The sequence below is a fragment of the Hemiscyllium ocellatum genome, chromosome 28 (genome assembly GCF_020745735.1).
Source record: "Hemiscyllium ocellatum isolate sHemOce1 chromosome 28, sHemOce1.pat.X.cur, whole genome shotgun sequence".
NCBI classification, from domain to species: domain Eukaryota; kingdom Metazoa; phylum Chordata; class Chondrichthyes; order Orectolobiformes; family Hemiscylliidae; genus Hemiscyllium; species Hemiscyllium ocellatum.
In genome coordinates this window covers 3526672-3598760 of record NC_083428.1, presented here as the reverse complement: position 1 = coordinate 3598760, position 72089 = coordinate 3526672, and the positions used below count along the sequence as shown (strand labels likewise).

Genomic DNA, 72089 nt, shown 5'->3' with positions numbered 1-72089 from the left:
TAATATATTGCATCAGTGTATGACAAAATGATCTTTTGCTATGAAGTCTGTGTCCTACGATCCTGTTCTACAAGCGACCTGACAATGGAGCAGCAGTCCGAAAGCTTGTACTTCTAAGTCGACCTGTTGGACAGTAACCCGGTATTGTGTGATTTTAAGTGATACAGTGACCTGTCCCCACCAGTACCATACCCCAGTGTTATACAGCGACAGACCTGTCCCCATCAGTATCGTACCCCAATGTTATACAGCGACAGACCTGTCCCCACCGGCACTGTACCCCAGTGTTATACAGTGACAGACCTGTCCCCAGCAGTACTGTACCCCAGTGTTATACAGTGACAGACCTGTCCCCACCAGTACTGTACCCCAGTGTTATACAGGGACAGACCTGTCCCCACCAGTACTGTACCCCAGTGTTATACAGTGACAGACCTGTCCCCACCAGTACTGTACCCGTGTTATACAGCAACAGACCTGTCCCCACCGGTACTGTACCCCAGTGTTATACAGCGACAGACCTGTCCCCATCAGTACCGTACCCCAATGTTATACAGCGACAGACCTGTCCCCACCAGTACCGTACCCCAATGTTATACAGTGACAGACCTGTCACCACCGGTACTGTACCCCAGTGTTATACAGTGACAGACCTGTTCCCACCAGTACTGTACCCCAGTGTTATACAGTGACAGACCTGTCCCCACCAGTACTGTACCCCAGTGTTATACAGTGATAGACGGTACCCCAGTGTCATACAGGGACAGACCTGTCCCCAGCAGTACTGTACCCCAGTGTTATAGTGACAGACCTGCCCTCAGCAGTACTGTACCCCAGTGTCATACAGGGACAGACCTGTCCCCAGCAGTACTGTACCCCAGTGTTATAGTGACAGACCTGCCCTCAGCAGTACTGTACCCCAGTGTTATACAGGGACAGACCTGTCCCCAGCAGTACTGTACCCCAGTGTTATACAGGGACAGACCTGTCCCCAGCAGTACTGTACCCCAGTGTTATACAGTGACAGACCTGTCCCCACCAGTACTGTACCCCAGTGTTATACAGGGACAGACCTGTCCCCACCAGTACTGTACCCCAGTGTTATACAGTGACAGACCTGTCCCCACCAGTACTGTACCCGTGTTATACAGCAACAGACCTGTCCCCACCGGTACTGTACCCCAGTGTTATACAGCGACAGACCTGTCCCCATCAGTACCGTACCCCAATGTTATACAGCGACAGACCTGTCCCCACCAGTACCGTACCCCAATGTTATACAGTGACAGACCTGTCACCACCGGTACTGTACCCCAGTGTTATACAGTGACAGACCTGTTCCCACCAGTACTGTACCCCAGTGTTATACAGTGACAGACCTGTCCCCACCAGTACTGTACCCCAGTGTTATACAGTGATAGACGGTACCCCAGTGTCATACAGGGACAGACCTGTCCCCAGCAGTACTGTACCCCAGTGTTATAGTGACAGACCTGCCCTCAGCAGTACTGTACCCCAGTGTCATACAGGGACAGACCTGTCCCCAGCAGTACTGTACCCCAGTGTTATAGTGACAGACCTGCCCTCAGCAGTACTGTACCCCAGTGTTATACAGGGACAGACCTGTCCCCAGCAGTACTGTACCCCAGTGTTATACAGGGACAGACCTGTCCCCAGCAGTACTGTACCCCAGTGTTATACAGGGACAGACCTGCCCCCACCAGTACTGTACCCCAGTGTTACATTGGAGGGAAATCTAGTTAACCTCTCGGCTTCAGTGACCCTTCATCCGAACAGAGAGAGTATCACTGGCTCCGGATTGTAACTCCGATTGCTCTCCACAGATGCTGCCAGACCTACTGAGATTTTCTGTTTTGGTTTCTGATTTCCAGCAGTTCTTTCAGTTTTTATCTTGAAGAGGAGTGCCCGTCCCTGCGCGGATATTTCGCTCTCGTCAGTATCTTCAGTAGCGACCGCACTTCAGGGCAACGCCACTGGGAGGCGCTGAACTGGTGGAAGGCGCTACCTAAATGCATTACCTGTTCGAGCCCATTCCCGCACACGGTCGGGCTCCCGCCAGATCTCTCGGGTTTGTTGTATCAAGTCCCCAGTCGCCATCAGAGCCCCGCAGCTAACAGTGTTAGTGACGAACAGATATTTGCCAGTGAAGAGAGATTTCCAAACAGCGAGCAGGCGGACAGAGAAAGCTGTGTTTGGAGGAGCAGGCATTCTCTACTGGGAGGGCAGGGTTAACCCACTGACTGAACTAACTCCAATCTTTAAATGATGCTCTGCAAAAGAAATCTACTCCGCTCTTAATTCTCAAAGTCAGCTTGAAATTTCCAGCCTGTAGGATGTTAAGTGTGAAAAACTCCTGAAAGAGCCTAATCTCCAGGTTACTATCTAACCTTGAAGTTTCTCACAACTGCCATGGGCCACTCTCACTCCCCCTATATAAAACAACCTATCTCCGTGCAGTATCAGCACACTGTGCACAAAATGCTTCTTTTTTCCCTGCAAGTGTTTTTTTCTTCTTCATGGAGAGTTTGCACCTACACATTCAAGTTCTGCGCTTGCACTCATCAAACTCAAAGACTGCGTAGTTCTCAGAGATTCCTCGGGCTCTCTGTCCAGTCTCCGGCCACTGACCAGCTCTGAGGGTCAAACTGAACTCTGCCTGAGCAGGAGATGAACTCCGAACTTTAAGCTGAGACGATAATTCCAGTTTTTGGACTTCGCTGCCTCCCCCCTTAATCCTTGGTCCCCTCAGTTAACTGGTCTTTCTTAGTCCATTCCCTCTCCCCACACTGTCGATACCTAATGTTTCCACAGTTCTGAGGGGACCCCAGCTCAACGCCGCCCTCAACTCCCTGTTCCTTGGGAATTTTATTCCTTTTTCTTTACCCTGCAGTCTGTATCCCTGTTTCAATCCTGTCTCCCTATTACTCCAGCTCCTTTCCTCTCTTTCGCTTCCTGTCAGACTATCTGTACATCTGCAATTATACCTCTATCCCTCTCTGCTCACCATCCGTTAATGATTTGATCCCACTCTGTTTGTCTATGTGTATCCTTATCTAAACTCTCTGTCTCTGTCTCTCTCTCTGTCTCTGGTCCTGTCCCTCTCCTCTTCCTCCCCCAGATTACATATATTTCTATTCTATTCTCTTTCACTCATTTTAATTTTCTCTTTCTCTTTCCCTTCCTGTCACTGAATCTCAACCACGTTCCTCAGCATCCGGAAGGAAATTGTATCGGTTTTTTCAACCAATCAGATCCGGGTATGGGTCTGATTGATACAACAATTAACCAATGAAAGCTGAGTGATTCTGCAACATACCGGCACTATTGACCAATCACATCGTTCTAGCGTCCAATCACATCGTCCAATCACATGTCCTGTTTTACATAGATTAATATTCAATTAGAATAGGAGGGGCTACCCTGTAACAATCTGTTTTAAAGTCACAGGCACCTCCTGGAATAAGTTATTGAAAAGTTATATTTTACTGATTGATTACTGACTACTTTTTGTTCGAGAAGAATGTAATCAATCCCCAGGATCAGTCATGATCTGATTCGAGGGGCCGAACAGGGTTTTTGCCCAAAATGTCGATTTTCCTGCTCCTCGGATGCTGCCTGACCTGCTGTGCTTTTCCAGCACCACTATAATCTAGACTCTGATTTCCAGCATCTGCAGTCCTCACTTATGCCTTGAGGGGCCGAACAGCCTACTCCCATTCCTGTTTCTTATGGCTTTATGGGATACTGTAGCAGAGGGGATTTAGAAGAGATAGCTGGAAAACACAACCATGGAACTGTGTGAAAGGAAGCCATTCAGTTCATTGTACCTGTACTGGCTCATTAAAGAGCATCATTATCTCGTGCCAATCACCTGCCTTTCCCCCGAACCCTTGCATCTTATGCCCTCCAATAACCATCCAATGCCCTCATGAACACCTCCCTTGAACCTGCCTCTGCCACATTTCCAGGCAATGCCTTCCACATTTCGTTCTGATGAAGAGTCACTGGGCTAAAAAAGTTTAGCTCTGCTTTCTTCCTACAGATGCTGCCGGAAGTGCAGAGTTTCCTCAGACATTCCTGTTTCATAGCTCAAATAGAACCATCAGCGTAACACTTGTAGGAAAGGAAAGATTAGCCTTCATTGTTCCAGGTACTTGAATGAATGCAGTGAATATTGCCTCTCTGTGCCACCTGAGGTTCAATGGTACCTAGGTACAGATACTTAATGTCTTGTCACAGAGTTGAAATTGTAAAAAGAAAGGCTTGCATGGGAATACAGAGTATTAAAGAGTTTCTGTAAAGTACTCACCTTATAACCCTTCAGAACATGAGGCTAAGCTGCCTCCATCCGGACTCACTCTCATCCTGCTCCCCACTCCGGGACTCAGCTGGGGTGCTGCCTGAACTGCTGTGCTCTTCCAGCACCACTAATCCAGAATCTGGTTTCCAGCATCTGCAGTCATTGTTTTTATCTGGGGAGAAAAACTGCTGCAAAGAGGGGAAGCAAAAACGAAAAGGAATTGGCAAGCAGAGGATCTCCGACTGGAGCATCTTAATGTGCCGCCATCTTGAACAGTTAGAATCTGCCTTGAATCTGCCATATCTACCTGGTCTGGCCTACATGGAAACCTGCGGGTCACTGTTGAAAAATAAGGGACCGCCCATTTAAGGTGAGGAACTCTTATAAAGGATAGTGGTACCCTGGCACCCCAGTGCCAGGGTGCAGGACATGTTCCACCGGCTTGAAAGGATATTGGAGCGGGAGGGGGAGGATCCAGTTGTTGTGGTCCATGTTGGTACTAACAACATAGGCAAAGCTAGGGTGGAGGAGTGTTTGGGGATTACGAAGCACTAGGAAGGAAATTGAAGTACAGATCCTCAAGGGTCATAATCTCCCGATTACTGCCCGAGCCACGTGCCAATTGGCATAGGGATAAGAAAATTAGGCAAGTAAACACGTGGCTAAGGGATTGGTGTGAGAAAGAGGGATTCCACTTCATGGGATATTGGCATCAGTTTTGGAACAGGGGGGATCTGGACCGTTGGGACGGACTCCACCTGAACCGATCAGGTACCAATGTTCTAGCGAAGAGGATAAATAGGGTGGTCAGTAGGACTTTAAACTTCTGAGTTGGGGGGAAGGGAAAGTGAAAGCGTCAGGGAGTATGGAGTTAAATGGAAACATAAGCAACAGGATAGCATATGTGCAGGCGGATCTAAACTCGAGGCAGACTGGGAATGCAGCAAAAAGGAAGGATAACTTAGGACATTTTATGACTTCCAATATCTCTAATGATAAAGTTAGCATTAAGGCACTTTACCTGAATGCTCGTAGCATTCATAACAAAGCAGATGAACTAATGGCACAGATCATAGTGAATGATTATGATGTGGTAGGCATCACAGAGACGTGGATACAGGGGGGTCAGGACTGGCAGTTAAATATCCAAGGATTTTCAACTTATCGAAAAGACAGGGAGGTGGGCAGAGGGGGTGGGGTTGCCTTGTTAGTTAAGAACAAAATTAAATCTATGGCACTGAATGACATAGTGTCGGATGATGTGGAGTCTGTGTGGGTGGAATTGAGGAACCACAAAGGCAAAAAAACCATAATTGGAGTTATGTACAGACCTCCTAACAGTGGTCAGGACCAGGGACGCAACATGTACCGGGAAATAGAGAAGGCATGTCAGAAAGGCAAGGTCACGGTGATCATGGGAGACCTCAATATGCAGGTGGACTGGGTAAATAATGTTGCCAGTGGATCCAAAGAAAGGGAATTCATGGAATGCTTACAGGATGGCTTTTGGAACAGCTTGTCATGGAGCCCACAAGGGAGCAGGCTATTCTGGACCTAGTGCTTTGTAATGAACCAGACTTTATAAAAGATCTTTAAGTAAGGGAACCCTTAGGAAGCAGCGATCATAATATGGTAGAGTTCAGTCTGCAGTTTGAAGGAGAGAAGGCAAAATCAGATGTAATGGTGTTACAGTTAAATAAAGGCAATTATGAAGGCATGAGAGAGGAACTGACAAAAATAGATTGGAAGCAGAGCCTAGCGGGGAAGACAGTAGAGCAAAAATGGCAGGAGTTTGTGGGTATAATTGAGGACACTGTACAGAGGTTCATCCCCAAGAAAAGAAAGATTATCCAGGGAGGGATTAGACAGCCATGGCTTACAAAGGAAGTCAGGAAATGTATTAAAGAAAAAGAGAGATCCTTTAAAGTGGCCAAGACCAGTGGGAAATCAGAAGATTGGGAAGGCTACAAAAACAGAGGATAACAAAGAGAGAAATAAGGAAGGAGAGCATCAAATATGAAGGTAGGCTAGCCAGTAATATTAGAGTAAAAAATGAGGTCTGCAGATGCTGGAGATCACAACTGAAAATGTGTTGCTGGTCAAAGCACAGCAGGCCAAGCAGCATCTCAGGAATAGAGAATTCGACGTTTCGAGCATAAGCCCTTTATCAGGAAGCCATTCCTGATGAAAGGCTTATGCTCGAAACGTCAAATTCTCTATTCCTGAGATGCTGCCTGGCCTGCTGTGCTTTGACCAGCAACACATAGCCAGTAATATTAGAAATGATAGTAAAAGTTTCTTTCAACACATAAGAGCTGCAAATGTGTTGCTGGTCAAAGCACAGCAGGTTAGGCAGCATCTCAGGAATAGAGAATTCGACGTTTCGAGCATAAGCCATGCTCGAAACGTCGAATTCTCTATTCCTGAGATGCTGCCTAACCTGCTGTGCTTTGACCAGCAACACATTTGCAGCTGTGATCTCCAGCATCTGCAGACCTCATTTTTTACTTCAACACATAAGAAACAAACGACAGGCAAAAGTAGACATTGGGCCATTTTAAACTGATGCTGGAAGCCTATTGATGGGAGATAAGGAAATAGCAGAAGAACTTAACAAGTACTTTGCGTCAGTCTTCACAGTGGAAGACATGAGTAATATCCCAACAATTAAAGGGAGTCAGGGGGCTGAGTTGAGTATGGTTGCCATTACAAAAGAGAAAGTGCTAGAAAAGCTAAAAGGTCTTAAAATTGATAAATCTCCTGGCCCCGATGGGATACACCCTAGAGTTCTGAGAGAGGTGGCTGAGGAAATAGCGGAGGCATTGGTTGAGATCTTTCAAAAGTCGCTGGAGTCAGGGAAAGTCCCGGATGATTAGAAGATTGCTGTTGTAACCCCATTGTTCAAGAAAGGATCAAGACAAAAGAAGGAAAATTATAGGCCAATTAGCCTTACCTCGGTAGTTGGTAAAATTCTAGAATCCATCATTAAGGATGAGGTTTCTAAATTCTTGGAAGAGCAGAGTCTGATTAGAACAAGTCAACATGGATTTAGTAAGGGGAGGTCGTGTCTGACAAACCTGTTGGAATTCTTTGAAGAGGTGACAAGCAGGTTAGACCAGGGAAACCCAGTGGATGTGGTCTATCTAGACTTCCAAAAGACCTTTGATAAGGTGCCACGCGGGAGGCTGCAGAGCAAGGTGAGGGCCCATGGTGTTCGAGGTGAGCTACTGGTATGGATTGAGGATTGGCTGCCTGACAGAAGGCAGAGAGTTGGGATAAAAGGTTCTTTATCGGAATGGCAGCCGGTGACAAGCGGTATCCCGCAGGGTTCAGTGTTGGGGCCGCAGCTGTTCACATGATATATTAATGATTTGGATGAAGGGACTGTGGGCATTCTAGCAAAGTTTGTTGATGATACAAAGTTAGGTGGACAGGTAGGTAGTACTGAGGAAGTGGGGAGGCTGCAGAAGGATCTAGACAGTTTGGGAGAGTGGTCCAGGAAATGGCTGATGGAATTCAACGTGAGCAAATGTGAGGTCTTGCATTTTGGAAAAAAGAATAAAAGTATAGACTACTTTCTAAACGGTGAGAAAATTCGTAAAGCCAAAGTACAAAGGGATCTGGGAGTGCTAGTCGAGGATTCTCTAAAGGTAAACATGCAGATTGAGTCCATGATTAAGAAAGCGAATGCAATGTTGTCATTTATCTCAAGAGAGTTGGAATATAAAAGCACCGTTATGCTACTGAGACTTTGTAAAGCTCTGGTTAGGCCCCATTTGGAGGACTGTGTCCAGTTTTGGTCCCCACACCTCAGGAACGACATACTGGTACTGGAACGTGTCCAGCGGAGCTTCACACGGATGATCCCTGGAATGGTTGGTCTAACATACGAGGAACAGCTGAGGATCCTGAGATTGTATTCATTGGAGTTTAGAAGATTAAGGGGAGACTTAATAGAAACTTACAAAATAATACATGGCTTGGAAAGGGTGGACGCTAGGAAATTGTTTTCGTTAGGTGAGGAGACTAGGACCCGTGGACACAGCCTTAGAATTAGAGGGGGTCAATTCAGAACAGAAATGCGGAGACATTTCTTCAGCCAGAGAGTGGTGGGCCTGTGGAATTCATTGCCGCAGAGTGCAGTGGAGGCTGTGACGCTAAATGTCTTCAAGGCAGAGATTGATAGATTTTTGATGTCACGAGGAATTAAGGGCTATGGGGAGAATGGGGGTAAGTGGAGTTGAAATGCCCATCAGCCATGATTGAATGGCAGAGTGGACTCGATGGGCCGAATGGCCTTACTTCCACTCCTATGGTCTTAAAATCATTTACATCCCTAACCAGGTGCTCCGACTTTTTTCCATAGTCCAAAGATGTTTAGGTTAGGTGAGTTGGCCATGGGAACTACAGGGTTACAGGGATGGGCTGGGCATATCTTTGGTGTGGACTCAATGGGCCGAATGGCCTTCTTCCACACTGTAAGCATTCTGTGATCCTGTGGTTCAATGAACCGAGGAAACTAAAAAAGAGGGGAGCTGACCGACCCTTCCTCACCAGATTGGATCGAATGCAGTAGCCTGACGGATTAATAGTTGCACTTTGCTTTCCTTCCATTTAACTCCAAGGGATTCCAATGTAATTGCTGCCACCATGTGGCTGCTTATTGGTAGAGCAGCAGGATCCCATAAAAGACAATTGGGGAGAGGTCCGTTAATCAGTGATGGTAAGTGAGCAGGAAATGTTAGCCCTGCACAGGATGGACTTGACTCTGTGACTCTAAGTTGGACCATGGGATAGGTTACACCCACCTGAAAGAGCAGGAAGGAGCTGGTGTTTAGCACCCCTCCACAGATGGGACAGTGTAGCACTACCTCAGTGTTGCACTCAGTGGGTCTGCCTACATTTTCTGCTTAAGTCTCTGGAGTGGCTCTTGAACCTGCTTTCTTCAAACTAAGAGTGAAATGCTCCCCACCGACCACAGCTATCCGCTCAGACAAACAGACATCGGACATTCGGCCTCTCGACATTAATCTGCCACTTATTAAGGACATGACTGATCTTCCACATTCCCATCCACAGCCAATAACCTCATTCCTTTCCTATCCAGAATCTATCTACCTGCTTCAGAAACACTGAATGACCCGAGCTCCACTGTGTTCTGAGACAGAGAGTTCCAAAGTCATACAACCCATCTGAGAGAAAAAACAACTTCCTCATCTCTGTCCGAAAAGGGTGACCTGAATTTTTAAATAGATCTGGACAGACTCACATGAGGAAAAGTCATTTCCACATCCACCTTGAAGGCCATTCAGGATCTTACACACTCCAGTCAAGTCTAAGTCTAACCCTAACCCTTATTCTCATAAACTCAGTGGAAACAAGCCTGGTCAGTCCAATCTTGCCTCGTAAGACAACTGATTCATTCCAGGTATCAATTAAGTGAATCTCCTCTGAACCACCAACAATGCATTTACATATCGCCTTATTGCAGGAGGCCAGAACTGCACACAGTATTTGAGATGTGTGTCACCAATATCGTGTATAACTGAAGCCTAACCTCCTCTATTGTACGTTTAATTCCTTTCATAAGAGCATTCTTTTTGAGTACTTGCTGTGCCTACATTCTACATCCTTGTCACCCCTGCACTAGAACACCCAGAGCCCTCTGCCTCTTGAAATTCTCTCTTTAAGTAATACTCTTTAAAAAGTTCTTCCTGCCAAAGTAAACAACTTTGCAGTTTCCCACTACCTGGCATTTTTTTAGCCCATTCCCACAACCTACCTATATTTGTCTGCAGCGTTCTTATGCCTTCTTCCCCACATACTTTCCTACTTATCTTGGTGTTGTCTATGCTTTTAGCCTCCATGCCTTCACTCCCCACATCTGTCATTGATATAAATCGTAAGAAGTAGCTACCCCAACAATTTCATTTGTCACATCCTGCCAATGAGAAACAGACCTCTGAATTCCGACAGCTAGCCAACTTTCAATCGATGTTAATACGTTACCCTTTACACCATGAGCTTAAACTTTGCACAGTTAGATTATATGTGGGACCTTGTCAAGTGCCTTCTGGTAATGCAACTCCAGTACATCGAAAGGTTACCCTTTATCCACAACACATGTTACACCATCAAAGAAGTCCCACAGCCTCTAATAAATGCACTCATTTCATTCACACATCTCATTCCTGATGAAGGGCTTTTGCCCAAAACATCGATTTTCCTGCTCCTCGGATGCTGCCTGACCTGCTGTGTTTTTCCAGCACCACTCTAATCTTGACTCTAATCTCCAGCATCTGCAGTACCCACTTTTGCCTAGTCTAATAAATGCATGGTGGCTCAATGCTATCTCAAAGCACCATGGATCCGTGTTCAATTCCAGTCTCCGGTGATTGTCTGTGTGGAGTTTGCACATTCTCCCTGTGTCTGTGTGGGGGTGCTCTGGTTTCCTCCCACAGTCCCGAGATGTATAGGTTAGATGGTTTGGTCATGCTAAATCATAGTGAGTGAGTGTGCATGGGATGATACTCTTTGGAAGGTCAGTGCACACCCAATGGGCCAAATGGTCTCTCCCTGCAGTGTAGGGATTCTAAATTCTAATTCCCTTCAACAAGACCATGCTTACTCTTCCCAAATACTGTGTGTTTTTCCAAGTGCTCAGCTATAACCTCTTTAATGATTAATTCTAACACCATCCCCATGACAGGTGTCAGGCTAATGAGCCTGTTCTTTCTTTTCATCTGCCTGCCTCCCTTCTTGAATCGATAGTTTATTTGTTTTTTCCAAGTCTGATGGAGCATTGCCAAAACCTTGTGAATTTTGAAAAGATTAGCATCACCTGTACAATCTATTTAGTGACATATTTTAGGGAGGAGTAAATCGGGATGCAGGGGCTTAGCGTCAGTCCACAGCTCAATTGGTTAGGGCAGCACCTTTTCCTTGGTGATTGTAATGTCACAACATTCCTGTCTTCCTGCCAGCTCCTGGTTCACGGCTTTAATTGGAATATTACAGGCTCTGCATTTACTTTCCTCTTTCACTTTATTTTCCCTCTCATGGACATCTCTTCATCTGATCACTGTAACATCTCCATCCCAATCGTGTGTGTGTGTGTGTGTGGTGTGTGCATTTGTCTGTGTCTGTGTGTGTCTTTGCGTGCGTGCATGTGTGTATTTGTATGTGTGCGTGTGTATTTGTCTGTGTGTGTATTTGTGTGTGTCTGTGTGTGTGTATTTGTCTGTGTCTGTTTGTGTTGTGTGTGTGTATTTGTGTCTGTATGTGTGCGTGTGTATTTGTCTGTGTGCATGTGTATTTGTCTGTGTCTGTGTGTATTTGTCTGTGTGTGTGTCTGTGTGTGTATTTGTCTGTGTCTGTGTTGTGTGTGTGTATTTGTGTCTGTGTGTGTGCGCGTATGGTGTGTGTGCGTGTGTATTTGTCTGTGTCTGTATGTATTTGTCTGTGTGTGTATTTGTGTGTGTCTGTGTGTATGTTTTTGTGTCTGTGTGTGTTGTGTGTGTGTATTTGTGTCTGTGTGCGCGTATGGTGTGTGCGCGTGTGTATTTGTCTGTGTCTGTGTGTGTGTATTTGTGTGTGTCTGTGTGTGTATTTGTCTGTGTCTATGTGTGTTGTGTGTGTGTATTTGTGTCTGTGTGTGCGCACGTGTGGTGCATGTGGGTGTGGTGTGTGTGTGCGCATATGGTGTGTGTGTGCACGTGTGTGTGTGTATGTGTGTGTATTTGTCTGTATGTGTGTATTTGTTTGTGTGTGTGTGTTCGTGTGGTGTGTGTGTGTGTGGTTTGTGTGTGTATTTGTCTGTGTCTGTGTGTGTGTCCTGTCCCGTCAGGATCCTAGTCCTCTCCTCCACTGCCTCAGTCTGTAGCCTCGATCTGCCCCGTATCTCCATTGTCCTGCCCGGACATTGCAATGAAGAAGGGTGACACACAAAATGATGACTTCTCCACTTCCTGATGCTGCCTGGCTTGCTGTGTTCCTCCAGTCTCCTGCCTGTCTCTCTTGGATCCCAGCATCTGCAGTTTCCTTGTCTTGGACAATGCAATGGTCAGTTTTGATTCTCTTCTGTCTGGTCGACACAAACAACTTTTCACTAACGACCAAGCCTCCAGAGGGCAGGGTAACACAACAACGTCAGAACATGCTTGACATATCGTCAGATACACAAAAATTATCAAAATCAAACAATTTTATCTGTTCTCCAGCTGAAAACACCTCATGATTGCGAGCTAGAATCACAAGCAAGTGAGAGAGAAGGGAAGAGAGAGAGCAAGAAGGACATGGGGAAAGAGAATCATAATAACAGAGAGTCCGAAGGAAAGAAAGACAGAAAGAGAAGGTTAGAAGTAGAGAGAGAACAGGGCAAGAGGGAGAGAAACACAGAGACAGTGACAGAGACACAGAAAGTCAGAAGAAAGGAGACAGGCAGGGTAAAAGAGTGGGCAGTCGTTTGAGGGAAATAGAGAAAGACTAACACAGAAACACTCCTCATGTAACTCCCTGATATACCCAGCACCTCTCACTGTAGCACCCTGATATACCCAGCACCCCTCACTGTACCTCTCTGATATACCCAGCACCTCTCATTGTAGCACCCTGATATACCCAGCACCCCTCACTGTACCTCTCTGATATACCCAGCACCTCTCATTGTAGCACCCTGATATACCCAGCACCCCTCACAGTAACACACTGATATCCCCACACCACTCACTGTAACACCTTAATATACCCCTTACCCCTCACTGTAACCCTCTGATATACCACACACACCTCACTGTAACACCTTGATATACCCCACACCCCTCACTGTAACCCTCTGATATAACCCTCACCCCTCACAGTAACACCCTGATATACCCCGCACCCCTCACTGTAACACATTGATATAACCCTCACCCCTCACTGTAACACTCTGATATACTCCACACCCCTCACTGTAACCCTCTGATATACCCCGCACCTCTCACTGTAACACCTTGATACACCCCTCACCCCTCAGTGTAACACTCTGATATATCCCACACCCTTCCCTGTGATGCTCTGATATAACCCACACCCCTCACTGTAACACACTGACCTACCCCACCCGCCTCACTGTAACATACTAATAAATCCCACACCACACACTGTACCACTCTGATATACCCCACACCTCTCACTGTAACACTTTGGTATACCCCGCACCCCTCACTGTAACACCCGGATATACCACTCACCCCTCACTGTAACACCTTGATATACCCCTCACCCCTCACTGTAACACTCTGATATACCCCACACCCTTCCTTGTGATGCTCTGATATACCCCACACCCTTCATTGTAACATACTGATATACCCCACACCCCCCACTGTAACACTCTGATATACCCCACACGTCTCACTGTAACACCCCGATATAACCCACACCCCTCACTGTTACACTCTGAAATACCCCACACCTTTCACTGTAACACTCTGATATACCCCACACCCCTCACTGTAACACTAATATAACCCATACCCCTCACTATAACACTCAGAAATGTCACACACCCTTCACTGTAACACTCTGATATACCCCACACCCCTCACTGTAACCCTGATATATCCCACATCCCTCCAACACCCTGATATACCCAGCACCCCTCACTATAACACTGATATACCCCACACCCCTCACTGTAACACCCTGATATACACCGTAACCCTCACTGCAATACATTGATATACCCCGCACCCATCACTGTAACACTCTGTTATACACTGCACCCAAGATTGTAACACCCCAATATACTCTGCACCCCTAACTGTAACATGCTGGTGTACCCCGCACCCCTTACTGTAACAGTGTGATACACCCCACACCCATCACTGTAACATCCTGATATACCCCTTACCCCACACTGTAATACCCTGATATAGCCCACCACTCACTGTAACACTATGATCTACCTCTCACCCCTCATTGTAACACCTTGATATACCCCTCACTGCTCACTGTAACACTCTGGTATAACCCACACCCCTCACTGTAACACTCTGGTATACCCCGCACCCCTCACTGTAACACACTGATATACCTCACACCCTTCCCTGTGATGCTCTGATATATTCCGCACCCCTCATTGTAACACATTGATATACCCCACACCCCTCATTGTAACACTCTGATATACCCCATACCCCTCAGTGTAATCCTCTGATATACCCCGCACCCCTCACTGTAACACATTGATATAACCCTCACTCCTCACTGTAACACTCTGATATACCCCATACCCCTCAGTGTAATCCTCTGATATACCCTGCTCCCCTCACTGTAACACTCTGATGTACCCCACACCCCTCAGTGTAACCCTCTGATATACCCCGCACCCCTCACTGTAACACATTGATATAACCCTCACCCCTCACTGTAACACTCTGATATACTCCACACCCCTCACTGTAACCCTCTGATATACCCCGCACCTCTCACTGTAACACCTTGATATACCCCTCACCCCTCAGTGTAACACTCTGATATATCCCACACCCTTCCCTGTGATGCTCTGATATAACCCACACCCCTCACTGTAACACCCTAATATAGCCCACACCCCTCATTGTAACACACTGACCTACCCCACCCGCCTCACTGTAACATACTAATAAATCCCACACCACACACTGTACCACTCTGATATACCCCACACCCCTCACTGTAACACATTGATATACCCCTCACCCCTCAATGTAACACTCTGATATATCCCACACCCTTCCCTGTGATGCTCTGATATACCCCACACCCCTTATTGTAACACACTGATATACCCCACACCTCTCACTGTAACACAGTGATATATCCCACACCTCTCACTGTAACACACTGATATACCCCACACCCCTCACTGTAACACTCTGATATACCCCACACCCCTCACCGTAACACTCTAAAATACCCCACACCTCTCACTGTAACACACTGATATACCCCACACCACTCACTGTAGCACACTGATGTATCCCACACCCCTTACTGTAACACTCTGTAATACCCCACACCCATCACTGTAACACTAATATAACCCACACCCCTCACTATAACACTCTAAAATGCCTCACACCCTTCACCATAACACTGATATACCCCACACCCCTCACTGTAACAACTTAATATAATCTGCACCCCCCACTGTTACACCCTGATATACCCTAGGCCCCTCTCTGTTTAGATTAGATTACTTACAGTGTGGAAACAGGCCCTTCGGCCCAACAAGTCCACACCGACCCGCTGAAGCGCAACCCACCCATACCCCTAAATATACCCCTTACCTAACACTATGGGTTATTTAGCATGGCCAATTCACCTGACCCGCACATCTTTGGACTGTGGGAGGAAACCGGAGCACCCGGAGGAAACCCACGCAGACACGGGGAGAACGTGCAAACTCCACACAGTCAGTCGCCTGAGGCGGGAATTGAACCCAGGTCCCTGGCGCTGTGAGGCAGCAGTGCTAACCACTGTGCCACCGTGCCGCCCTAGTGCCACCGTGCCGCCCTATGTGCCACCGTGCCGCCCTGTTATGCTGATATACTCCACACCCCTCTCTGTAGTACCCTGATATAAGTCACACCTCGCTGTTACACTCTGAAATACCCCACACCTCTCACTGTAACACTGATGTACCCCACACCCCTCACTGTAACACTGATATAACTCACACCCCTCACTTTAACACTCTGAAATGCCACACACCCTTCACTGTAACACTCTGATATCCCCCACACCCCTCACTGTAACCCTGATGTATCCCACATCCCTCCAACACCCTGATATACCCAGCACCTCTCACTATAACACTGATATACCCCACACCCCTCACTGTAACACCCTGATATACACTGTACCCCTCACTGCAACACACTGATATACCCCGCACCCATCAATGTAGCACTCTGTTATACACTGCACCCAAGATTGTAACACCCCAATACACCCTGCACCCCTAATTGTAACACGCTGGTATATGCCACACTCCTCATTGTAACACACTGATATACCCCACACCCCTCATTGTAACATACTGATATACCCACACCTCTCACTGTAACACCCTGATATACCCAGCACCCCTCTCTATAACACTGATATACCCCACACCCCTCATTGTAACACTGTGATACACCCCGCACCCCTCTCTGTAATACCCTGATATAAGCCACACCTCACTGCAACACCCTGATATACCCCACACTCCTCACTGTAACACCCTGATGTACCCCACATTGCTCACTGTAACCGCCTGATATATACCAACCCCTCACTGTAACACCATGATGTACTCTGTACCCTAACTGTAAACTCTACCCAATCGGTGGCCTCCTCTCCTCATTTCTGATTATCTGCTATTCCCAGTCAGTCTTGTCAGATCCTTCACAATCTATCTCCATTTCCCTCAGTGTCAAGGGACAGGAGGCACACCCAGAGTTAATCTAAACAGTCGTCACAAACAGTAGATGTTTTTTTTCCCCTGCGCAGCGGTGAGTTGGAGATTTGTTGAGAATCCTGCCTGAATGAACACAAGGAACACTGCAGGAAGGAGCTTGAGAAGCTGATAAGACAAAGTGTTTATGGATTATTCCGGATGATGCATTTGCATGCTCTCTTGGGATAGGGTCACATCTGACAAATTACGTCTGTGCAAAAGTGTGTTTCTCTTGATTAGTTTGTCCCACCCTTCCTGTACTCCAATGCTCTTGTGAGTTTCATCGAGAAACTGGGCAGTGTGAGGAGTCTAGACATGGACCACAACAGCTACCCAATGAAGAAACTGGGCTATGACAGCAAGGACTACCAGAGAGCGAAATCCAACAGCTGTGATTATTATGTTAAATACTTTCTCCTTTGCACCAGCATCATCCAGTTACTGATCATCCTGGGGCTTGTCCTCTTCATGGTCTATGGGAACAATCAAAGAAGCCAACAGAGTCGCCTGGAGACCAGTCGCAACCAATCGGTCAAGTTCATCGGTGATATTAATGAACTACACACCAACCTGAGCAGCCAGAGTAAAGAATTGAAGACGTGCCAGTCTACTGTGTCCAATCTAACAATCCATCTGATAAGGGTCACCAATTCTCTGAGGGTCTGCATCAAAAAGGCAAGTCTTTCTCTTTCATAATTTTTAATGTGTAATGCTGCCCCTCCCTCCCCTGCTCTCCGCCAGCTTTCCATGCCTTGGGGTTTCAGCATTGGTCTATGAGTAAGTCACACTCTCAACCCTGGCCTCAGAAGGTTGTGGGATCTGAACTCATTCCAAAGACCCACTGACACTCCCCGTCCCCTCCTGATGGAGTGCTGCACGTTGTGGTGTTGTCTTACCAATGGAACCAACATGCTAGATCCCGTCACATTATATCAAAGGGAAACTGGGGGGATTTCTCCCCAGAGTCCCGACCCTTATCTCAAACAGGTTATCTATCTGTGTAACATGTTGTAGTGTATGGGAGCTTGTTGTGCACAAATGAGCTGCCACATTTCCTTATTTGCAGCATTGGCCAATGTTGGACAGAAGTGGAGCAGACTCTTTGTTCCAGTTGATGGGTTCTGGTCAATACACTCAGCATTGCCTTATCCCCCATCAAATACCAAGAGACTCCAGCAGTCAATAAATCAAACAGAGGATCCAGGAGAAACTTCTTAACCTGGAGAGTAGTGGGAAGGTGCACTCACCATCCCAGGGAGGGGGTATGGTGAACAGCATCGATGTATTGAAGGGAAGATGAGAAATGCAGGTGAGAGAAAGGAATAGAGGTGATGCTGATAGAGTGATGTATAAGGAAAGTTGCCAGCATTGATTAGTTAGGTAGAATAGTCTATTTCTAATATGTAAATTCCATTGGTAAATTTATCACAATACCTTACTGTTATTTTATTCTCATGTGTTTATCTACTTTTCACTTAAATGTTTCAATAGCATTCATTCCAGCCACCTCCTGTGGGAGAAAGTTTCACATTCTCAGTATTCTGTGAGTAAAATCACTTCCCACCTGTTCTTCATGAGCTTACTGATGACCATTTTATCCTCTCAAAGGCTTTCATCAGGCTTCCCTTTGCTGGGGAAATGACCCTGACACTTTAGATCTTTCCCAGAGCCTCAGTCCTGGTGTTATGCACCTTCACCATGTCCCATGCAATTTGGGAATTAAAACTGTTCATAGTACTCAAATATTGTCGAACCAAGAGACTATAGAGGTTCAGCATATCCTCTTGACCTTGGTGGTTTTCCATTCTCTCACTCCATAGGAATTAATGCTGTCGCTGTGTTGTTTTATTGTCCCATTGACTTTTGTTGGTCTTTTTAGTGATCTGTGCTTCCTGACCTCAAGGCCCTCTCTTTCCTTGACAATATTTAAAGTTGTATTTTCAAAGGAGAATGTGCGTCTTTGTTCTGCTGACAGAATGAAACCCCTCATGCTCACCTATGCTGCAATTTGTTATTTAGCTGCTGTTCAGAATGTTTATTAACATCTTCAGGTATCTCATTCCATTCCTCCTCATTAGTAATGATTTTATGACATCATCAAATTTTGGAATTGTGTGTCCGAAATTGTTTGAGTGGTCAACAAGGATAATTAAGATGAGTGTCTTAGCACCAATTTCTATGGGGCATTTCTCTTCACATAATTTACATATCTGAGTAATTAACTTTAGCATTAACTCTGAATTTTCTTCTCTTAGTTTTCCCTTAGCTCCACAGGGGCTAACATTATAAGACCATAAAATGTAGGAGCAGAATTAGGCCAATTATACCCTTGAGGTCAGCTCTGCCATTTGATCATGGCTGATGTATTTCTCTCCTGCCTTTTCTGTGTAACCTTTGTAACCTTATTAATCAAGAACCCATCTATCTCCATCTTAAATACAGCCCACCACAGCCCTCGGTGGTAATGAGTTCCACAGCTTCACTACTCTCTGGCTGGAAGAAATTCCTCCTCATCTCAGTTCTAAAGTTCTCTACAGCCTTCACTCTGAGGCTGTGCCCATGGGTCCTCATCTTTCCAACGAGGGGAACCATCTTCTCCACCTCAACTCTATCCAGGTCCCTCAGTATTCTCTAAGTTTCAATACAATTCCCGCCCCCCTCCCCGCCACGATCTCCTCAACCCCGCCACCCACCCATCCTTCTAAACTCCACCGAATACAGACCCAGAGTCTTTAACCTCTCCTCAGATTATTCTGTAGACTCTATGCTTCCGAGAAAACATAGATTGTTTTTTGTAAAGTGTTTTGTTGCATTTGAGAACCATGAAAGTCACTAAGTAGATATTAAATCATTTAACAGTTATAGTGTGAAATGCAACAGCAACATGAACAGCTTCTATTTAAGCTGCACCTTTAGCAGAGCAAGACATCACAAATTGTTTGATTATTCCATGAAACGATATTTGACACCAAACTGCATTAGAGTTAATAGGGCAGATGATCAAAAGATTTGCCAAAGCAGCACAGTGGCTCAGTGGTTTAGCACTACTGCCTCACAGCACCAGGGTCAAAGGTTTGATTCCAGCCTTGAGCAACTGTCTGTGTTGAGTTTGCACATTCTCCCCGTGTCTGCGTGGGTTTCCTCCCACAGTCCAAAGATGTGCAGGTCAGGTGAATTGGCTGTGCTAAATTGTCCCATAGTGTTAGGTATATTAGTCAGAGAGATATGGGTTACTCTTCAGAGGGTCAGTGTGGACTTGTTGGGCCGAAGGGCCTGTTTGCACACTGTAGGGAATCTAATCTAATCAAGGAGTGTCCAAAGGATGAGAATGTGGATAGTTTGAGAAAAGGGATTTCGAGGTGTGGGGCCCGTGCAGCTTCCTGGGGAAATTCGATAAACAATGCTGAGGTATGATGTTGCTCTGACTCGATTCTCCTTCTCATCCAAATTGCCAATAGTTATAGCCTGATCCTGATGGAAGTATATGTGAGTCATTGGATTGAGTTCAGCGCCTTATGAAATATGCATCTCCCCTTCCAGTAATGAGTTAAAAAATTCTCATTTTATCCAGGTCTAACAACTATGATATTTACACCATTCTGAGATCTCTCACGCCTCCAATTCCATCCTTTCTCATTTCCCCAATTTTAATTGACCCATTATCAGTGGATGTACTATCAGCTGCCTGAGCCCAGACTTCCCTAAACCTCTCTTTGTCTCTTTCACACACCTTCTCTCTCTGTCTCTGACTCGCTCCACTCTCCCGCCCTCAAGCTGCTCCTTAAAGTCTACTTTTTTTGACCAGGTTTTTGGTCACCATTACATGGTGACCTCTCACACTTTGTCTAATAACACACCTGTGGAGGCCCTTGGGATCTTTTGCCACAGCAAAGGCGCTAAGTGAATGCAAGCTGTTGTTGCACTCGGTGATCCCAGGATCTCCCTCCCTCTCCTCCTCAGCCTCTCATTTCCTTCTGAATCCAAGGTCACACCAAGTCCAACTTTGGCATCTTCCAACCACAGCCTCCATAACTGAGCAAGAGTCACTCAGCCCGAAACATCAACTCAGATTTCTCTCTACAGATGCTGCCAGACCTGATGAGCTTTTCCAGCAATTTCTATTTTTGCTCCTGATTTACAGCATACACAGTTGTTTTGGTTTTTATTTAGGAACAATGCACAGTGTTGAGCGACAATAACTCTGGTCTCTTTGCACCAACAGAACACCACCAAACCACAGCCGCGAGGACCACCCCCCTACGGTAAGTCTGCACAAGAATGTCTGGTTCAGTCCATCCGTCTGGGAGCTAGGCTGCTCAGGGGAAATATCAGGAAGCATTATTTCATACAAAGATGCATCTGGAACTAAACCTCCCGCTACCCCAACTGAGAAGCTGCTGATCCCTTGGGTATGGAGGGACTGTCTCACAAGGAGAGTCGGGCTTGTACTCATTGAAGTTTAGAGAAAGAGTGACAACCTTATTGAAACCATATACAACACTAGAGGACTAGACAGGGGTCTTGTGGAGAGGTTGTTGCCTTTCTAATGGAGTCTAGAACCAGAGGACGTAATCTCAGAATAAGGGGCCATTCATTTAAGACTGAGATGAGGAGGAATGTCTTCTTTGAGGGCAGTGAATGTGTGAAATTCTTTTCCACGGAGGGTCTTGAGGCCAGGTCATTAAGTATACTCAAGGCTGAGACAAATCGATTTATAATCGGTAAGGCAATCAAAGAACATAAAGAAAAGACAGGAAAGTGGAGGATAATCAGATCAGTCATGATCTCATTGAATGGTGGAATGGATTCAATGAGCCAAATGGCCCCTTATTTTCATTCTTGCTTCTTATGGACTGAGGACATTTAGAATTTCAAAGCTGAAATTGATAGATTTTTATTGGATTAGGGGTTTACAGGTTACAGACCAAGGCTGGTACAAAGGACCAAAGTCAACCAAGGTCTAATTGAGTGGTGGAACAGTCTCAAGAGGCTAAACTGACACATTCTGATCCTTTACTAGTTGAGGGCATAGTTCTGTTACACACTTCATGTAACAGCCTTAAATTGATGCACAAAAGATGAAAAGGCGATGTGGGGAAAACATTTTTCCTGCAGTAAGTGGTTAGGGTCTGGAAGGTTTCGCCTGACAGTCTGGTGGAGATAGGTTCAGTTGAACTGTTCAAAAGGGAATCAGAGGGCTGTCAAAGATTCAAAGAGCTGTACAGCACGGAAACAGACCCTTCGGTCCAACTTATCCGTGCTGACCAGATATCCTAAATTAATCTAGTCCCATTTGTCAGCATTTGTCCCGTTCCCCTCCCAACTCTTCCTATTCATATACTCACCTAGGTCCCTTTTAAATCTTTCCTGTCTCACCTTAAACCTATGCCCTCTAGTTTTGGACTCCCCTATCTAGGGGGAAAGACTTTGTCTAGTCGCCCTATCCATGCCCCTTCCTGATTTTATAAACATCTATAAGGTCACCCCTCAGCCTCTGACAGTCTAGGGAAAACAGCCCCAGCCTCTTCAGCCCCTCCCTATGGCTCAAACCCTCTAAACAGGCAACATGGAAAGGGAATAATGTGCAGGCTCATGGGGAGAAGATGGGAGAATGCCATTGAGTGAGATGTTGATCAGGAGACTAGGCACAGACATGATGGACCAAATGGCCTCCGTTTGTACTGTAACAATTTTGTGATTGTGTGATTCTTTTGTCCTCACCATCCACATGTGGCAAATTCAATCCCATTCTCACTTTGCATTGCAATTAACAACACAGCCAACCCAACTGTACATAATGTGCATTGATGTAGGACATGGTATCGCCCAGGCAATATGTATTGAAGCAGTTACATTTGAGATAGTTTTGAACCAAGTAGAAAATGTTAACTATCTTCATATCTTTTATAACCGCAGACAACAACCCGCAAACAGCGTTTGAAAAGTTTAGGTTCTGCACAATGCTGCAACAAAACTATTCGACTGCCCAAATGCAGATTGTGACGTTGAAAGCTGACAATGAGCTCCAACAGGCCAAACACATCTTGGAAGTCACAAAACTGAACAGTCAGAAGGCAGAACTGCTCAGGCAGCTGGCAAATCAGAGAGGGAACTGCACATCCATGAGCAAGGACTTTAAGAAGATGATGGATGAAACCAGTGCAGTTTATGAAGCAGGATTCAGGGAGGTTGTGGCGAAGGTAGGAGGGCGCTATGACCCGAACCTGAGCAGACACCTGGAACAAATGAGAGCAAACTGCACAGCGCTGACTTCCAACTTTCGGACACAGCTCCAGCAGAGGATCGATGGTTTTGTTGCAACCTTCAAACACATCTGGCAGAGTAACAATGAACAATCCTCAAGGATAAGCAATCTGGAAAAGGTGAATGAAGAATGTCAGCGAGAAGCAGCAGTCCAGCTCCAACAGTTCAAGAGAAAAGAGTCTCAGTTGCAGACCGAGAAGGAGAGTTATCTTGAAGAGAAGGTGCAGCTCCTGCAGGAACGGAATCTGCTGAGATCTCAGCTGGCAGCCAAAAACCACCAATCCAATTTCTTCCTCAACCCGGGATCCAGCAACACCAGATCCACTTCCTGCCAAAGTGAATATGTGAGTTTGCAAGGCCATGGGGGGGGGGAGGTGGGAGACATTGATCAAACTGATGGCTTGGCTCATTCATTTCAGGGTGGGTGAGAAACCCAATCAGATTACAGGAGCCTCCAGGGTCATAAACCAGAACCAAGGGCTTCAACCAATTGGCAAAGAGACCCAGGGAACATGAGAAGAGATTGGTTCAAGCAGCAGGTTGTTAAAGTCTGGAAGGCGGTAAAGTTGTGAAATCAAGTTCCATGAGCCGGGACTTACGGATGTAATTGCATTCAGCTCCTGTCTTCCTGATTTATAACCTGAAACAGACCTTTCGGTCCAACCAGTCCACACTGACCATGTTCCCAAACTAAACTAGCTCCACCTGCCTGGACTTGACCCATAACCCTCCAAACCTTTCCGAACCATGAATTTATCCGGGAATGGAGGGTTTGAGTTCAACAAATAGATTGGAAAGGCTGGGGCTTTTTTTCACTGCAGTGTAGGAAGTTGAGGGGTGACCTTGTAGAGGTTTATAAATTCTTGAAGGGCATGGACAAGGTGAATGACAAGGGTCTTTTCACTAGAGTGGGGGAGTTCGAAACTAGGGGACATTTTTTTTAAGGTGAGAGGAAAAAAGATGTTGAAAGGGCATGAGGAGCAGCATTTTTTACACAGAGTAGTTCACAGGGAGTGGACTACCAGAGAAAGTGGTGGAAACATGTACAATTATAACATGATTTAATTGTGATAAACTCTGGTTGAGCTTTTGATTTTGTTCAGTTACACCATGCCACCAGGTGTCTAACCTGCTAAAGGTGTGATTATAAAGTATAGGGGAAAGGACTGCACAGCTCTTTCTACGAATTACCTCATGCTGTCACAGGGCCGGGGGAGTGGGGGAGGGGTTTGGTAGTGGGGGTGGTGGTGACGGGAACTGTAGCAAATCTTTTAAAATCCTGTCTTTCATGGGTAGGATAAATAGACAAAGTCTTTTCCCTGGGGTGGGGGAGTCCAGAACCAGAGGGCATAGATTTAAGGTGAGAGCGGAAAGATATAAAAGAGACCTAAAGGGCAACTTTTTCACAAGGGTTTCCTTGCTGTACATCTCTATGACTCTATGTGTGCGGCTGGGTTGCTGGCAAAGCCATTGCTTGTGGGCCATTCTTTACTAGATAAAAGGGTGACATTTTCCACACAGAGCGGGGTGAGAGCCTGGAACATGCTGCCAGAGGAGTTGGTGAAAGCAAACATAATAGCAACATTGAAGAAACACTTGGGCGAATACAGGAATAGGAAGGGAATAGAGGGATACGGATCCTGTAAGTGAAGACAGTTTTAATATGGAAGGGCAAAATGCATCAGCACAGGCTTGGAAGGCCGAAGGGCCTGTTCCTGTGTTGTAAAGTTCTTTGTTCTTTGACACAGAGACTTTAGGCTTTACTGCTGATGGGTTAGGAATGGTTCAGCCTGGAATCTGACCCCTAACTGTGCAATACCCCTCCAAGATGAAATGCTCTTCTGACCCATAGACTCAGAGAATGATGGATTTAGCAGTGAAGACCCAACAGTCGAATCGTCAGTTGATGATCACTATCAAGATTCAGTTTCATAGAAACAGACACTGGAGCAGAGTGTGAAAAATGGGAAACACTCTGATAAAGACAAAAAAAGAACTTCCATTTACAGAACAACTTTCCCAATTGCAGCATATCACAAAGTGTTTTAAAGACAGTAACACACTTTTTGAACAAAATAATAATAGTGCCCACACAACCTGGAAGTGTTAAATGAGGACAGTGTAGAGGGAGCTTTATTCTCTATCTAACCCCATGCTGTCCCTGTCCTGCGAGGGTTTGATGGGGACAGTGTAGAGGGAGCTTTACACTGTATCTAACCCTGTGCTATCCTTGTCCTGGGAGGGTTTGATGGGGACAGTGGAAAAGGAGCTTTACTCTGTATCTAACCCTGTTCTGTCCCTGGGAAGGTTTGACGGGGACAGTGTAGGGGGAGATTTAGTAAAATTACAACACCATATACAGTAATTTGTAACATTGAGGAACCTGGGGACACTTCATTATTGGTGTCCAAAATCTGTGTGACAGAGGCAGGATAAAGGGACCAGCTTTAAGGAGAGAGAGGTAGAGACAAAGGAGTCATTTTGGGAATGAATTCCAGGCTTTGGGCTCAGAGAGGGATCAATAGGAATCACGGGATGCACAAGGAATCAGAAATGGTGGAGGGCAGAAATCTCACACACTGGATGAGTTCACAGAGATAGAGTGGGTTGTAAGGGCTGGAGGAGGTGACAGAGATAGAGAGGGGTGTAGGGACTGGAGGAAGTGACAGAGATAGAGAGGGGTGTAGGGGCTGGAGGGGGTGACAGAGATAGGCAGGGGGTAGTGATTGTAACATGATCAGCCCGGTTGACCTCCATCAGCCCCTACAGCTCTCTGTATCTGCCATGAAAATAATCAAAGACTATCGACCAATCACATTTTAAGGAAGAGAGTTCTAAAGACTCTGACAAGTAAAAATAATCTGATCTCTGTTTGAAGAAGGCGAACCCCTCATTTTGAAACAGTGAGCCCTCGTTCTGGATCCTCCCTGAGAAGGAAACGTCCTCTTCACATCCTTCAGGATCTGACACATTTCAATCAAGTCACTTCTCCATCTTGTAACCTCCCAGGATACGTCCCAGCCTGACCACCCCCTCCCCCAACCCCAGCCTGACCACCCCCTCCCCCAACCACAGCCTGACCAACCCCTCCCCCAACCCCAGCCTGACCAACCCCTCCCCAAACCACAGCCGGCACAACCCCTCCCCAAGCCACAGCCTGACCAACCCATCCCCAAAATACAGCCTGACCAACCCCTCCCCCAACCACAGCCTGACCAACCACCTCCCCCAACCCCAGCCTGACCAACCCCTCCCCAAACCACAGCCTGACCAACCCCTCCCCAAACCACAGCCTGACCAACCCCTCCCCAAAATACAGCCTGACCAACCCCCTCCCCAGACCACAGCCTGACCAACCCCTCCCCAAACCACAGCCTGACCAACCCCTCCCCAAAATACAGCCTGACCAACCCCCTCCCCAGACCACAGCCTGACCAACCCCCTCCCCAGACCACAGCCTGACCAACCCCTCCCCAAACCATAGCCTGCCCAACCCCTCCCCAAACCACAGCCTGACCACCCCCTCCCCAAACCACAGCCTGACCAACCCCCTCCCCAAACCACAGCCTGACCAACCCCTCCCCAAACCACAGCCTGCCCAACCCCTCCCCAAACCACAGCCGGCACAACCCCTCCCCAAAACACAGCCAGCACAACCCCTCCCCAAAACATAGCCGGCACAACCCCTCCCCAAACCACAGCCGGCACAACCCCTCCCCAAACCACAGCCTGCACAACCCCTTCCCCAAACCACAGCCTGCCCACCCCTTCCCCAAACCACAGCCTGCACAACCCCTCCCCAAAACACAGCCTGACCAACCCCTCCCCAAACCACAGCCTGACCAACCCCTCCCCAAAACACAGCCTGCACAACCCCTCCCCAAACCACAGCCTGACCAACCCCTCCCCAAACCACAGCCTGACCAACCCCTCCCCAAAACACAGCCTGCACAACCCCTCCCCAAACCACAGCCTGACCAACCCCTCCCCAAACCACAGCCTGCACAACCCCTCCCCAAATCACAGCCTGACCAACCCCTCCCCAAACCACAGCCTGCACAACCTCTCCCCAAACCACAGCCTGACCAACCCCTCCCCAAACCACAGCCGGCACAACCCCTCCCCAAGCCACAGCCTGCACAACCCCTCCCCAAACCACAGCCTGACCAACCCCTCCCCAAACCACAGCCTACCCAACCCCTCCCCAAACCACAGCCTGCACAACCCCTCCCCAAACCACAGGCGGCACAACCCCTCCCCAAACCACAGCCTGCCCAACCCCTTCCCAAACCACAGCCTGACCAACCCCTCCCCAAACCATAGCCTGCCCAACCCCTCCCCAAACCACAGCCTGACCACCCCCTCCCCAAACCACAGCCTGACCAACCCCCTCCCCAAACCACAGCCTGACCAACCCCTCCCCAAACCACAGCCTGCCCAACCCCTCCCCAAACCACAGCCGGCACAACCCCTCCCCAAAACACAGCCAGCACAACCCCTCCCCAAAACATAGCCGGCACAACCCCTCCCCAAACCACAGCCGGCACAACCCCTCCCCAAACCACAGCCTGACCAACCCCTCCCCAAACCACAGCCTGCACAACCCCTTCCCCAAACCACAGCCTGCCCACCCCTTCCCCAAACCACAGCCTGCACAACCCCTCCCCAAAACACAGCCTGACCAACCTCTCCCCAAACCACAGCCTGACCAACCCCTCCCCAAAACACAGCCTGCACAACCCCTCCCCAAACCACAGCCTGACCAACCCCTCCCCAAACCACAGCCGGCACAACCCCTCCCCAAATCACAGCCTGACCAACCCCTCCCCAAACCACAGCCTGCACAACCCCTCCCCAAACCACAGTCAGCACAACCTCTCCCCAAACCACAGCCTGACCAACCCCTCCCCAAACCACAGCCGGCACAACCCCTCCCCAAGCCACAGCCTGCACAACCCCTCCCCAAACCACAGCCTGACCAACCCCTCCCCAAACCACAGCCTACCCAACCCCTCCCCAAACCACAGCCTGCACAACCCCTCCCCAAACCACAGGCGGCACAACCCCTCCCCAAACCACAGCCTGCCCAACCCCTTCCCAAACCACAGCCTGCCCAACCCCTTCCCAAACCACAGCCGGCACAACCCCTCCCCAAACCACAGCCTGCCCAACCCCTTCCCAAACCACAGCCTGCCCAACCCCTTCCCAAACCACAGCCGGCACAACCCCTCCCCAAAACACAGTCTGCACAACCCCTCCCCCCAAAACACAACCTGCCCAACCTCTCCCCAAACCACAGCCTGCCCAACCCTTCCCCAAAACACAGCGTGCCCAACCCTTCCCCAAACCACAGCATGCCCAACCCCCTCCCAAAACCACAGCCTGCACAACCCCTCCCCAAAACACAGCCTGCCCAACCCCTCCCCAAAACACAACCTGCCCAACCCTTCCCCAAACCACAGCCTACCCAACCCTTCCCCAAACCACAGCATGCCCAACCCCCTCCCAAAAACACAGCCTGCACAACCCCCTCCCCAAACCACAGCCTGCACAACCCCTCCCCCCAAACCACAGCCTGCACAACCCTTCCCCAAAACACAACCTACCCAACCCCTCTCCAAACCACAGCCTGCCCAACCCCTCCCCAAAACACAGCCTGCAGAACCCCTCCCCAAACAACAGCCTACCCAACCCCTCTCCAAACCACAGCCTGCCCAACCCCTCCCCAAAACACAGCCTGCACAACCCCTCCCCAAACCACAGCCTACCCAACCCCTCCCCAAACCACAGCCTGCCCAACCCTTACCCAAACCACAGCCTGCCCAAAATCCCCCCAAAACACAGCCTACCCAAACCTTCCCCAAACTACAGCCTACCCAACCGCTCCCCAAAACCACAGCCTACCCAACCCCTCCCCAAAACACAGCCTACCCAACCCTTCCCCAAACCACAGCCTACCCAACCCTTCCCCAAACCACAGCCTGACCAATCCTTCCCCAAACCACAGCCTGCTCAATCCTCCCCCCCAAAACACAACCTGGCCAACCTTTCTCCAAGGGACAGCTTGCCTATTCCAAACATTACTCTGGTAAACCAGGATGTTTGGCAACAACACTTCAACAAGACCTTACATGGAGTTTTGCATATACCTTTGGTCTCCTTATTTGAGGATAGATGTTCTGAGTGGGAAGAGAGTGCAACAAAGGACTCCTTTGGGATGGCAGGGATGGCAGAGATGGCAGCACTGCCACATAAAGAGAGGCTCTTCAGTTCCGAATATACTCCCCAGAGTTTCGAAGAATGGGGTGGGGGTGGACTTATACATTTAATGGTAAGGTCCTGGGGAGTGTTGCTGAACAAAGGACCTTGGAGTGCAGGTTCATAGCTCCTTGAAAGTGGAGTCGCAGGTAGATAGGATAGTGAAGAAGGTGTTTGGTATGCTTTCCTTTATTGGTCACAGTATTGGGTACAGGAGTTGGGAGGTTATGTTGCAGCTTTACAGGACATTGGTTAGGCACTGTTGGAATATTGCGTGCAATTCTGGTCTCCTTCCTATCGGAAAGATGTTGTGAAACGTGAAAGGGATCAGAAAATATTTACAAGGATGTTGCCAGGGTTGGAGGGTTTGAGCTATAGGGAAAGGCTGTATAGGCTGGAACTGCTTTCCCTGGAGCGTCAGAGGCTGAGGGTTGACCTTATAGAGTTTAAAAAATTATGCGGGACATGAATAGGATAAATAGACAAAGTCTCTTCCCTGGGGTGGGGGAGTCCAGAACTAGAGGGCATAGGTTTAGGGTGAGAGGGGAAAGATATAAAAGAGATCTAAGGGGCAACCTTTTCATGCAGAGGGTGGTACGTGTATGGAATGAGCTGCCAGAGGATGTGGTGGAGGCTGGTACAATTGCAACATTTAAAAGGCATTTAGATGGGTATATGAATAGGAAGGATTTGGAGGGATATGGGCCGGGTGCTGGCAGGTGGGACTAAATTAGGTTATAATATCTGGTCGGCACGGACGGGTTGGACTGAAGGGTCTGTTTCCGTGCTGTACATCTCTATGACTCTATGACTCTATGAAACCATATAGCATGGAGATGACGAGAAATGAGTGGGGAGCCTGTGGAATTCTCTGCCACAGAAAGCATTGGATGCAAAAACATTGGATGTTTACAACAAGGAGATACAGATAGTTCACTGATGCTCTGCTTCCTGTTGGCCAGCTAATCTGCTCCCTTCCCCCTCACCCACACCATCTGCTTCTATTTTCTACAATAACTTTTGCAGTCAGCCAACCTTCTATCGATTTATCCAGAGATTAGCGAGTGTGCCCCTCGTTTTGGATTGTGTCACAAGTGGAAGTTTCCTCCCCTCGTTGTGTCACTGTCTAACACATCAAAGCAGTTTTAACCATGACGATTAAAGAGGCTTCAGCTGGAGTGTAATTGCTTTGAGTAAACCAGGATCCTGGAGCATGGCGTGTGGCAGCTCCTTTTGTATAGAGAGGAAAAACCTGCAGGAAGATGCAAATCCCAATCACTTTGTGAGACACAACTTCCTTTCCAGAATGTCTTTTTGGCTCACAGTTTGATTACCTTGACTCCAACCAGAAGCTCCTCAATTGTTTCCTTCATAACATTTCCTTACAAATATTTCTTAATATGGTTTACAGGAGAAAAATAGTCCTTTATTTCAGTCTCCTTTGCTGCCTTGGGACATCCAAAAGCATTAAAAGACCCAACAACGCTTTTTTTTTAATGTCATTCATTGTTGTAATCTGGAACATTCCATCCCATTCCATGGGTGAATGCATGAGAAATATGCTAGCCGCACATCCCATGAAAGAACACAACTAGTTGTATCCAGCACGATCCCACATATCAACCAGATAATCTGCTTTTCATGATATTGGGTGAAGGATAGCTATTAGCCCATAAGACAGGGATAAATCCGCTGCTGTTGCCCACTGCCTTACACCAGCCTGACAGGGCAGGTGGGGTCTCAGATTAACGTCTTGTACAAAAGACTGTACCTGAGGGTGTGGCACTGTCTCAGTCCTGGGCACAGGGAGTGTCAGCTTACATTTTATGCTCGGGTCACAGGGATTTGAGTCAAGAGTGTGGTGCTAGAAACGCACAGCGGGTCAGACAGCATCTGAGGAGCAGGAGATTCTATGTTTTGGGCATAAGCTCTTCGTCGGTGAAGGGCTTTTGCCCAAAACATCGATTCTCCTGCTCCTCAGATGCTGCCTAACCTGCTGTGCGTTTCCAGACCACTCTCTTGACTCTGATCTCCAGCATCTGCAGCCCTCACTTTCTCCTCAGAGGGATTTAAACACAGACAACTGAGTTGCAGCTAATGCTGTGCTTCATCTAGAAGAGTTTGCATCAATATAGCACCTATAAGATGAGGCATTATAAAATAAGACATAACTTTGAGCCACCTGAGGAAATATCAAGGCAGGCGATTAAAAAGCTGAGTTTTTAAAGAGTGTCTTAATGGTGGGGAAAGAACTGGAAAGGGAGAGAATTCCTGTGTTTCATACTGAACCTATGACCCCTGAATTAACTCTGGGTGTCTGGTTAACAGCATCCTGTCATGGTATTATATATGCCACCATTTCCCCAGACAAGCTCTGTCTATATCTGGTGGCCATTCAGAAACTTCCATCCTTCCCCTTGGCCATGTCTGTCGAATTGACCTGAGACCTTCTCCCAGTTTTGAAGCTCAATATTTCCAGTTCTGTTCGGAGCAGAGAGAAAGACTCTGGTCCATTTCAGCATTTATGCTGTATGGAAGCCTTCCCCTACCCACCTTCAGCTCATTCTCTCAGCTTCTTATCCTCTCCCCTTATGTTTTTAATCCAGCTGCCCCTTAAATGTATTAACACTATTTGTTCTATTATAAAATCCCCACAGTGCAGATAAAGGCCATTCAGTTAATTGCATCAGGCTGGCCCTCTGAAGAATATTCTACCCTGACCACACCCCCATTTCACCTTGGTTAAGCTACCCAACATTCCCACCCAGTTATAATCTCTTCCAACCTCTTCTGTCAGGCAGAAGGTATATAAGCTTAACCACACGTACCAATAGATTCAGGAACAGCTTCTCCTCCTCTGTCGTTACATTTCCAAATGAACCTCTCAAATTTTAAATTTAATGTTGACCTCGCTCTCTGTGCACCTTCTCTGCAGCTGTAATATTGTATTCCTCAGTCTGTTCTATTACCCTAATGCACCTTATCTGGTATGATCTCCCTGTAGTGCTGTTCAATGTAACAAGGTACATGTGACAATAATAAATTAAGCCTTTGGGATGAAACCAGAGCACCCCACACACAGAGAGGTCATGCAAACTTGACACAGACGGTTACCCATGTCTAAGGTTGAACCCAGGTTCCTGTAGCTGTGAGGCAGCAGTGCAAACCACTACATCACCCTGCATCCTACTAACATTTGCAGGAGTTTAACAACTTCCAAAGTTCCCTCTAAGCTGTGTAGTCTCACAACCAGTCTGACATTCCGATGATTGGTGTGTTGATGACATCGATTCCTAGTTTCAGAGATAACTGCTGGTTCAGGACATCAAAGGTCCATACAGTGTGTGAAAGCAAATTATCAGGAGCACAGACCACACCTTTTACGAGGTCAGGCAGCATCTGGAATGATGAAGGGCTTTTGCCAGAAACATTGATTCTCCTGCTCCTCAGGTGATTTTCCAGCACCACACTCTCGACTCTAATCTCCAGCATTCTCAGTCCTCACTTTCGACACACCCTTTAGGAGTCCATTCCACATTCTCACCACTCCCTGGCTGAAAAGGTTATTACTGAAATTGTTTTTAGAAAATTTGCTGGAGAAATTCAGCAGGCCTCGCAGTATTTGTGGAGAGAGGTCAATGTTAACATTTCAAGTCAGTTCTGGGGAAGACCTGAAACGTGAGCTCTGCTTTCTCTCCTCAGGTGCTGCCAGACCTTTGAGTTTCTCCTGCATTTTGTTTCAGATTTCCAACATCTGCAGTTTCTTTGTTTTCTGATTATGCCGATGACACATTGGAAAAAGGTTGTATTCTATGTTGTCAGAGCTCATTTCAGTTCCCAATTCCCAATTAGAGTCAGAGTCATAGAGCTGTACAGCATGGAAACAGAATCTTCGGTCCGGCTTGTCCATTTGCCAGCATTTGGCCCAGAAATTAAAGAGGATATTACAGAGTCAGAGAATCACTTATGGCACAGGAGGACATTCAGCCCGTCAGTTTTTTTATTTTTCTCGCAGAGCAATCCAGCCAGCCCACCTCCTTGTTCAGTTCGGCAATTGTTTCCTTCCAATATCAATCTCATTTTTCCTTTTTGATTATGTTATTGTGAGACTGAGTATGAATGGAAAGGATGCTGGGAATTGGAAATGTACATTGCGAAGGGTGGGTGTTTGCTACAGTAATTGGGAAAGTGGGAACTTAGAGACAATTTTCACATAATATACATTCAATTCCTTTTTCTGATATTGTTATATTCAATGAGCAGGTCTCTGAGACTTTCCAGTAGCACCTCATTTGACAGCAGTCTCTGTTTTTAATTCAAAAATATACTTTATTCATAAATAATTAAAAAGTAAGTACAAGTATAAAACAGCTCTGTACAGACTTTGCAGAAAGTACAGTGGAATTTTGACATTTCTCAGAGTTTCAATCCAGTTGAACAAAAAAGGCATTTTCAAAATGTGAAGGGAAACTATTAACATTCCCATTCAGGCTGAGAGGGGATCTCAAAATATAATTCATTATAGCTTGGTGGAAAAGCATGCTGTCTTGTCCCTAACACTGGATTAAAAATGTGGTGCTGGAAAAGTGCAGCAGGTCAGGCAGCATCCAAGGAGCAGGAGAATCGACGTTTTGGGCATGAGCCCTTCTTCAGGAATGAGGAGAGTGTGCCAAGCAGGCTAAGATAAAAGGTAGGGAGGAGGGCCTTTTATCTTAGCCTGCTTGGCACACTCTCCCCATTCCTGAAGAAGGGCTCATGCCCAAAACGTCGATTCTCCTGCTCCTTGGATGCTGCCTGACCTGCTGCGCTTTTCCAGCAACACATTTTCAGCTCTGATCTCCAGTATCTGCAGTCCTCATTTTCTCCTAACACTGGATTCCCAGGTTCAATCCTTGCAGAGTTTGTAAAAACCAACTTGCTTTCTGCCCCAACAGGAGAGCGCCATCAGAGAATTCTGGCTGCTGCAGAAAGAAAAAATTGCTTTGGAAGGTAAGTGCGTGAACAATGAATATTCACTCGTTCTATAAATTCTCACATGTTTAAGTACATGTGGTTTGCAGCCTTATATTTACATGTTTGCTCATGAACCCACTGGTCCTTTCCTTGATGAATTAAACTTTTGGACTCTCCTCGCCTCGGGCATGTGTTCTGCTTACCTACTCTACCAAAAATATAAAAAAGTTTGAATGTCAGATTCCTCCTTCATCTTCCCTTCTCTAAAACAAAGGCAATGTCTCCAGTCTCTTGACACTATTGACCTCACACATCCTGGTATAATGCTGGTAAACTGTGCACTCTCTCGTAAGACCAGTTACTTTGCTGAAATCCAGAGTTTGACACAGGGAGCCATACCCAGTTTAAAAGCTGGGGCTGAAATGTTGTAAATTCCACTCAGCCAACCCCCTAGAATTTACACAATCAAATAAAACTAGATTGGAAATTGAGAACACTCCGGCCTCACAAAGTGTTACCAGGAACTGTCCTCTTGCACAGGGTCAGCACACAGCACTCCCTCAGTACCGCACTGACATGACAGCCTTGGGTTTTGTGCTCACGGTATGGTCAAAATTGAGGACTTTTTAAGTGAAAATAACATTCAACCTGGACAAGAGAAACCCAGGGGACTACAGACTGGTGAGCCTGCCATTGATGGTGGGCAAGTTGTTGGAGAGAATCCTGAGAGACAGAATATACATGTATTTGGAAAGGCAAGGACTGATTAGATTAAATTCCCTACAGTGTGGAAACAGGCCCTTCGGCCCAACTGGTCCACACCGACCCTTTGAAGAGTAACCCAACCAGACCCACTTCCCTCTGATGAATGCACCTAACACAATGGACAATTTAGCATGGCCAATTCACCTGACCTGCACAGGTTTGGACCATGGGAGGAAACCAGAGCACCCAGAGGAAACCCACACAGACACAGGGAGAATGTGCAATCTACATACAGCCAGTAGCCCAAGGCTGGAATTGAACCTGGGACCCTGGTGCTGTGAGGCAGCAGTGCTAACCACTGAGCCACTGTGAATGTAGGGATAGTCAACATGGCTTTGTGCATGGGAAATCATGTCTCATTAATTTGATTGAGTTTTTTGAAGAAGTAACAAAGAAGATTGATGAGGGTAGAGCGGTGGACGTGATCTATATGGATTTCAGTAAGGCATTTGACAAAGTTCCTCATGGGAGACTGGTTAGCAAGGTTAGATCACATGGAAGACAGGGAGAACTAGCCATTTAGAAACAGAACTGGCTCAAAGGTAGAAGACAGACGGTGGTGGTGGAGGGTTGTTTTTTCAGACTGGAGGTCTGTGACCAGTGGAGTGCCACAAGGATCAGTGCTGGGTTCACTACTTTTCTTCATTTGTATAAATGATTTGGATGTGAGCATAAGAGGTACAGTTAGTAAGTTTGCAGATGACACCAAAATTGGAGGAAAAGTGGACAGTGAAGAAAGTTACCTCAGAGAACCACAGGATCTTGATCAGATGGGCCAATGGGCTGAGAAATGGCAGATGGAGTTTAATTTAGATAAATGTGAATTGCTGCATTTTGGAAAAGCAAATCAGAGCGGGACCTATACACTGAGTGGTGAGGTCCGAGGTAGTGATGCTGAACGAAGAGACCTTGGAGTGCAGGTTCATAGCTCCTTGAAAGTAGAGTTGCAGGTAGATAGGATAGTGAAGATGGCGTTTGCTATACTTTTCTTTACCAGCCAGAGCATTGAAGAAAGTTACCTCAGAGAACCACAGGATCTTGATCAGATGGGCCAATGGGCTGAGAAGTGGCAGATGGAGTTTAATTTGGATAAAGAGAGTAGGGAGGTCATGTTGCAGCTCTATAGGACATTGACAGTCATCCATGCTGTGTATCTCTCTGACTCTATGACTCTAAATGTGAAATGATAAATTTGAGGACATCAAACAAGATAAAAGGGCGTACAATTGATGGGAAAATAGTGAAAACAAAAAATACTGGAGATCACAGTGGAGTGTGGCAGTATCAACGGTGAAAGAGCAAGTTGACAGTCCAGATTCCAGCATCTGCAGTAACTTGCTTCTACACTGATAAGAGAGCACTTGGGAGATGTCGAGAGATAGTGACGGACCTGGCAGTGAATGTGCACACATTCCAGAAGGGAGCAGGACAGACCATTAACGTGATTAGGGTGGATTTAAAATCCTTTCCTTTATTATCCAAGGAATTGAATATGTGAGCACAGGGAGCTAGAGATTCTGCTAGAACTGTATAAATCATCAGTTAGGTCATAGCTTGAGTACTGTGTGCCGTTCTGGTCGTGTAATTACAAAAAGGATTAATTGTATTGAAGAGGAGATGTACAAGGGTGTTGTCAGGGCTGAAATTATCCAGATATGAGAAAAGAGAGTGTGGTGCTGGAAAAGCATAGCAGGTCAGGCAGCACCGAGGAATAGGAGAGTCGATGTTTTGGGCATAAGCCCACTGCTGATGACGGGCTCCTTGGATGCTGCCTGACCTGCTGTGCTTTTCCAGCACCACACTCTCAACCCTGAGCTCCAACATCTGCCATCCTCATTTTCTCCAAGCTTTAAGAAAAGGTTGGGAGTTGCTCTCCTTGGAAGAGAGGTTGCTGAGGAGACATCTGACTCAGGTGTACACAACTGTGAGGGGCATAGATAGAATGGATGGGAAGGACCGAGTTACCTTAGCAGGGGTGGTCATTGGGGGGGTACACACTGCTGCCACTGTGTATTGGTAGTGGTGGGAGTGGAAGTTGAAGCTCCTAGGTCATACCAGTTAGGCAGACTGCTTCATCCAGGATGGTGTCCACTTGACCACCATCTACAAGGCACATGTCAGAAGTGGAATGGAATACTCCCCACTCACCTGGATGGCTCCAACAACGTTCAAGAAGCTTGACACCATCCAGGCCAATAACAACAAAAAAAAACTGCAGATGCTGGAAATCTGAAACAAAAACCGAAATTGCCAGAGAGACTCAGCAGGTCTGGCAGCATCTGTGGGGAGAAATCAGTGTTAACGTTTTGAGTCCAGTAAGTCTTCAACAGAACTCTTTCTCTGGTATATTGATTACATTATCAGTGCTGCCTGCCTCTCTTGTCTGGAATTGGAAAATTTTATCAATTGCATTTTTCATATTGCCCTGGATGTCTCAAAGTGCTGTGTGGCCAAAGAGATATAGGTCAGGTATCCATTATCTGTACATCCAAAAATGACAAATACCTAAAAACCAAATGTCTGTTAAGAAGCAGACAAGAACAGTCTGATAGCCACATTCAGTTTGGGTTCCTTTGGAATAAAACTTGCCTTTTGCCAAACAGATTCAAATAGACATAAAAGTGAAGATTTTTCCAAAGGGCCACACTCTCAGTGGCTACAGATCTAACCGTGGCCTTTAGGAAAATAAATTGGAGCCAAATTAATTGCAGTGGACCCAAAAACTGAAAATATCTTTGTCCGAAAACCCAGCCCTGAGGTTTTTGGATAAAGGATTCCCGAGCTGTCGTTGTGATATATCGTCACTGTTCTCAAGTAAGAAATACAGCAGTCAATTTGCATACAGCATGCTCCCATAAACAGTAATCAGCATCAGATTAAATGAGGTTGATTGAAGATTAAATATTGGCCAGAACACCAGCGATAACACCTCTGCTCCTGCTCCTCTTCAAACCAGTGACTAAAGATCATTTCCATTTGGCCTGTCACATTAGGCTTTGGTTTAACATTATATCTGTAAGACAGCACCAACCAACAGTGCAGCACTCCCTCTGTATGTATGGGAGCATAAGCCTTAACTGTTTTGTGCTATAAGTATGGGTCAATCCACAGGACCACCTGCTGCTCCCAGTCACCAGGGGGTTAATGGATTTGGGGTGGGATTTCCAATTCCTGGTGCCCAGTCCATCCCTGGGGTTCAGCCAATGACAAGACCCTGCTCAGCTGACAATTTTGTACTTTGTCACTTCAAGGACAGCAATTACGCCAAATGTCCCAAGGTGCTTCATAGCAGGAGAGTCACAATTGATGCTGATCCACGTGCTAGGACATGAGGAGTGATGATCCACAGCTCAGTCTAAAGGGTGGGTGCTAAGCAACAAACTGCAGCAAATGGAGAAAGTGTGAAAAATCAGGTTGCAGAGAGCTGACACGGATTCAGTGGGCTGAATGGCCTCCTTCTATGATGGTCTATTCTGTGCTTCCTTGCCACCAGATCATAAAATCAAACTGGAACAACAACTGGTAACACTGAAACAACAGCTGGAAGGCTGCTACAATCTTGCAGAACTGCAGAAGCGTTTGGGCTGCAGGTAGGAACCATCAATGGAGTGTTTCTCTTTACTCTTGGTGTTTTTCTTTACTCTTGGGGTTAGATTTACTTTTTAAATAATTGGAGAGACATTTTGCAAGTGTCTGTTCTGTTGTGTGAACTACTGCGTCCCAATTTTCCTCTTGTCTGGCCTTTCCTTTGCCACAGTTAATGTGATATTCCTGCTGTAGCCAATAAGTGGGGGGAGAAACAAGTGTTAGCATTTACATGGAGTGAATGGCAGACTAAAGGAAGGTTCACTCAGCTGATCTTGGGTATGGAGGTACTGACTTAGGAAGAGAAGTTAACCAGATTGGGCCTGTACTCATTGAAACTTAGAAGAATTGAAACAAGTAAGATTCTTAGGGGATTTGAGGGTCAATGTGGAAAGGTTGTTAGCCCTTGAAGGAGAGCCAAGGACCAGAGGGCATCATCCCTGAACAAGGGACACACATTTCAGACAGAGATAAGGAGGAATTTCTACTCTGAGAGAGAAGTGATTCTGTAGAATTTTTACTGCAGAGGGCTGTTGAGGCTGAGTTAATTAATACACTCATTCTGAGCTGGATAGATTTTTAATCAGGGCAATTATCACAATTCAAGCTGTTCCAGTCAGTAACCTGGGAGAGGGCTGTAACACATTCCCCCCTCACCACCAACACTTCCTATCAAATAACTCACCATAGCTTTGCTGGTATGATACACTGAGTTAGCTGCGGTTACCCTGGGCTGGAGTCCTCTCCTCTCACTGAATCTGAATGTTTCCTTCTTTCTACCCCATTGGCCTGACACTCTCTACGATGTCATTCCTTTCATAGAGTCATAGAGGTATGCAGCATGGAAACAAACCCTTCGGTCCAACTTGTCCATGCTAACTAGATATCCTAACCCAATCTAGTCCCACTTGCCAGCATTTGGCCCATATCCCTCTAAACCTTTCCTATTCATATATCCAACCAGAAGCTTTTTAAATGTTGTACTTATACCAGCCTCCACCACTTCCTCTGGCACTCATTCCATACACGTACCACCCTCTGCTTGAAAATATTGCCCCTTAGGTCCCTTTTAAATTTTTCCACTCTTACCCTAAACCTATGCCCTCTAGTTCTGGACTCCCCCATCCCAAGGGAAATGACCTTGTCTACTTACTCTGTCCATGCCCCTATAAGGTCATCCCTCTTGCCCTCTCTCCTCAGCCCCTCAAAGACTCTCCTCCAAGTAGCCATTTCTTTTGTGTTTCATCCCTGAAAGTGAGCACATACCAGCTATTCCTCCACAGAGGCATCGCAGTCCAGATTGATGTTCTTTACCTGGAACACATGTACACGTTACACACAGGGATAATGGGACACCAATTAGAAACAGGAACCCTGAATATGGACCTTAGAACCAGGAGCAGGAGGAGGCCATTTAGCCCCTTGAGCCTGCTCTGTCACTCAGTAGAATCAGGACTGATCTGGAAAAGGATAGACTGGATCTAAAAGTTGAAGTTCTAAATTGGAGAAAGGCCAATATTGACGGTATTACGCAAGAACTTTCAAAAGCTGATTGGATGCAGGTGTTTGCAGGTAAAGGGACGGCTAGAAAATGGGAAGCCTTCAGAAATAAGATAACGAGAATCCAGAGAAAGTATATTCCAGTTAGGGAGAAAGTATAGGTTGGTAGGTGTAGGGACTGATGGATGACTAAAGATATTGAAGGTTTGGTTAAGAAAAAGAAGGAAGCATATGTCAGGTATAGACAGGATAGATCAAGTGAATCCTGAGAAGAGTATAAAGGCAGTAGGAGATTACTTAAGAGTGAAATCTGGAGGGTAAAAAGGGGACATGAAATAGCTTTGGCAAATAGAATTAAGGAGAATTCAAAGGGTGTTTACAAATACATTAAGGACAAAAGGGTAAATGGGGAGAGAATAGGGCCCCTCAAAGATCAGCAAGGCGGCCTTTGTGTGGAGCCACAGAAAATGGGGGAGATACTAAACGAATGTCTTGAAACGCATAAAGGCGGATAAACCCCCAGGACCTGATCAGGTGTACCCGAGAACTCTGTGGGAACTAGGGAAGTGATTGCTGGGCCTGTTGCTGAGATATTTGTATCATCAATAGTCACGGGTGAAGTGCCGGAAGACTGGAGGTTGGCTAACGTGGTGCCACTGTTTAAGAAGGGCGGTAAAGACAAGCCAGGGAACTATAGACCAGTGAGCCTGACCTCGATGGTGGGCAAGTTGTTGGAGGGAATCCTAAGGGACAAGATGTACATCTATTTGGAAAGGCAAGGGCTGATTAGAGATAGTCAACATGGCTTTATACGTGGGAGATCATGTCTCACAAACTTGATTGAGTTTTTTGAAGAAGTAACAAAGAGGACTGAAGAGGGCAGAGTGGTAGATGTGATCTATATGGACTTCACTAAGGCGTTCGACAAGGTTCCCCATGGGAGACTGATTAGCAAGGTTAGATCTCATGGAATGCAGGGAGAACTAGCATTTGGATACAGAACTGGCTCAAAGATAGAAGAGAGAGAGTGGTGTTGGAGGGTTGTTTTTCAGACTGGAAGCCTATGACCAGTGGAGTGCCATAAGGATCGGTGCTGAGTCCACTACTTTTCATCATTTATATAAATGATTTGGATGTGGGCATTAGAGGTATAGTTAATAAGTTTGCAGATGACACCAAAATTGGAGGTGTAGTGGACAGTGAGGAAGGTTACCTCAGATTACAATGGAATCTTGATCAGATGGGCCAATGGGCTGAGAAGTGGTAGATGGAGTTTAATTCAGATAAATGTGAGGTGCTGCATTTTGGGAAAGCAAATCTTAGTAGGACTTATACACTTAATGGTAAGGTCCTCGGGAGTGTTGCTGAACAAAGAGACCTTGGAGTGCAGATTCATAGCTCCTTGAAAGTGGAGTTGCAGGTAGATAGGATAGTGAAGAAGTCATTTGGTATGCTTTGACAAAGGGTCAGTTACACTTGAAACATCAGCTCTTTTCTCTACTTACAGATGCTGCCAGACATGCTGAGATTTTCCAGAATTTTCTTTTTTCGTTTGGTATGCATTTCTTTATTGGTCAGAGTATTGAGTACAGGAGTTGGGAGGTCATGTTACGGCTGTACAGGACATTGGTTAGACCACTTTTCTAATATTGCGTGAAATTCTGGTCTCTTTCCTATCAGAAGGATGTTGTGAAACTTGAAAGGGTTCAGAAAAGACTTACAAGGAAGTTGCCAGGGTTGGAGGATTTAAGCTATAGGGAGAGGTTGAAAAGGCTGGGGCTGTTTTCCCTGGAGCATCAGAGGCTGAGGGGTGACCTTATAGAGGTTTATAAAATCATGAGGGGCATGGATAGGGTAAATAGACAAAATCTTTTTCCTCAGCTGGGGGAGTCCAGAACTAGAGGGCATATGTTTCGGGTGAGAGGGGAAAGATATAAAAAAAGACCTAAGAGGCAACCTTTTCCACGCAGAGGGTGGTACGTGTATGGAATAAGCTGCCAGACAAAGTGCAGCATTTAAAAGACATCTGGTTGGATATTTGAATAGGAAGGGTTTGGAGGGATATGGGCCGGGTGCTGGCAGGTGGGACTAGATTGGGTTGGGATATCTGGTCGGCATGGATGGGTTGAACTGAAGGGTCTGTTTCCATGCTGTACATCTCTATGACTGTATAACTCCAGGTTCCTGACCTCTCTCCAAAACCCTTCAACCTGTTAGTAATTAAACATCTATCTATCCCATCCTTAAATTTATCCAGTGTTCCAGCATCTACTGTACTCTGGGGGAGTGAATTCCACAGATTCACAACCCTTTGGCAGAAGTCATTTTTCCCTATCTCTGTTTTAAATCTGATATCCCTTCTCCCAAAACTCTGATCTCTTATTGCAAAAAAAAGAAAGATGCTAGAAATCAGACATTTCTGGCAAAGTTCTGGCAGCATCTGTGAAGATTAGTTTCCCTACAGTGTGGAAACAGTCCCTTCCACCCAACAAGTCCACACTGACCCTCCGAAGAGTAACACACCCAGACCCTTTTCCTCTGACTAATGCACCTATCGCTATGGGCAATTTGACATGGCAAATTCACCTAACCTGCACATCTTTACACGGTGGGAGGAAACCAGAGCACCTGGAGGAAACCCACACAGATGCAGGGAGAATGTGCAAACTCCACACAGACTGTCACCTGAGGCTGGAATTGAACTTGGTTCCCTGGCGCTGTGAGGTAGCAGTGCTGCCCTAGAGAAAGCAGAGTCAACGTTTCAAGTCCAGTGATCCTTCTTCAATCATTAGCTCTGTTTTCTCTGTTTTTGTCTCATCACCCAGTAATAGCCAAAGAAATATGGATGGATGTGAGGGTGGGGGATATGAATGGAGGAACTCTGTTTAATTTCAGGTCCAGAGTTGGGAGAGAAATCGGAAATGCAATGGGTTTGGATAATGAGGTGGAATGGGTGAATGGGATAAGTGAGTGATGTAGTGAGAAAAGAGCAGGATGGTATGCTGGGAATAGGTGTTATCATGAGAAAAGCAACCAGATTGGAAGTTGATTTAAGGCCCTGGGTGCCATAGGCCAGGCACTATTAATTTCTTATCCCTAATTACCAACAGCCCAAAACCAGAGTCCTGCTCAGACCCAGACAAGTTCCCATTCCCCGAGAACTTGAGTGAGCTGAGTGTAAATGGATAGGATTGAGTGGAAATTTCTGATGGAGCGTGTGAAACCACTTACTAACATAAGGATATAACCCAGGGTGAGCATTGGAATTGACCAAGCCTTCAAATGATCTGAAACAGGCAAAAATAAATGAAAGATAAAAATGTTTCTGTTTTACAGAATGACGGGGTAGATGGAATGAAGACAGATGGAGTGGATGGAGAACGTTGGAACCTTGGACAGTTAGGGAACACCATCCCATAACCCTACAGCTACATTCAATGGAAACCTGACATGCTCATCTACCTCATTGGTAGACAAAGTTAATTCAGACCCCTTGTGTAGACAACAGTCCCCATTTTCACAAACAATGTCACTTTTGAGTCAAGATTAGAGTGGGGCTGGAAAAGCACAGCAGGTCAGGCAGCATCTGAGGAGCAGGAAAATCAATGTTTCAGGCAAAAGCCCTTCAGCAGGAAGCTCTTCCTGCTCCTCGGATGCTGCCTGACCTGCTGTGCTTTTCCAGCAACACTCTAATCTTGATTCTGATCTCCAGCTTTTCAGTACCCACTTCTGCTGAATGTAACTATTGAGTGGAGTGAGTAGAAGGAAAGGGTCCAGGAATGATTGCTTTGAGTAGACTGTTTTTGAATCTTGAACATTTTACCCCAAAGAGTGATTGAAACAGAAATCATTGCATCATTTGAGTAAAAATTATTTTATGTAAAAGCAATTACCAAACCATGGAGATTAGGGGATTAGTTAGGGATTAATAGACGGTTATGGAGACAGACCTGTGGGATTAGTTAGGGATTAATAGATGGTTATGGAGAGAGACCCATGGGATTAGTTAGGGATTAATAGATGATTATGGAGAGAGACCTGTGGGATTAGTTAGGGATTAATAGTTGGTTATGGAAAGAGACCCGTGGGATTAGTTAGGGATTGATACAGGACAATGGGAACACACTGGACAGTGGCATTAGTTTAGGGAATAGTATGGGATTATGGGGAGAGCCTCAGGCAATGGGATTAGTTATGAGATTGATACAGGACAATGGGGAGAGATCAGAGCTTTGGGGAAACAGAGCAGGGTATTGGGATTTATTTGTGATTGATACAGGGCTAAGGGTAGAGCATGGGTCACCAGGATCAGTTTGGGATTGATAAAGGGTAGTGGCGAGATAGAGTAGGGCAGTGTAATTTGTTGGAGTATTGACACAGGGCTGTGGGCAGATTATGGAGCAGTGGGATCAGTTTAGGGATTCATACAGGGTAATGAGGAGAGAGCAGGACAGTGGAATTAGTTTAGGAATTGATCTAATATGTGTCCAGCAAAACTACAATAAATTTAAAATATTGTGCAGTGCTTGAAAAATGACAGGTTCCCGGGAACTCCCCTGTGTTAATGATTCAGCTTATTTCCTGTCCTCATTACAGCTTTCCTGATTCACTGTCAGGTATTGGAAGTTTAATTTAGGATTTGCCCACCAGTGAGACCACACAGATATAACCTTCTCTTCCAAGCCTTGCAGTCATGAAATCCAATAGATAGGAAATCTAAACAGAGTAGTTTTGTTTGGGTAATATTAGATTGGCAGAGTTTAGTGCTACCTCAGACCCTGGGGTTATAGCTATGTAGGACATGCCTGGTATAGATGGATTGTTTCACATAAGGCTTCAATGCAGAAGCAGAATTTGGTCAAGGCTGGTCTGAGTAATGATCAGTATAACTGGATTCGTGTGTGTGTGTGTGTGTGGTGTTAGTGACTGTGTATGTGTGGGGCAGTGTGATTGTGTGTGTGTCAGTGTGATTGTGGGTGTGAGTGTGACTGTACATCAATATAATTGTTTTCATTATATATTCCTCCATGTATTTGGCTAATTCCCTAATCACTTGTGGCTGAGTGTAAAGTGTGAATGTGTAAATTTAGGCTCACACCCACTTGTTGTTAAAATTTGTTCCCTAAAAGAAATAAATGAATGGAGTGCTGTGTCTGGTGTTAATGAATGTTTATAAAGCAATGGATGTTAATTCATCATTATTAACCAAACATTCAATGTTATCTCTGAGATAGTAACTAAAGGTTTTAACCAATAAACATGAACTAATGTTAGCAACCAATATACATAAACCAGTGAATGTTTAATCATTGTGTTATTTTCTGAACTAATAAGTGTTAACTAATGGATGTAACTCCATTTTCCTCTGCCTCTCCCCAAAATTACTGGTTGAATTTTGACCTTGTAACCCACAGGTTATGAATTCAATGACTGAAACACTGGTTGTTAGAGTTATAGTTAGTAGAGTTATATTCTGTACCTGTTCTTGATTTAATAGCTATTTACTAAGTACATTTATTTGTGAGTTTTTTTGAAGATTGTAATTATTAGATTTGCTTGGTATTATAGTGTCTGCAGTATGTACACCTCTATTGTATTTCTCAGCCCCTCTCTCCATATACCATATTAACCACTACACGTCTGATCTCACTGTCATCCTCCTGTGTTCCGGCTCTGGATCAGTTTAACCTGTTCTCTGCCTGAGGGCTGCATTTGTAAGATCAAAATAGAGGCCAGGAAGATGGAGAAATTTTATGAAACTAACTTGGGGCTTTGAAAATTTTGGAATTTCTTGTTATCAGCTTTTATGTTGTTCACTTAAAACAAATAAAAAGATTTAACTCAATAAATGAGTGTGTTAAATGCTGCACTGGCTGCTATGTACCACATCATTGCACTTGAACAGAGACTATGCATGTACGTGTACACATACTAACATGTACAGAACACAGTTACACACATCAACATATTCACACCAGAGTGAATCAGAGCCTCCTTCACAATACAAGCCCACTGAGGATAAAGCTCATGGTTCTATCTGAACCTGCAAATGTTATGGAGAGATGAGGTACTCTAGAGATTGAGCAGTGATTAGGTGATGCCAAGGAAGATTGGGAGAGTGGGATGTCATTCACTCTGTCCAGTCTGTTCCACCGTTCATTCAGATCATGGCTAATCAATATCTCCTCCTCATTCACCCAGCATTCCTACATAAACTTGAATTTGAAAGGTCTGAGTTATAACGAAAGGCTGGATAGGCTGGGAATTCTTTTACTGGAGCGTAGGAGGTTGATAGGCGATCTGATAGAATTTATAAAGTAGTGAGAGATATAGATAGAGTTAATGGTAGTTGTCTTTTCACTGGGGTGGGGAATTTCAAGACTAGGGGACACACTTCTAAGTTGAGAGGAGAGAGATTTTAAAAAAATGAGGCAAATTGTTTACACAGATGGTGGTTTGAGTGTGGAATGAACTTCCTGAGGAAGTGGTGGATGCGGGTACAATTACAACATTTAAAAGACTTTGGATGGATACATGAATAGGAAAGATTCAGAGGGATATGGGCCTGGAACAGGCAGGTGGGACTGGTTTAGTGTGGGATTATGTTCAGGCATGGACTGGTTGGACCGAAGGGTCTGTTTCTGTGCTGTATGACTCTCTAATTCTGACCTTCCACCTTATTACTGATGATCAAGAGAAGACTGATGGGTCAATATTTGGATGGCTTGGACTGGTCCTGCATTTTGTGTACAGGACTTACCTGGACAATTTTTCATATTGTTGGGTAAATGTCTGTGTTGTATCTGTACTGGAAGAGTTTGACTGGGGGAGCAGCAGGTTTTGGAGTGCAAGTCTTCAGTACTACTACCGGAATGTTGTCAGGACCCACAACCTTTGCAGGATCCAGTGTCTCTAACCGTTTCTTGATATCACATGGATTGCTGATTTCTGTGATACTGGGACCACTGGAACAGTAAAAAGTGAGGTCTGCAGATGCTGGAGATCAGAGCTGAAAATGTGTTGCTGGTTAAAGCACAGCAGGTCAGGCAGCATCCAAGGAACAGGAAATTTGATGTTTCAGGCATAACCCCTTCTTCAGGAAAGGGCTTATGCCCGAAACGTCAAATTTCCTGTTCCATGGATGCTGCCTGACCTGCTGTGCTTTAACCAGCAACACGTTTTCAGCTCTGACCACTGGAACAGGCCAAGATAGATCATCCACTCAGCACCTCTAGCTGAAGATTGCTGGGAAAACTTCAGCCTAATCTTTTATACTGATGTGCTCGGCTCCTCCATCATTGAGGATGGGGAGATTTGTGGAACCTCCAACTCCAGTGAGTTGTTTAATTGCCAACCACCATTCACACCAGGATGTGGCAGGACTGCAGAGCTTAGATCTGATCTTTTCGTTGTGGGATCACTTCGCTCTGTCTATCACTTGCTGCTTAAAATATCCAGATTACAGAGGAGGAAGTGCTGGATGTCTTGAAATGGGTAAAGGTGGATAAATCCCCAGGATCTGATCAGGTGTACCCGAGAACTCTGTGGGAAGGTAGAGAAGTGATTGCTGGGCCTCTTGCTGAGATATTTGTTTCATCGATAGTCACAGGTGAGGTGCTGGAAGACTGGAGGTTGGCTGACATGGTGCCACTGTTTAAGAAGGGCGGTAAAGACAAGCCAGGGAACTATAGACTGGTGAGCCTAACCTCGGTGGTGGGCAAGTTGTTGGAGGGAATCCTGGGGGACAGGATGTACATGTATTTGGAAAGGCAAGGACTGATTAGGTTTAGTCAACATAGCTTTGAGCGTGGGAAATCATGTCTCACAAACTTGATTGAGTTTTTTGAAGAAGTAACAAAGAGGATTGATTAGGGCAGAGTAGTAGATGTGGACTATATGGATTTCAGTAAGGCGTTCGACAAGGTTCCCCATGGGAGATTGATTAGCAAGGTTAGATCTCATGGAATACAGGGAGAACTAGCCATTTGGATACAGAACTGGCTCAAAGGTAGAAGACGGAGGGTGGTGGTGGAGGTATGTTTTTCAGACTGGAGGCCTGTGACCAGTGGAGTGCCACAAGGATTGGTGTTGGGTCCTCTACTTTTTGTCATTTACATAAATGATTTGGATGCAAGCATAAGAGGTACAGTTAGTAAGTTTGCAAATGACGCCAAAATTGGAGGTGTAGTGTTCAGCGAAGAGGGTTACCTCAGATTACAACAGGATCTGGACCAGATGGGCCAATGGGCTGAGAAGTGGCAGATGGAGTTTAGTTTAAATAAATGTGAGATGCTGCATTTTGGGAAAGCAAATCTTAGCAGGACCTAACAACTTAATGGTAAGGTCCTAGGGAGTTTTGCTGAATAAAGAGACCTTGGAGTGAAGGTTCATAGTTCCTTGAAAGTGGAGTCACAGGTAGATAGGATAGTGAAGAAGGTATTTGGTATGCTTTCTTTTATTGGTCAGAGTATTGAGTACAGGAGTTGGGAGGTCATGTTGCGGCTGCACAGGACATTGGTTAGGCCACTTTGGAATATTGCATGCAATTCTGGTCTCCTTCCTATCAGAAAGATGTTGTGAAACTTGAAAGGGTTCAGAAAAGATTTACAAGGATGTTGCCAGGGTGGGAGGATCTGAGCTACAGGGAGAGGCTGAACAGGCTGGGGCTGTTTTCCCTGGAGCATCGGAGGCTGAGGGCTGACCTTATAGAGGTTTACAAAATAATGAAGGGCATGGATAGGATAAATAGTCAAAGTCTTTTCCCTGGGGTTGGGGTGCCCAGAACTAGAGGGCATAGTTTAGGGTGAGAGGGGAAAGATATAAAAGAGACCTAAGGGGTAACTTTTTCACGCAGAGGGTGATACGTGTATGGAATGAGCTGCCAGAGGAAGTGGTGGAGGCTGGTATAATTGCAACATTTAAAAGGCATCTGGATGGGTATATGAATAGGAAGGGTTTGGAGGGATATGGGCCGGGTGCTGGCAGGTGGGACTAGATTGGGTTGGGATATTTGGTCGGCATGGACGGGTTGGACCGAAGGGTCTGTTTCCATGCTGTACATCTCTATGACTCTATGACTAGTCCTTTTTGGTGGCTTCACCAGGGTGACCCCTCATCTTCAGGTATGCCTGCTTCTGCTCCTGGTATTCCCTCCTGCACTCTCCATTGAACCAGGATTGATCCTCTGGCTTGGCGGTAATGGTTGAGTGGGGGATATGCCGGGCGGTGAGGTTACATGTTGTGCTGGACTACTCTGCTGCTGCTGTTGATGAACCTTAGCACCTCATGGATGGTAAGTCTTGGGTTGTTAGATCTGTTTGAAGTCTGTCCCATTTAGCACAGTGGTAGTGCCCGGCAACACGATGAAGGGATGCTCAAAGTGAAGGCAGGTCTTTGTCTCCACAAGGACAGTTCAGTGGTCACTCTTACTGATACTGTCATGGACACAAGCATTTGCAGCCAGCAGATTGGTGAGGATGAGGTCAAGTATGTTTTTCCCTCTTGGTTGATTCCCTCACGACCTGTTGCAGACCCAGTCTAGCAGCCAAGTCCTTTCGGACCTGACCAGCTCACTCAGTAATGCTGCTGCTGAGACACTCTTGGTGGTGGACATTGGAAAACCCCACCCAGATAACATTTTTTGCCCTTTCTACTCTCAGTGCCTCCTTTAACTGTTGTTCAACATGGAGGAGTACTGATTCATCAGCTGAGGGAGGGTGGTACATGTCAACAAGTCAGAGGTTTCCTTGCCCATGTTTCACCTGAAGCCATGAGGCTTCATGAGGTCTGGAGTCAGTGTTGAGGACTCCCAGAGCAACTCCTTCCTGCCTGTATCCCACTGTGCCACCCCCTCTGCTGGGTTTGTCCTACGGTGGGACAGGATATATCCAGGGATGATGACGGCTGTCTGTAAGGTATGATTCCATGAAATGGCAATGTCAGGTTTGTTACTTAGCTAGTCTGTGAGACAGCTCTCCCAATGTTGGCACTAGCCTCCCAGATGTTGCTGTGGAGGATTTTGCAGGGTCGACAGGGCTGTTTCTGTCATCATCTTTTCCGATGCCAGGATCAATGATGCCAGGTGATTCATCTAGTTACATTTCTTTGAGATTTGTAGAGATTGGTATGATTGAAAGGCTCAGCCTTTTCAGAGACCAGTTGCTGTAGATCTGCAGTCACATGGAGGCCAGACCAGGTGACGATGACAGATTTCAATGACCTTCTGGGTTTTTCTGGATTAGTGGTGCTGGAAGAGTACAGCAGTTCAGGCAGCATCCGAGGAGCAGGGAAATCAGCGTTTCGGGCAAAAGCCCTTCAAACGTCAATTTCGCTGCTCCTTGGATGCTGCCTGAACTGCTGTGCTCTTCCAGCACCACTAATCCAAAATCTGGTATCTGGTTTCCAGCATCTGCAATCATTGTTTTTACCTTCTGGGTTTTTCTGACAATAAAGTAGATTCTTTAATTCCAGATTTTTTAAATTGAATTTAAATTCCATCATCCACAGTGGTGGGATTTGAACTCAGGATCCCAGAACATTTGCTGAGTTTCTGGACTATTAATCTAACAATAAGCCCTCACCTCCCATGTTAGTCATGAGGAGTTGTATAAATGTTGTTTTGAAGTATTGTAACTGGATATTCCTGCATGATAAATGAGTTGCTCCATATCCTGTGGGTCCCATCTTTGTTTAACTTGGGCCTCTGCTGTTGGTAAACATTGACCGACTGTTTCCTTTGTTTAGCTCCGTATGTTCCTGACCCTGGGAACACAAAGTATAAGGCTCAGCTTGTCCCTGCTTCCGACGTTTGTTGATTAGAAGGCTGACAGCAGAGGAAAGAAAATCAGGCTGCATCCCCTTTTCCGAAGGTATCGTGGTTCCTCCAGGATGTGGGAACTGGGTACTAATCGCTGGGGGCTCAGTATTCTGTACTCCATCAATGAAGATCTGAGGCTTTGAGAAATTGATTATAAACATTTGCCCACCTTACCCAGCATAAATGGTGTGGGTGGGGTTAAAACCAGATGTGGATTTTGCTAGGTATGGGTATAAAAGGATATAGACATAGATAAGTAAGACTGTAACCTCATGAAATAGCATGGTTAAATGGGGCTGAATGGCCTCCTCTTGTTCCAATGGATTAATGTTTTTCTTTTCGCAGTCTGTATTTTTTTTCAACTAGGAGCGGGAACCTGGAAATCGTCAACAGCTTCTGGGGAGGTAAGAAGTTTGAGTGGAGAAGGAAACGTGGATAGAAGAGGGACAGGAATGGTTGTTGGAGGTTCCTGGTTACAGATGTTTCGGTAAGATTAGGGAGGGTGGTAAAAAAGGAGGGGGAGTGGCATTGCTAATTAGAAATGGTATAATGGCTGCAGAAAGGCAGTTTGAGGGGGATCTGCCTTTGGAGGTAGTATGGGCTGAAGTCAGAAATAGGAAAGGAGCAGTCACCTTGTTGGGTGTTTACTATAGGCCCCCCAATAGCAGCAGAGATATGGAGAAACAGATTGGGAAACAGATTTTGGAAAGGTGCAGAAGCCACAGGGTAGTGGTCATGGGCGATTTCAACTTCCCAAACATTGATTGGAACCTCTTTAGATCAAGTAGATTGGACGGGGCGGTGTTTGTGCAGTGTGTCCAGGAAGCTTTTCTAACTCAGTACGTAGATTGTCCGACCAGAGGGGAGGCCATATTGGATTTGGTACTTGGTAACGAACCGGGACAAGTGATGGGCTTGTTAGTGGGTGAACATTTTGGTGATGGTGACCACAATTCTGTGACTTTCACCTTGGTTATGGAGAGAGATAGGTGCGCACAACAGGGTAGATTTTACAATTGGGGGAAGGGTAAATATGATGCTGCAAGACAGGATCTGAGGATCATAAGTTGGGAGCATAGCCTGTCAGGGAAGGATGTCATTGAAATGTGGAACTTTTTCAAGGAACAGATACGACGTGTCCTTGATATGTATGTACCTGTCAGGCAGGAAAGAGATGGTCGTGTGAGGGAGCTTTGGTTGATGAGGGAGGTTGAATGTCTTGTAAGGAGGAAGAAGGAGGCTTACATAAGGTTGAGGAAACAAGGTTCAGACAGAGTGTTGGAAGGATACAGGATAGCCAGGAGGGAGCTGAAGAAAGGGATTAGGAGAGTTAAGAGAGGACATGAAAAATCTTTGGCGGATAGGATCAGGGATAACCCCTAGGCCTTTTATGTGTATGTGAGAAACATGAGAATGACAAGAACGAGGGTATGTCCGATCAAGGACAGTAGTGGGAGATTGTGTATTGAGTCGGAAGAGATAAGAGAGGTCTTGAATGAGTACTTTTCTTCAGTATTTACAAATGAGAGTGACCGTATTGTTAAAGAGGAGAGTATGAAATGTACTGGTAAGCGAGAGGAGATACTTGTAAGGAAGGAAGATGTGTTGGGCATTTTGAAAAACTTGAGGATAGACAAGTCCCCCGGGCCTGACAGGATATATCCTCGGGTTATGTGGGAAGCTAGAGAGGAAATTGCAGAGCCGTTGGCAATGATCTTTTTGTCTTCATTGTCAATGGGGGTGGTGCCAGGGGACTGGAGAGTGGCGAATGTTGTGCCCCTGTTCAAAAAAGGGAATAGGGATAACCCTGGGAATTACAGGCCAGTTAGTCTTACTTCGGTGGTAGGCAAAGTAATGGAAGGGGTACTGAGGGATAGGATTTATGAGTATCTGGAAAGACACTGCTTGATTAGGGACAGCCAGCACAAATTTGTGAGGGGTAGGTCTTGCCTTACAAATTTTATTGAATTCTTTGAGGAGGTGACCAAGCATGTGGATGAGGGTAGAGTAGTGGATGTAGTGTACATGGATTTTAGTAAGGCATTTGATAAGGTTCCCCATTGTAAGCCTATGCGGAAAGTCAGGAGGCATGGAATAGTGGGAAGTTTGGCCAGTTGGATAGAGAACTGGCTAACCGGTCAAAGTCAGAGAGTGGTGGTAGATGGTAAATATTCAGCCTTGAGCCCAGTTACAAGTGGAGTTCCGCAGGGATCAGTTCTGGGTCCTCTGCGGTTTGTAAGTTTTATTAATGACTTGGAAGAGGGAGTCGAAGGGTGGGTCAGTAAATTTGCAGACGATACGAAGATTAGTGGAGTTGTGGATAGTGAGGAGGGTTGTTGTCGGCTGCAAAGGGACTTAGATATGATGCAGAGCTGGGCTGAGGAGTGGCAGATGGAGTTCAACCCTGTCAAGTGTGAGGTTGTCCATTTTGGAAGGACAAATAAGAATGCGGAATACAGGGTTAACGATAGGGCTCTTAGTCAGGTGGAAGAACAGAGGGATCTTGGGGTCTATGTTCATAGATCTTTGAAAGTTGCCACTCAGGGGATAGAGCTTGTAGGAAGGCCTATGGTGTATCAGCATTCATTAGCAGAGGGATTGAATTCAAGAGTCGTGAGGTGATGTTGCAGCTGTATAGGACCTTGGTAAGGCTACATTTGGAGTACTGTGTGCAGTTCTGGTCGCCTCACTTAAGGAAAGATGTGGAAGCTTTGGAGAGGGTGCAGAGGAGATTTACCAGGATGTTGCCTGGAATAGAGAATAGGTCGTACAAGGATAGGTTGAGAGTGCTAGGCCTTTTCTCATTGGAATGGTGAAGGATGAGGGGTGACTTGATAGAGGTTTATAAGATGATCAAGGGAATAGATAGAGCAGACAGTCAGAGACTTTTTCCTCGGGTACAACAGAGTGTTACAAGGGGACTTAAATTTAAGGTGAAGGGTGGAAGGTATAAGGGGGATGTCAGGGGTAGGTTCTTTACCCAGAGAGTGGTGGGGGCATGAAATGCGCTGCCTGTGGGAGTGGCAGAGTCAGAATCATTGGTGACCTTTAAGCGGCAATTGGATAGGTACATGGATAGGTGCTTAAGCTAGGACAAATGTTCGGCACAACATCGTGGGCCGAAGGGCCTGTTCTGTCCCATATTGTTCTATGTTCTATGTTCTATGTTCTATTTTCTTGCAAGGTATTGGCCAGGTCTCCAGCCCATGGTCCATTTCAAATTGCAATGAGAGGCATTACAGTAATGTTTGATCATCCTCATTAGGGAGAGCCACACAGGAACTCCCCAACATGGCAAAGGCAGAGAGATCAAACTGGTTGATTGGTGACCTTACAGAGGTTTATAAAATCACGAGGGGTATAGATTGGGTGAATGACAGGTGTCCTTTCCCTAGGGTGGTGGATTTCAAGAGTAGGGGGAGGAGAGAGATTTTAAAAAGACATAAGAGGCAATGTTTTTACACAAAGCGTAGTTAATGCATAGAATGAATTCCAGATGAAGTGGCAGATGTGGATACAGTTACAACATTTAAAAGACATTTAGTAAATACCTGAGTAGGAAAGGTTTGGAGGGATATGTGCCAGGTGTAGGCAGGTGGGGCTAGTTTAGTTTGGGATTATGTTCAGCATGTACTGGTTGGACCGAAGGGTCTGTTTTTGTGCTGGATAACTCTATGACTGTATGGTTCTGCAAAAATAAAAATTCTTTGACTTTTCCATGGAGGAGCAGCATTCTTCATTTCATATTCTCAAGCTTATCCCCTCACCCAGCCTGATCCTGACCCCTCCCAACTCCCGATGTTGTCCCTCAGTCACCATGCTGGCTAATGAGTCTTTGAAAATGCACCCAAACTCTTGCGAATGGACACAGGGTGTTTCATATCAAGAGGCAGGTCCTTTCTCCACCAACCTGCACAAGGACAATAAGAAAGTCAAATCACAAACAAGGTCACGACACCAGGTTATAGTCCAACAGGTTTATTTCAAATCACAAGCTTTCGGAGCTCTGCCCCTTCAGCAGGGTAAGGACGATTCAAATAAACCTGCCAGACTATAACCTGGTGTCGTCTGACTTCTGACCTTGTCCACTCCAGTCCAGTGCCAGCACCCCCACATCATGTCACAAACAGAGCGTGACTGCGATGAGAGGCAGAATTGGTTCTTAAGCTGTACAGAGAGTTTCTGACCTGAAACAATAAAACAGGGGTCTGGACAGGAGCCAAGGCCAATATTCCCAAGAAAAAACAAGTTCCTCTGGCGTCAAAGTTTATAAAAAGCAAAACAGCACCTCCATCCCCATGAGAAACAAAATCAACAGAATCTGTCTCACTGACAGTGTCTCTGCCTTTATTACAGAATGCTGGTGGTCATAAGGTCTATCATTCCCATTCACAAAACAGGAAGAACTGGTCAGAATCAAAGAATCCTGTTTTAGAATTTTTATTATATATAGCCAGACTTTTTTTTACATTCAGTGAGGGCTGAATATCCAAATAATGAACAAACTGTCAGAGACGGAGATTTCAACCTGGAAATTAATTTTACTTCTTTTGACACTTAAAGTACCCCCATCAATCTCTTAAAAAAATCTTGACTTGGTTTGATAAGTACTTTGCTATGATGATGAAGGAACGGGAGTGTTCACATGTTCACACACATATTACATTATAGAGAAAAGCAGCCGCAGTGTATATTATGGAGAATAGCCCCTGTGTCTATTGTAGGGAATAACAGGCCATCTTTATATTCTGCAGAATAGCAGCCTCATACAGTTCCTGCTATTCTCTAAATACACTCTGAAATTGTTATACTCCATAATCACATCTCTGAACAGGTTGATTAGAAAATACTGAGCCCACCTTTACAGTTCTGCAGTAGTCAAAGAGGCAATGGCAATCATAACAGTGTTAATTTAGAAAGCAGGGTTTTAATAATGAGCTATTCTGCAGTATCAGCAAGAGAAACGGTGGAGCAGTTGAAAACTGCAAAATTTCTGGAATGGCATCAGTAATGGCTGAAATTACTAACTCCATAAGTTACTGGAAGCCTTCAACTGTAAACCAGGTTCTGTGAGATCAATGCAACCTTACAATGCTGCAGATGTTGATGCGACAATGCTTGAAGGCTGCTTTTCCACTTACAGAAGGTCTGCTAAATGTGCCACTGTGACTGGGCACACACAGATGGATAACAGAGACCACTTTTAATGGCTGCAGCCTATCTCCTGAGTTGGGACAACACACTCTGTTAAATGTAGTAGGAATTAACACAATGTATCCTTAAGCTGATCAATAATGGGATCTCAACCCTTCACCTCATGCATTATTAATTCAGGTGGTGGCATAGAAAGCCAAGTACCCAAATTTACTGAGGATAAGCCACATTGTAGGGTGTGGCTAGAACTATAGGTTAACAAAGAGACACAGTGAGTTGACCTGCAGATGGATTTCGATGTTGGCAAATATGAGGTCATTCACTTTGAACATAAAACATTTAAAACCAGGAAATTCCAAAATTGTGAAAATGTCAGAAACAGTGGCCATGATGTGGAGGAGCCGGTGTTGGACTGGGGTGGACAAAGTTAAAAATCACACAACACCAGGTTATAGTCCAACAGCTGTATTTGGAAGCACTAGCTTTCGGAGCGCTGCCCCTTCATCAGATGATTGAGTGCTCCAAAAGCTCGTGCATCCAAATAAACCTGTTGGTCTATAACCTGGTGTTGTGCGATTTTTAACTCGAAACAGTGGAGGTTGAGAAAGCTGGCAGGAAGGGGTGGTGTCAGATACACAAATTATTACAATATCATGGACATGTACAGAATATAATCAAACATGCTGGCCTTAATATCTAGAAAATTAGAACACAAGGAGATAAAAGAGAGAGAAAGTTAAATTGGAAACAGTTTGTTAAAATTCATCTGACATTTTAGATAAACTGTGCTGCCCCCTGTAGCTCTTTGTGGAAATAACTCATGATTGGGAATTATAAGCAGCACGGAGACTCTCCAAACACCGAACAATGCAGCATGTTTTGATGTGATGCTTTTAACATTGAAAGCACCCCAACAATTTTCACTGGCATGAACATTTGCTGTCAAGTCCTTTATGGAAATAGTCAGACTTGCAACCAACAGCTTGATGGAAGATGTAGAAACACAGGAACAGATGGAGGCATTTCAGCCTGTTGAATCCTCCTTGAATATTCAATAAGTTGATCTGCCACTGAACTAAATACCCTCTCTCTGCCCCAATCACTTTCAGTGACGGGGTGTCAAGGGGGTAGACAGGAAGGTAGAGATTCCTTTTAATTGCAAAAATATCCTTTATTCGTGCAAAAATCTTTATGTACACACAGTTACAAAAGTAGTTCTGTTCTGTACAGGTTTTGCATATGGAGAACAATCAAACATTGAAATTTGACTTTCTCTACTGTTGCAATAAACCAAAGGCATTGTATACAGATTACGCAGGTACTTTTTCCAGGTATCAGAGGCACAGCGGGATGAAGACCCTCATTGCCCTTTGCATAAAGACCTTAGGCAATAAATCTTTCCCCACTGAACCTTAATGACAGCCACCCCAAGCTTTTGTGCATTTTTAAAAATTTCACCAATATTCTTTATTCACTAAAACTATCTTATATATACATAGTCACAAATTCAGTTTGGTTCTGTATAAAGCAAACAAACAAACCTTGAAGTTTGACTCTATCCAAACAAACAAAATGCATTTCTTTCTTGAAACAGATAATATTTACATGCATTTAAGGCACCAGGAGGATCCAAAAATGGAATGGACCCACATTTAACTTCAGTAGGAAGACCTCAGACCAAGTTCTGAGGAAGGATCACTGTATCCGAAACATTTCACTCCACAGATGCTGCCAGATCTACTGAGCATTTCCAGTAATTTCTGTTCTGGTAGACCTCAAACCAAGCTTTAGTGTGATTTAAACCTCAGCAGATTATATGATCATATGGAATGACTTGAGGAGCCTAATGTCTGTGTGCTGTTCCCATTTCTTATGATCCTCTGTTAAAATATATTAATCTCAGATTTACAACTCATCTTGCATCAGATGTCCTTTGAGGGAGAGAATTCTAAACTCCACCACTACTTTTTGTACAAGTATTTTCTAATTTCATTCCTGAATTTTCTGTTTCTAAGACTCACCCAGCATCCCCAATCTGTCTCTTACTGGTCTGAACCTTAATTTAACACTTGCTGTCCATCATTCTAGTAGAGAGGAGAAAGTGACTGTAGATGCTGGAATCTGCACTGAAAACGACAAATGCTGGAGATCACAGCGGGTCAGAAAGCATCCATGGAGACAGAGCAAGCTAACGTTTCAAGTCTAGTTGACTTAATCAGAGCTCTGATGTATAGTCATCAGACTCAAAACGTTTGATAATGTTTCCCACAGTAAGCTATTGCACAAAATACGGAGGCATGGGATTGAGAGTGATTTAGTGGTTTAGATCAGAAATTGGCAAGCTGAAAGAAGACAGAGGGTGGGGGTTGATGGGAAATGTTCATCCTGGAGTTCAGTTACTATTGGTGTACCGCAAGGATCTGTTTTGGGTCCACTGCTGTTTGTCATTTTTATAAGTGACCTGGATGAATTAGTAAATTTTTATAAGTGACCTGGATGGGTTAGTAAATTTGCGGATGACACTAAGGTTGGTGGAGTTGTGGATAGTGACGAAGGATGTTGTAGGTTACAGAGGGACATAAATAAGCTGCAGAGCTGGGCTGTGAGGTGGCAAATGGAGTTTAATGTGCAAAAGTGTGAGGTGATTGATTTTGGAAGGAGTAACAAGAATAAAAAGTACTGGGCTAATGGTAAGATTTTTGGCAATGTAGATGAGAAGAGAGATATTGGTGTCCAGGTACATAAATCTTTGAAAGTTTCCACACAGGTTGATAGGGTTGTTAAGAAGGCATATTGTGTGTTAGATTTTATTGGTAGAGGGATTAAGTTTCAGAACTGTGAGACCTTGTGCAGCCACATTTGGAGTATTGTGTACAGTTCTGGTCACCACATTATAGGAGGGATGTGGAAGCTTTGGAAAGGGTTTAGGGGAGGTTTACGAGAATGTTGCCTGGTATGGAGGAAAGGTCTTACGAGGAAAGGCTGAGGACTTGAGGCTGTTTTCATTAGAGAGAAGAAGGTTGAGAGGTGACTGAATTGAGACATATAAGATAATCAGTGGGTTAGATAGGGTGGACAGTGAGAGCCTTTTCCCTCAGATGGCAATGGCTAGCACAAGGGAACATAGTTTTAAATGGAGGGGTGTTAGATATAGGACAGATGTCAGAGATAGTTTCTTTACTCAGAGAGTAGTGGGGCATGGAATGCAACAGTCTGCAACAGTTGTAGATTTGCCAACTTTAAGGGCATTTAAATTGGTCATTGGATAGGCATATGGATGAGAATGGAATAGTGGGTTAGATGGGTTTCAGATTGGTTCCACAGGTTGGCGCAACATCGAGGGCCAAAGGACTTGTACTGTGCTGTAATGTTCTATGTTCTATGTTTGCATCCTTCAAGTAAAAATGGCCATCAACTCCTCCAAGGTCAATATGTTGTCTCCATGGCAAGGTGACCAGAACTGTTCACTATCCTCCAAGTGTGGTTTACCCACGGCAGTGTGCTGCCGCAGCATGTATTGTACAGAAGGTGAAACAGGTTTGAGGGGCTGAAAGGCCTGTGTTTCTACAGTTTCCATCAAGCTGTTGGTTACAAGTCTGACTATTTTGTTAAAGGGTTTGGCAGCAAGATATTCACACCAGTGAAAACTGTTGGGGTGTTTTCAATATTAAAGGTACGACATCAATACAGGCTGCAATTGTTTGGTGTTTGGATAATCTCAGTGTTGCTTATAATTCCCAATAATGAGTCATCTTCACAAGAGCTACAGGGGGCAGTACAATTTATCTGAAAAATCAGTTGAATTTTAACAAACCATTTCCGGTTTAATTCTCTGTCTCTTTTAGCTTCAATGTATTGAGTGAATGGCAAACCAGGCAGTAATTTCAGAGACTGCTTGATATTGTTAGCCTGACATTTAAAGCTATTCCCAAAGTACCTCCTAGCCTTCCGAGTGAGAATTCATTCACAGAGATTCTGTTACATTTTATGTTTTGACATCTTTATGTGAACACCATGAAATCGAAGGAATTCAAGATGGGGTTAGATACAAAATAAAGCTCTTTCTACACTATGCACATCAAACATTCACCAAACAGGGACAGTACAAGGTTAGATGCAGAGTAAAGCTCCCTCTATATCCTCCTTATCACACACACGTTATAAGAATTTCTTTTATTCACTCACAACATGTGGGTGATGCTGCCTGGGCCCAGCAGTTATTGCCTGTAACTAGTTGCCCCTTGAGAAGGTGGGGGTGAACTGTCTACTTGAACCGCTGCAGTCCACTTGCTGTGGGTTGTCCAACAATGCTCTTAGGGAGGCAATTCCAGGATTTTGACCCAGTGACAGTGAAGGGACGATGTTGTATTTCCAAGTCAGGATGGTGAGTGGCTTGGCAGGGAACTTGCAGGACATGTAGTTCCCATATATCTGCTGAAAATGTGTCGCTGGAAAAGCGCAGCAGGTCAGGCAGCATCCAAGGAACAGGAAATTCGACGTTTCGGGCATAAACCCTTCTTCAGGAATGAGGAAAGTGTGTCCAGCAGGCTAAGATAAAAGGTAGGGAGGAGGGACTTGGGGGAGGGGCGTTGGAGATGTGATAGGTGGAAGGAGGTCAAGGTGAGGGTGATAGGCTGGAGTGGGGTGGGGGCGGAGAGGTCAGGAAGAAGATTGCAGGTTAGGAGGGCGGTGCTGAGTTCGAGGGATTTGACTGAGACCTGCATGTCCTTGGTGGAGTGGGAGGGGGAGTTAAAGTGTTGAGCCACGGGGTGGTTGGGTTGGTTGGTCCAGGTGTCCCAGAGGTGTTCTCTGAAACGTTCCGCAAGTAGGCGGCCTGTCTCCCCAATATAAAGGAGGCCACAAGGGGTGCAGCGGATGCAATAAATGATGTGTGTGGAGGTGCAGGTGAATTTGTGGCAGATATGGAAGGATCCCTTGGGGCCATGGAGAGAAGTAAGGGAGGAGGTGTGGGCGCAAGTTTTACACTTCTTGTGGTTGCAGGGGAAGGTGCCGGGAGTGGAGGTTGGGTTGGTGGGGGGTGTGGACCTGACGAGGGAGTCACAGAGGGAGTGGTCTTTTCGGAACGCTGATAGGGGAGGGGAGGGAAATATATGCCTGGTGGCGGGGTCCGTTTGGAGGTGGCGGAAATGACGGCGGATGATACGCTGTATATGGAGGTTGGTGGGGTGGTAGGTGAGAACTAATGGGGTTCTGTCTTGGTGGCGGTTGGAGGGGCGGGGCTCAAGGGCGGAGGAGCAGGAAGTGGAGGAGATGCGGTGGAGGGCATCATCGATCACGTCTGGGGGGAAATTGCGGTCTTTGAAGAAGGAGGCCATCTGGGCTGTACGGTATTGGAACTGGTCCTCCTGGGAGCAGATGCGGCGGAGACGAAGGAATTGGGAGCATGGGATGATGTTTTTACAGGGGGCAGGGTGGGAGGAGGTGTAGTCCAAGTAGCTATGGGAGTCAGTCGGTTTATAGTAAATGTCCGTGTTGATTCGGTCGCCCGAGATAGAAATGGAAAGGTCTAGGAAGGGGAAGGAGGAGTCTGAGACAGTCCAGATGAATTTGAGGTCGGGGTGGAAGGTGTTGGTAAAGTGGATGAACTGTTCAACCTCCTCGTGGGAGCACGAGGCAGCGCCGATACAGTCATCAATGTAGCGGAGGAAAAGGTGGGGTGTGGTGCCAGTGTAGTTGCGGAAGATGGACTGTTCCACATATCCTACGAAGAGACAGGCATAGCTGGGGGCCATCTGGGTGCTCATGGCTACTCCTTTGGTTTGGAGGGAGTGGGAGGATTGGAAGGAGAAGTTGTTCAGAGTGAGGACCAGTTCAGTCAGTCGAAGGAGGGTGTCGGTGGAAGGGTACTGGTTGGTACGGTGGGAAAGGAAGAAGCGGAGGGCTTTGAGTCCTTCGTGATGGGGGATGGAGGTGTACAGGGACTGGATGTCCATGGTGAAAATAAGGCGTTGGGGACCGGGGAAGCGAAAATCATGGAGGAGGTGGAGGGCGTGGGTGGTGTCCCGAACGTAGGTGGGGAGTTCTTGGACTAAGGGGTACAGGACCATGTCGAGGTGAGTTCGGTGGGGCAGGAGCAGGCTGAGACAATGGGTCGGCCGGGGCAGTCAGGTTTGTGGATTTTGGGCAGGAGGTAGAAACGGGCGGTGCGGGGTTGTGGGACTATGAGGTTGGAGGCGGTGGATGGGAAATCCCCTGCGGTGATGAGGTCCTGGATGGTCTGGGAGATGATGGTTTGGTGGTGGGGGGTGGGGTCATGGTCAAGGGGGCAGTAGGAGGAGGTGTCCGCGAGCTGGCATTTAGCCTCAGTGGTGTAATGGTCGGTGCGCCAAACTACTACCGCGCCTCCCTTGTCTGCCGGTTTGATGGTGAGGTTGGGATTGGAGCGGAGGGAGTGGAGGGCTGCACGTCCCGAGGGTGAGAGGTTGGAGTGGGTGAGAGGGGTGGAGAGGTTGAGGCGGTTAATGTCGCGGCGGCAGTTGGCTATGAAGAGATCGAGGGTGGGTAAGAGGCCAGCAAGGGGTGTCCAGGTGGATGGGGTGTGTTGGAGGCGGGAGAAGGGGTCGTCAGAGGGTGGGCGAGAATCCTGGCTGAAGAAGTAGGCGCGGAGGCGAAGGCGGCGGAAGAATTGTTCAATGTCTCGCCGCGTGTTGAACTCGTTAACTTGAGAGCATAGGGGAATGAAGGTGAGGCCTCTGCTGAGGACTGATCTTTCATCCTCAGAGAGGGGGAGGTCTGGAAGGATGGTGAAAACACGACAGGGCTGGGAGCTAGGACCTGGTGTGGGGCTGGAGCTGGGAGTGGGGGTGGGGTTGGTCATGGGGGAGGGGACGGAGATTGGTTGGGGGACGGTGTTGGGGCCCATGTATCTGCTGCCTTTTTCCTTCTACATGGATGTGGTTATGTCTTTGGAAGATAACTGAAGCAGAATAATGTCTCCTAAACAAAGTGGATTTTCTGCAATGGTGCCTGTACGGTGTGTACGGTACCCCACCCAGTTCAAAGTTGACACATCATTAACTAAAAGCTCAGGTGCTGCCTCGGGTGCTCTGCATTGGTCCAAAAATGTGGTGCTGGAAGAGCACAGCAGTTCAAGCAGCATCCGAGGAGCAGGAGAATCGACTTTTCGGGCATAAGCCCTTTATCAGGAATGTGGTGAGGGGGTGGGGGTGGGGATGTTGGGGGGTTGCAGGAGTTGGGGGCTGCCCGAATGATCGATTGCCCTGTTCCTCAGATGTTGCCTGACCGACTGTGCTTTTCCAGGACCACACTTTTCAACTCTGATCCCCAGCACCTGCACTGCTCACTTTCTCCTCGTCATTGATGTAAAAAGATTGTTCTTTAATGTGCTTACTTTGCTTTATCTCTCTCTTTCTCTCTCCCTGTTTCTCTTTTTCTCAACATTCTTTACCATTCCCTGTGTTTCTGTTCCGCGCTTTCTCTGGACGGTGTGATGATTGTCCAAGCACTCTGGCTCCTGCATAAGGTCGTTTGAAAATAACATAGGAAAGTGCCTTCACCTACCTCAAGCCATCACCACGAGCTGCATAAGCAAGAAAATATTTTCTGAAGTGCCGTCATTGATGTATTGTAGGCAAATCTCACTGACTTAATTGAGTTGTTTGAAGAAGTGACAAAGAAGATTGATGAAGATAGAACGGTGGAAGTTGTCTATTTGGACTTCAGCATAGTATTCGACAAAGTTCCACATATAGACTGATTAGCAAAGTTAGATCACATGGTATCCAGGGAGAGCTAGCCATTTAGATACACAATTGTTTTGAAGGTGGGAGACAGAGGATGGTGGTGGAGGCTGCTCTTTAGACTGGAGGCCTGAGTGGTGTACTGCAAGGATTTCTGCAGGGTACACTGATTTTTGTCATTTATATATGTGATTTGGATGTAAATATAGGAGGTATAGTTAGTAAGTTTGCAGATGACACCAAAATGGGCGATGGTGCAATAGATAATGAAGAAAATTGGAGGTGTAGTGGATAGTAAAGAAAGTTATCTTAGAGAACAACAGGATCTTGATCAGATGGGCCAATGGGCTGAGAAGTGGCAGATGGAGTTTAATTTAACTAAATGTGAGATGCTGCATTTTGGAAAGGCAAATCAGAGCAGGAATTATACTCTTAATGATAAGGTCCTAGGGAGTGCTGCTGAACAAAGAGACCCTGGAGTGCAGGTTGATAGTTCCTTGAAAGCAGAGTTGCAGGTAAATAGGATAGTGAAGAAGACAGTTCTGAGGAAGGGTCACCAGACCTGAAATGTTAACTTTGATTTCTCTTCACAGATGCTGCCAGATGTGCTGAGCTTTTCTAGCAATGTCTGTTTTTGTTAGTGAAGAAGATGTTTGGTGTGCTTGCCTTTCCTGGTCAGTGCATTGAGTATAGATCATGTTGCGGCTGTACAGGACATTGGTAAGGCTGCTTTTGGAATACTGCATTCAATTCTGGTGTCCCTGCTAAATGAAAAATGTTGTGAAACTTGAAAGGGTTCAGAAAAGATTACAAAGATGTTGTCAGGTTTGGAAGGTTTGAGCTCTAGGGAGAGGCTGAGTAGGCTGGGGTTGTTTTCCCTGCAACATCAGAGACTGAGGGGTGACCTCATACATGTTTATAATAGCATGAGGGGCATGGATAGGGTAAATAGACAAGGTCTTTTCCTCAGGGTAGGGGGGTCCAGAACAAGATGGCATAAGTTTAGGATGAGAGAGGAAAGGTATAAATGAGAACTAAGGGGCATCATTTTCACACAGAGGACGGTGTGTGTATGGAATGAGCTGCCAGAGGAAGTGGAGACAGGTATTGTTACAAAACTTATGGGTATATGAATAGAAAAGGTTTAGAGGGATATGGGCCAAATGCTGGCAAATGGGACTAGATTAATTTAAGATATCTGGTTGCACGGACGGATTGGACTGAAAGCTCTGTTTTCATGCTGCTCTATGACTCAAAATAAATCAACAATAAACAGAGCAAGATCCCAGACACCACCATGTGTCATGACCAGATAACTGGATTTCTTTTTTAAGTGATTTTGATTGAAGGATGTTGGTTGGGAGATCAATGTTGGCCCCAGAAAGAGAATACTCCTGTTTGTTTTAAATAATACAAGGGGATCAGTAACATCATAATTGTAAATGAGATGCAGGAATAAAGGCACCTGACTGTGTTTGTGTACAGAGCATTGAAGGTGGTAGGACAGGGGGAGAGAGTAGTTAATAAAGTGCACAATGTCCTTGGTTTTATTAGTGAGTACAAGAGCAGGGAGGTGATATTGAACTTGCACAAGGCATTTGTTTGACCTCAGCAGGAGAATTGTGCCGAGCTGTGGGTGGTACAGTATAACAGAGACGTAAACACAGTGGAGAGAGTGCAGAAGCGAATTACAAGAATGGTTCCAGGAATGAGAAACTTCAGTGATAAGGACAGCTTGAAGTAATTGGTGCTGTTCTCCGTTGAGAGAGGAAATCTGATCGAGGTTGGATCAAGGAGATAGGGAGAAGCTGATCCTGCTCATAAAAGGAACAAAAATGAGGGCACACGTGGTTTCAGAATGATGTGAGAAAGAACTTTTTCACTCAGGTTCTAGTTAGGATCTGGAATGCACTACCTGGAAATGAGGAGGTGGTAGGTTCAATTCAATTGAGGCATTCATGATGATTATTTGGATCGAAATCGAGTGTAGAGAGATGGGGAAAAGGCAGGAGATTGGCACTGGGTAATATAATTGGTGTAGACACAATGGGCTGAATGGCCTCCTTCTGCACTGTAACAATTCTGTTATCCAGTTGAGGCAGAAGTGCAGACAGACCCTCAGTTTAATGTCTCATCCAACAAGAAACATGGCCAGGAGTTCAGCTATCCCTCAGGACTGCACTGGGTCAGCAGAGCCACACAGGCAGGTATCAGGAATGGCTCTTGTCCCCACAGCTGTCAGACTCAAGAAAGAACCAACAGGGAGAGAGCCCTTGGGGAAAGGTTCAGTAACTACAGGAAAAACCTGTGAAACTGGTGCATGGCACATACTATAATGTACCTCAAACAGAGCTCCTGAAAACACCAGTATGCTCAATTTAAATTTTCCTGTTTATTTACCCTTCTGCATGTGTGATGGGAGTTCAAAATCAGCCCAGACTCCCTCGTAATGTGTGTTCTCATGGACTTCCCCCTCATCTTCCACTATTCTCTCTCACTCCGCCACTCCGTCCTCTCAAACCCCTCATTAACCATCTCTCTCTCTCTCACTCATTGTTTCTGGTTCGGGCGGGGATACAAAGCGGATGATTAATCCGTCGGTGCGTTTTGCTTTCATCTGTTAACCTTGCTGTTTCTCTGTGGTGTGTGTGTGTGTGTAAAGAGAGAGAGAGTGTGTGTGAGAGAGAGTCTTTCGGGTGTTTTGTTCATCAGTCGCAGACAATTGCACAAAGCGTTCAAAAAAGGGGAGGTGTGGAGCTAGGGCTGGGGAGGAGGTGGGGTGAGGGGGGAATGTCCATCCCCAGAGGAACCACAGCAGACAGAGCGGATCAAGAGCCCCTGGCCCCCATGTGAACAGCAGGAGATGCCGGTTCCCAGCAAAGGCAGAGAGGACACCGAGCCGGAGCGGAGCCCTCAGCCGGCCAAGGAGATGGGAGAGGCGCCTGACAACCGGACCAGCACCGCTGGGGTCCTGGGTAAGTGAGGCATTAAAACACCCCCTCCCCAGAGAGAGGGGAGGGGTGGGGAAGGGAAGAGAATACATTCACATTGAGAGGAGGGAGATGTGTTGCTTAATGCTTCCTTTCTTTAAAAAAAAGCGTATAAATAATGCATAATAATGAATTAAATCCTCTCCTCCCTCCACCCAACGGAGGGACAAGACATTCTGGGTCGAGGTGGAACCAATACGCGATGCAGCAGCTGGTTAAAGGGGACACTGTATGCGCCCCCGATGACCCATCTTCTATGGGATCTTTCTGTGCATGCTGGGAGGTTCTGCAGGAGAGACGAATGGTTGTAATTGTGTTTTATTTTGTGTGTGTGCCCAGCCTTTGGGAGCATGTTTGACATTATGTATCTGTAGCTGAAGCAGTGCACAGGTCGGTTCTGCTGGGATTTGGGGGCAGCTGATTCACAGGATGATCTAAAAAGCTGCAGGATGCATGGGGAAGTACAGGACACTGCATTCCCTCTGTATTTACTGGAGTGTTTAGCCTTGAGTCTGGCAGAGCTGCTGGATTGTGAAGGACACACGTTTGTTCAGCAGAGGCTGTCGCAGAATTTGTCAAGATGCAGATGAAACTCTTGTCGCTTGTGAGGCCTGGTCCACTCAAATGCAGCTTTCCCTCTCCCCCTCTCTCTCCCTCTCCGTCTCTCTCTCTCTCTATCATAAATCTTGCTCCTCTGCAGACTGTAAACTTGCCTCCCACTCCTGTTTAAGTCTGGATTCACTGGTTCCTGCTCTCAATGTCAGCCCAAGTCCAGTGATTGTCTCTCCTTTCGTTCCCTTGCAGCCAGCAATTCCATCTTCACTCCAGCAATTATAACACAATCCAGTCTGCCCCTGTCTGATGGACTAACTCTCACATTTAGAGTGATGAGAGGGGAATCTGAATGAAAGGTATAAAATTGAAACAGGGCTGGCCAGACTAGATATGGGGAAAATATTTCCCCTGGTTTTAGAGTGTAGACATAGTTTCAGGATACACACTAGGTCAGTTATAAATGAGATGTGGAAAAATGTTTTCACTCAAGGGATAATAAACTTGTGGAATTGTCCACCATAGAATGTTGATGAAATCACTTCACAGAGGCCAGTATCCCATCACCACGTCACCCTTTAGAGTGTCCTTGGCACTGATCCAGCTCCCTTATTATTCCTGATGAAGGGCTTATGCTCGAAACGTCGAATTCTCTATTCCTGAGATGCTGCCTAACCTGCTGTGCTTTGACCAGCAACACATTTGCAGCTGTGATCTCCAGCATCTGCAGACCTCATTTTTTACCCCAGCTCCCTTAGAGCCAGCTCTCAGAGTGAACAGAACCTCTGATACTCCTGTTTATAGCTGTCAGCCAGGGCTCCCTGATTGGACCATATCAACAGCCCCAATCAGGGAACTCAGATTCTGTGAGATCAACCTGGCTGACCTCATTACAATCACCACATCCCTGCCCCCTGATTCTGAAGGCACAGGCCAGTTCCTTTTTTTCCCCTTGCGCTTCCTGGGGTGGTTGAGGTACCACCCGACTCTGCCTCGGATCTGGACGGTGTGTAACACACATTAGCTCACCTCTTGCGCCCGGAGTGTCTCATAGAGTCATCGAGTCATAAAGATGTATAGCGCGGAAACAGACCCTTCGGTCCAACCCGTCCATGCCGACCAGATATCCCAACCCAATCTAGTCCCACCTGCCAGCACCTGGCCCATATCCCTCCAAACCCTTCCTATTCATATACAAATCCAAATGCCTCTTAAATGTTGCAATTGTACCAGCCTCCACCACTTCCTCTGGCAGCTCATTCCATACACGTGCCACCCTTTGTGTGAAAAAGTTGCCCCTTAGGTCTCTTTTAAATCTTTCCCCTCTCACCCTAAACCTATGCCCTCTAGTTCTGGAATCCCCGATCCCAGGGAAAAGACTTTGTCTATTTATCCTATCTATGCCCCTCATAATTTTGTAAACCTCTATAAGGTCACCCCTCAGCCTCCGACACTCCAGGGAAAACAGCCCCAGTCTGTTCAGCCTCTCCCTGTAGCTCAAATCCTCCAACTCTGGCAACATCCTTGTAAATCTTTTCTGAACCCTTTCAAGTTTCACAACATCTTTCCGATAGGAAGGAGACCAAAATTGCTTGCAATTTTCCAACAGTGGCCTAACCAATGTCATGTACAGCCACAACACGACCTCCCCGAAATTCATTCTCCTCTTCAGGCAACAAAGGCATTGAGGCAGCAATATCCTTGTGTCCATCTCCAATTCCGAGATACCTTCAATGCTGGACTGAGGGAGAACTCTCGGGTTCAGGAACGGTCGGAAAGGCTGTCGAGGGGCCAGGCATGTTTTGCTCCCGCACCGTCTGTGAGTTTGCAGCTTTCATATGGTCCAGGTGCTTGGTCCGGACCATCTCACCGACTCGAATTTTATACATCTCTGGACCTGGCCTCACATCGACCATGCTCCATACCCTTGCAGAGCCATTCCTGTGGTTCCTACACCATGAAGTGAACTGCCTCTCTTGCTTACAGGAGTCTTGTGTCCAGTGTTGGCATTCCTGACATTATTTCACCCTCCCTCCCGATCCAGGAAGAATAGATTTAACTTTAGCACCTCTGCTAGAGCTATGCCTGTAGTTGCATGAGGGGTGGTCCTATAATCAAACAGGAACCAGGACAGTTTGGTATCGAGTGATGCTGTAGCCTGTTTCTTTAAGCCTGCCTTCAAAGTTTAGACTGGATGACGGATGGTATGGAGCTGTTCTTGTATGGCAAATACCATTCCACATTAGGAAATACCCAATTTCCTGGCTGGTAAATGATGGCCCAGTATTAGTGACCAGCACTTCCAAGAGTCTGTCTGTTGCAAAAGATGCACAGAGTTTTTTATCGTCATCTCCATGTTTGACGAATGGACTTTGTCCTGAAGAAGCGTTATACCCGAAATGCTGACTTCTCCACTGCCTGATGCTATCTGGCTTGTTGTGTTCTTCCAGCCTCCTGTTTATCTACTGTGTATGTCCAACCATTTGGGGTGTGCACCCAAAATGACTAAGAATATTGAGCCCATGAAGGGAGCTGTACACCTGACATGGAACCAAGTCCAGGGTTTACCTGGCCATTCCTGTGAATGTGGGGGAGTGATTTTTGTCCTTGTTGGCACTCTGGGCACTGCCCCACCATTGCAGTTGTGTTGGTATCCAATCCAGGCCACCAGACACAATATCTCACCAACATAGTCATAGAGATGTACAGCATGGAAACAGACCCTTCAGTCCATCCTGTCCATGCCAACCAGATATCCCAACCCAATTTAGTCCCACCTGCCAGCACCCAGCCCATATCCCTCCAAAACCTTTCTATTCATATACCCATCTAGGCGCCTTTTAAATGTTGCAATTGATCTAGCCTCAGGCAGCTCATTCCATACATGTACCACCCTCTGCATGAAAAAGTTGCCCATTAGGTCTCTTTTATATCTTCCCCCTCTCACCCTAAACCTGTGCCCTCTAGTTCTGGACTCCCCCATGCCAGGGAAAAGACTTGGTCTATTTATCCAATCCATGGCCCTCATGATTTTAAAAACCTCTATAAGGTCACCCCTTAGCCTCTGACGCTCCAGGGAAAGAAGTCCTAGCCTATTCAGCCTCTCCCTGTACCTCAAATCCTCCAAGCCTGGCAACATCCTTGCAAGTCTTTTCTTAACCCTTTCAAGTTTCACAACATCTTTCCGATAGGAAGGAGACCAGAATTGCATGCATCCAACAGTGGCCTAACCAATGTCCTTTTCAGCTGCAACATGACCTCCCAACCCCTGTACTCAATACTCTGACCAATAAAGGAAAGCATACCAAATGCCTTCTTCACTATCCTATCTACCTGCGACTCCACTTTCAAGGAGCTATGAACCTGCACTCCAAGGTCTCTTTGTTCAGCAACACTCCCCAGGACCTTGCTATTAACTGTATAATTCCTGCTAAGGTTTGCTTTCCCAAAATGCAGCACCTCACATTTATCTGAATTAAACTCCATCTGCCACTTCTCAGCCTGTTGGCCCATCTCATCAAGATCCCATTGTAATCTGAGGTAACCTTCTTTGTTACACCTCCAATTTTGGTGTCATATGCAAATTTACTGGCTAATTCTTATGCAAGATGGCACATGCTTTGGAAACAATTCAGTGAAGGTCCACTTGGCTGATTCCTGGAATCGAGAGGTTTGTTTTATGAGGAAAAGTGGAGAAGACAGGAATTCGAGGATTGAGAGGTGATCTTGTTGAAACACATAAGATTGAGAAGGGGCTTGACAGAGTGGCTGTGAAGAGGTTAATTTAAAATAAGACGTAGGAGCAGAATTAACAGGATTTCAAAATAATGGGGTTTCTGCTTTAAGATGGAAGTGAGGAGGAATTTCTTCTTTAGAATTATTAATCTTTGAAATTCTCTTCCCCAAAGACCACTGGTGACTGGGAGTTGAATATATTCAAGGCTGAGTTAGAGAGTTTCTTCAGTTGGGCAAAAGTGAGGAGCAGATGCTGGAAACCAGAGTTTAGATCAGAGTGGTGCAGGAAAAGTACAGCAGGTCAGGCAGCATCCAAGGAGCAGGAAAATCGGCGTTTCGGGCAAAGGCCTTTCATCAGAAGCTTCTTCAGTTGACGAGGGAGTAGACAAGAAAGTGGAGCTGAGGCGATTGCTGGATCTGTGATGAACTTAGTGAATGAACGGTAAAATCACCATTGTCCCACTGGGCTGGACTGTAACTATCGAGAGAGAGGCATGACTGCTGTTGGTTTAACCTGAGGGTCACCATGCCTCAGCTGAGGGGAGAGGTTCAGAAGGAGAGTCCTTCATAATAACCTCAGCCAGTGCAGGAATTGAACCCACGCTGCTGGCGTCACTCTGTGCTGTAAACCAGCCATCCAGCTAACCAGCCAGCCATGGCAGGTTAGGATCAATGGGTTGAATGGTCCACTCCTGCTCCTCATTTATATGTTTTGTGTGTGAGGCTAACTGGAATGAGTGGTTCAGAGCAGGAAGAAAGGGATTGGAAAATTCCAGTGAACAATTTTATTATTATTAGTGAGTAGGTTCATAATATAATCAAAGGAGCTGTTGAAATGTTAGATTTTCTCTCAAGGGGGCGGCAGTAATGGTTTAATTGTAAAGAGGTAGGAGCCCACTTGGAATAAACGAGTTCTGTTCTGAGTACCACTCCTCAGGAGGGAAATGCTTGCGTTGGCAAGGGACAGCAACTCTGCCAGTCCTGCAAGGGTTAATTTCTGGGGTCA

General features: G+C 46.0%; 3 protein-coding genes across 4 annotated transcripts in view; 2 read left to right on the top strand and 1 right to left on the bottom strand.

Moving 5' to 3' along the window:
• The window catches only part of LOC132828967 (mpv17-like protein 2), a 20609-nt gene extending 17381 nt beyond the window's left edge, over window positions 1–3228 (bottom strand). The window contains exon 1 of the mRNA XM_060846202.1: window positions 2040–3228. Coding sequence (XP_060702185.1) covers window positions 2040–2229 — 190 coding nt within the window. The 5' untranslated portion in view covers window positions 2230–3228. The remainder of the gene's footprint in view (window positions 1–2039) is intronic.
• A 13619-nt stretch (window positions 3229–16847) lies between these two features.
• plvapb (plasmalemma vesicle associated protein b) lies at window positions 16848–45964 on the top strand. Its single transcript, XM_060846459.1, has 6 exons — window positions 16848–17465; window positions 21013–21052; window positions 22707–23398; window positions 34247–34301; window positions 38524–38620; window positions 43452–45964. Exons 1-6 carry the CDS (start codon window positions 17106–17108, stop codon window positions 43462–43464), a joined length of 1257 nt encoding a protein of 418 aa, XP_060702442.1. The 5' UTR covers window positions 16848–17105; the 3' UTR covers window positions 43465–45964.
• A 20657-nt stretch (window positions 45965–66621) lies between these two features.
• ano8b (anoctamin 8b) overlaps window positions 66622–72089 on the top strand; it is a 121087-nt gene continuing 115619 nt past the window's right edge. For both annotated transcript variants that reach the window (XM_060846363.1, XM_060846362.1), the window contains exon 1: window positions 66622–66781. In XM_060846363.1, coding sequence (XP_060702346.1) covers window positions 66670–66781 — 112 coding nt within the window. In that variant the 5' untranslated portion in view covers window positions 66622–66669. The remainder of the gene's footprint in view (window positions 66782–72089) is intronic.

Excerpts from the sequence above, each read along its gene's own strand:
- plvapb (XM_060846459.1), top strand. The coding sequence starts at position 17,106 with ATGGACCACAACAGCTACCCAATGAAGAAACTGGGCTATGACAGCAAG. Across the intron at positions 21,053-22,706 it reads GCGAGGACCACCCCCCTACG|ACAACAACCCGCAAACAGCG; the intron begins GTAAGTCTGCAC and ends TTATAACCGCAG. Across the intron at positions 23,399-34,246 it reads CTTCCTGCCAAAGTGAATAT|GAGAGCGCCATCAGAGAATT; the intron begins GTGAGTTTGCAA and ends CTGCCCCAACAG.